Source organism: Tribolium castaneum, chromosome 10, assembly GCF_031307605.1.
Source record: "Tribolium castaneum strain GA2 chromosome 10, icTriCast1.1, whole genome shotgun sequence".
NCBI classification, from domain to species: domain Eukaryota; kingdom Metazoa; phylum Arthropoda; class Insecta; order Coleoptera; family Tenebrionidae; genus Tribolium; species Tribolium castaneum.
In genome coordinates this window covers 8,717,648-8,786,621 of record NC_087403.1, presented here as the reverse complement: position 1 = coordinate 8,786,621, position 68,974 = coordinate 8,717,648, and the positions used below count along the sequence as shown (strand labels likewise).

The following is a 68,974-nucleotide window of genomic DNA, read 5'->3' as shown; positions in this document are numbered from 1 at the left end:
TACCCATTATTAAAAGAAAGAATTTGTAGCTTCTTTAACATGCACTGAATGACCGCCTAAATCCGTCGTCTAATGAACTTACTTCGGGTGTTACAAGACCGCATTTCTGATTTCTTGCCGTAAATCAAATGTGTCCACTGACATCCGATACCGCATGCATGACGCCGAACATTTCCGATAGGGAATATATATTGCCAGTTTATTTCAGAACGCGGATCCAGATTATCTTGAAGCAATGCGAATTTGCATTTTTGATATATTATTGTCGTTGCTGTTGCCGTTGTCCATGGAAGGGTCCACGGTTAGCTCGTTGGCATTAACTAACAGACGGTTCGCTTCTAGACTACATGATTCCCTGAGGTATTCATTCGACTTGTGCTTTGAAGGGATTATTTAATTGCTACCACGCGAATTTCCTTAATACGATAGTTAGACATGCCGCATAAAGGAGTTCCTCTTACCCTTACTTTGCAACCATTAACATCTAATATTTCCGGAACAGAGCGAATTAGTCGATCGATCTACCTATTATAGCGAACCGATACCTACCAAATCGACCACTATCACAACATAATACGTTCTTTAACTTCAAAGCGGCCAATAATCAGTGATAAACCTTCCTAATGATTTGCTTGCGAATCAGAAAAATCTCCGTCGCGAGGAGCAAAAAGCGTAAACGAAGATTCTTTCAAAGAACTAATTGCTAAGATTTCAGTTCACTGCACGCTATGTACAATCCGATTTCACTCTGCAAAAAATATATTCATACCTAAAAAGAAACCCTAATCCCCTGATTCGTTTTAATAATAAATAATTACCTATTTGATCTTTCCTGGAAGATTTTCAAACACCCTCCCTTAAAAAGAGTGAACTTCCATTTAACGGCTTTCTAATTATCAAGATAAATATTCGCCGTATTGTCCCTAAGCCTCCTCCCTCTCATCAAAGCAAAATTCGATATCCCCAAACAAAAACTCGACTCAGGTGAAATACTGAAAGACTCCAACGCAAAATCAATTCACACCCGAGTCAAATCATTTTTATGTCATATTTCATTTCAGGAGGGATTAGGCGCTTCTGGGTCATTCTGCGAAACAATTCGGAGGTAGTGAATAAATTTACTGGAATCTATAACAATATTTCAATTGTAGGGAACGGTAGATTTTGTAGGATCGATTTGATTTGTAGTTTTGAATGTTATTGCTTCTTCTAAGCTGTATACTCCCCTAGAGTATTTCTGGCTCACGTTGGTAATAATAAAATAACATTATTCCATTCCTTTTTTCAGACAGATGCTTTTAGTACTTACAACAAAGTTATATCTAGTATATTAATTATTTCAGTAAAAGCTTCTAGTGAGACCCACACCTGGCCGTTGCTTGATATGGTCAATATCAATTTGTGGTAATTGAATTATGGTATATTTACGGGAACGTCGGATGATGAAAAGCGAAAGGGGTCGCGATATCCCTAAATACACACAAACATGTATAAACATCGATTCGCTTCTTTGGAAGACATAAATCATTGAAATTGCCGTTTTCCAAATCCTAACGTACCTATATTTACTCAAGACATCCACTATAGATAATATTTCATTTAATTGACTTCGTCTTTATGAACGCATGCCGCAAAAATGAATCGATAACGGATGACGAATTTTAATCCTGGTTCCCTGCAACCAACTATTAACTACGATTACTTGCTCCATTACCCGGCTGCAACTGATTAACCACAACCGCCAAACGTGTTGCATACACGTAACAAAACCTATTATTCCAAACTGTTTTAAGTTAAAAAAATTTGTAAACAATTAGAAAATAATAAATCGCGTTGCATCTTACTACAGAATAAGCTGCGTGCTACTCTTACGAGTTATTATTCTAGTCATCAATAGTGGCTTGCTCGGGTGACTTTGATCAGAAATTACAGTTACAAATCATAGAGTCTTGTGATTACATTTTCCGCGGCTGTAGTTTTATTTTTAGTTAAATTTCGACAAAGTCAATATAAATATTGCACACTAAATTATGTAAATTTAATGTAATCGTGAAATCTCTTTTTAACATTGTTATAAAAATAGTGCACTTGAAAAAGTGAATTTTTTTCTGCAATTAAAATTTGAATACAGTGGAGCCTTGATTATCCGGCCCCTTTCTGCGCAAAGTCGAGCCGAATTATTCTCAATTAAATTCTAAGTATTGAATTTTGTTGAAAACGCTAAAAATTGAAAAACTGCGTATACAGGGTGATTCAAAAGTATCGGTATAACTCTCGAAGGGGGATAAAAGACGTTCAGTTAAGCGCCAAAATAAAGTAAGATTTTTTTTAATTACTTGATTTTTATTTTTTTGTTGCTCTTTAGTTTACTATAATGTCGAATTTATTTTATTGTTTTGTACATCATCAGATATTAATTGGTGATTTTTTTTAACAGATATGTGTTTAACGTTGCAAGAGCTGTAGTTTCTTCTAACTCAAGTCAAAAAATATGATCTGAAGCACCAAAAACTTTGAGAAACTATATTAATAATAATTCATAGTTTGGTGTCCTTTATTCCCACCCGAGAGATTGTTTGACTGTTTATGGGCTAGTAACAATTTTCGAAAACACGTAATTTAGAGACACTACAAACGACTATATTTTATTGCATTAATTTGTTCTAACATCTCATTGGATCCATCTTGTCAATCCGGCACGAGATGCCCGCAGGATAGAACTTTGTTTTTTTCTCACTGTCAAAAAATTTCCTAAGACATGTGAAAATATGCTATTTTGTTTATTGGTGAAAATTAGGTCTAAATACTGTAACTATATGTTTAATTTGTAGAATATGCATTTGGTTTTATGTTTTTCGGTCTATTAATTGCTTGTGATTTATGTTGTGTAAAGTCCAAGGTCAAGTTTATTTTGATCAAGAATTTCGAATATAGGCTGTGATATGGGGGCCTCTGTCTTAACTATATGTCTTCCTATCAAATACCTTTATTGAAAAAAATAATAAGATTATTGAAAAAGAAAAGAAAACTTAAGGCAGGAAACGCAAAGAAAAGAAAAGAACTCAAAAACTAAGAAAGCAAAGCCTAGTAAAAATGAACATGATCTCCATTATACTTTTGACAGTGAGCCAGATGCCATAATAGATAAACACAAGATAAACATTTATTATCGTTATTTTCTTAAAAGATAATTAAGTTCATACCTACTATAGCCCACATTTAAGCACTGTTCCATATTTAGCGCCTAAATTGCAATTTCGTTTTAAACTCAATTTTGATAATATTGTTAATAAAATTTAATTTTTAATATTATTTTTAGTAATAATAAAAGACTATTACGTTGCCCTTTAAAATTATATATTTCATTAATACTACATTAATAAAAGGTTAATTTCTCAATGGTTATTTATTTTTGACCCAAAAACTCTCATCTAATAATTAAAGCTGATTTTGGAAAAGTTTGTTTTTATTGTTTGGGATGAAGTGATGAAGGTTTAATTTTTTGGTATACAACGTTATAATATTTCGAAATAAGTCGAAAAACTATATTTCTGTATTAATTTTGTCTTTTTTTTTCAAAGTTCTCCGAACTTGTAACAACTTTGTCTGTGAAAAATTTTGATAAATCTTTAGTATATACCATATATGTCATAAAAATTAGTTTTTGAACTTCTCGATAAATATTTTTTTTAATTCAGGAAATTTTTTTGCTTTGGTTTTCAATCAAGAACGATTTAAGTGTATTAAAAAAGTAACAAAATTACAGCAGGTTTAAATTTATTAGACAGTCTACCTTTTTTGCCACCATGTTTTCTGGAATACTCAATAGAAATTCATAAAAATAACGCATTTTAGACGAAATTTTCCACATTGTTTAACAAAAAAATCTAATTCTACAAATTTTTACGTGTGCAATATACAGCCAAAGATCAAAAGGCATTTTTTGATTTACTTATTTTCTGTTTAGCACAATTAATAGAATTTATCAAAAATTACCTAAAACCAAGAAAAATAACACATTTTCTATGTAACCTTATAATTTTCAACTTTGATTTGATAATATCTTTCGCTATAAAGAGCATAAGTAAATACGCATTTTCTAAAAATTTTTCTTTTTTATTTTGTTTTTGCAATATAATACCATATTTTGTCCAAAACCATAGCTCAAAACTCTCCTGGATTTCTGAAATAAATGCAGATTTAATTTCAAAATTATCAACCTTACTTTGATAAAAATATTTGAATTCTTTGGAAATTTCGGTGGAAAACACAGTAATTTTCCAAAAATAGGTGTAAATTAGGCATTTCTAGATTCAATTTTGCAATATTCACTAGGCGAAAATTTTGAGAGTTCATTTATTGCCCCAAACTTAAAATCACTTTATTACACCATGTTTAATGGAAAAAATAAACTGAAGTTAAAAAAGTTAAGCAAAAAATTAAAATAGATTAATTGCAAAATAGAAAAAGAAAAATTGGACTCTAAACCAGCAGTCCAGATCTATTAAAAAGTAGTAACCATTTTTATATAGTAATACAGTAAAACCTTGATTATCCGCCAAAGACAAACCGGATAATTGAGAAAGGTAATTATTTTATAGCTCTTAAATGAATACTAATGATTATTAAGTGCGAATAAAATTGATAATAATTGATTCTAAGTTTGCTTCAAAAAATGAACCATTCATTATTTATTTTATTTATTAATTATTATTATTAAATTGTTAAAACGATTTTTAGGAAGAAAAGAAAAATACAATAAATAAAAAACAAAATTATGATGATGCTAAAACGACTTGAATCGGATAATCGAAAGAGAAAAGTATTTTGGTATTTAAATTTATATTAATTTCTTGATAGTGATTTTAACCACATAGGTATGCAATTACAGGTCTGAATAGCTAATTCCTTATCTTGAATTCTGTGGTGATAAAATATTAAACAAAGAATGTTTATATTGTAAAAAAGAATTCAGGAAAAATTGTCGTACGATTGGTTGAAAATTCCTCCCGAACTGTAGGGGTTGTACACGCACAACAAATGAGTAAATTGAGTTTTGGAGTTTAAAGCCTTCTAGGTAAGTAGTGGGTAATATACTTAGCCAACCCAGTTAATTGTTGCATAGCATATAGCGATAATAAGTCTCGCTACGGCTCTTAGACGGTCTGAATCGCTCTTTGTGAGACTTCGGACATTATTATTGAAGGCTAATGGATTTTAAGAAGGGTTGTGTCTTCGATACTCGGTGACGGAACAGCAAAGGCCAGTTAGATGCTTCCTCCTCTAACTTCCGCATGTTATTGATATCGCACTGATGAAAGGGACTACCTATCATCACTTTTCCCTAAACTTTATTGACATACATTTACTGTGTTCGAACATGACGTACCCACTCACATACTAATCTGATATAAACATCGATAAAGAAATTTAACACGACTTTACGATTAACTCAAGTATTTCGTCAAAGCAATGTATTATCTACAGATGCATAGATAAACCAAAAATTATCACTTTTACAAACTCTAAAATTACGAAATAGGAATTAAATAATGGCCTAGATCAAAATAACCAAGACACTGACAAAGGAGAGATCAGTTCTAATGACTAACACCCTTTAGTGTCGTATCATCAGATATTGGATTAGACGGAAATTTAATTATAGGCGGGTTAAAGCATAACGCATCTCAAGATGCGCTCGACACACACTAACAAACACTATGGATCATATTTGCAAGACACATCTTGACTAGTTTTTAGTTTAACCAAAAATCTACAAAATTAAATAATATAAATCCTATTTTTACACCGAAATTACTAAGAGAAAAATTTATGGTAACATGAACACCATCAAATTTTTGCTTTATTTGCACAACACAAAACAAACTCCATTTAAAAAACTGATGAAATAAAAAAGTGGCAACAGAAAATGTATGAAAATTATAGATACCTAGTTATAATTATTATTAGATCGCAAACGTAGTTTGGCAATTAATTTTTATGTCGGGTTACTGTTTAAAAAAATGAAAAAATTGCAACTCAAAAATTTAAAAAAATATTCTTGAAAAGTTATCACATTTTCCCTAGTAATTTCTAAGGTTTTACACATGTTTTTTTCCTAAATACTTAAATTGTCTTGTATCCTAAATACCCTGTAAACATATATCCTAAAGTTGACTTTAACCTATCTAATTTAAAATGAAATAATTACTAGTCTTTTATTTTTACATCTACGAATTTTTTGTTTCTCACAAGCTTACACCTTTCAATCTGATAGTTTTTTATTGTTTCAATTACAGTTTTTAAGTTTCTCATTATTAGTTACCTTATATATCATATTTATTTCCTAAATTTTTAAATTTTTCTTATTGTTCTTACTTGGAAGTACTATATAGTTTTTTATTTTTCTCTTGTTCAGTCACTTAGTTCAACAGAATTTCAGTTATAACTTTTTATTTTGATATTACAGCTTTTCAGTTTCTAAGTTGGTTAGCTTTTTCATTCTCTTAGTGTACGTAGTGTTTTTTTATTAAGAATGTGTTTCAATTTTATTAGTGTTCTTTTTTCTAGTTTTTAAATTTTTAATCATTTAATTAATTACTTCTTCATAATTTCACACAGTTTTTAGGTTTCTCAGAATTTAAATTTTTTAGTTTCTTGGTTTCTTTATATTTCATATTCATTTTCTAAATTTTTCAGTTTTTTTTATTTTTCTCACTTTGCGGTTTTGTAGTTTTTTAATTTCTCACTTTTCAGTCACTCAGTTCTACAAAATTTCAACATCTGTTTTTTTTGTATTTCAACTTTTAGTTTTTAAGTTGGTTAGCTTCTCTGTTCTCTTAGTGTATTGGCTTTTTATTTAGAATGTGTTACAGTTTTATTAGTCCTTTTTTTATTTTTAGTTAGTTTTTTAGTTTCGCAATTTTTTTGTCATTTAATTTTTTAGACATTTACAGAGTTTCTTAGTTTCTTAGTTACTTAGTTTCTTAGTTTCTTAGTTTCTTAGTTTCTTAGTTTCTTAGTTTCTTAGTTTCTTAGTTTCTTAGTTTCTTAGTTTCTTAGTTTCTTAGTTACTTAGTTTCTTAGTTTCTTAGTTTCTTAGTTTCTTAGTTTCTTAGTTTCTTAGTTTCTTAGTTTCTTAGTTTCTTAGTTTCTTAGTTCTACAGAATTTTAATATCACTGTTTTAGTTTATTAGTATTTTTCCTTTTAGTTTCTCAATTTCTTTATATTTCATATTCATTTCTTAAACTTTCCATTTTTTTAATTGTTCTTATTTTGCAGTTCTATATTTTTTTAATTTCTTACTCTTTCAGTCACTTAGTTCTTCAGAACTCCACACGGTTTTCAAGTTTTTCAGTATTTCAATTTTTTACTTTCTTAGTTTTCCCATATTTTATATAAAATTCAAAAATTTTTATGGTGTTGAATGTGTTTCAATTTTATAAGTATTAGTTTTCTTAAAAACTAATGTTTCAAAATGTCTACAAATGGTTAAAATATCGATTTTGAATCAGCTAAATGTTAAGCCCAACAAAAATAACGGATTATCAGAAGTAAATAAAATAATAGCCATATTATTTTATGTGTACCTATGCAATTTTGATCTTCCCTAACTAATCAGATTAAAACTTCATTTCGTGTGTATAGTTTTGGAATAGAATTAATTATTTATCTTGAAAATTACGACCGGTTCGTGATAACCGAATTCCACTGTATTAGGCAAACCCAGCAATGATTTGTATGCGTTCATGTTTTTTTTTTTCAAATAGCAAGTTAAACAGAAAAAAATGCATTTCATTAATATCGTCTTTTGTAGTAAAAGAACTGTGCGACAAAAGCGCTTTAAATTATTTAGCTTTTTTGTAGCGTTTTTCAATTATTAGAAAATTTGACTTAAAATAAAATTTTAGATCAAAAACGTTCGTACAATTATAATTCATTATTAAGGTTAAGCCGGTTGTAGGTTTTTATTAAGAAATGTGATTTGTTGCTTTGCTAGTCGATAAAGAGTAAATATGAGCACATAAAGTGGAAGGATAATGGCTAAGGGTGAAAAAAGGAGAGCATAAGTTAAATGTGAATAAAATTTCCTGGCTTGTAGCCAACTAGCTGTAAGTAAATTTGATTTTGTACAATGATTTCAATTGCTAATTAATGAGAGTAATTTTTATGATCTATGCATGCGCCTCAAATATTAATATCGGAGGTAATTAAGTGTTCATTGTGAAGGAGGATCGCACAAGGGAGCTGATCATAATCCTACTTAACTGCTTTCCTTCTGTATAATATAAAAGGACTGAAAAATATTCGCCAACGAAATCCCCGAAAAATTTTAGTAAACACGTAAAAAATCTGGCAAACACGTTTGCATTGATATTGATTGGTGTGAACTGTTTTATTGTATTAAAATGTGTGATTAAGGCCGATTATCGGCACGACTTCAAAGGTTCATCGTCAATTAAAGGCTAAATCTGGAGTATTATGTTTCGCTAATCAGTCGCTTATCTTACAATAGTCGCCACATTTAACAAGATGTCACAAACGTATTTGTTTTCCAGATATTGGGATCTACCTGCCAAGTTAATACATTGTCTGGTAGCACGGTTTAGTTATGTAATTATTTTTGTACAAATTCCACTGTTTGCTGCTCTTTATAAACAGTAATCCTTATCTCACCAACTCACTGTATTTAGTTTGGCCTTTGTTTTTTTGAATTAAATTTATTATAAGATTACTGATCTTTTAAGAAGTGTTACCGAACTGGAACTATTAATTTTGATGGATGGCTAAGGCCCAGGTAAAATCTTCGAGTCTGAACGTATCTGTGGATAATCCGCTTATTGTGCCGTAGACAGGGAGGCACATTCTTAACCTGAACCAAGCATTGGAGCTTAGATATAGCCTCAAAAACGACTTTATAACACATATTTCATTCTTCAGATGCAACAAAAACTTATCTCACTTTTCCCATTTCGTTTTAAACAAGTTTCAAATTAATATACAGCTTTACTAATATTTGTTATACAAATAACTCGAAATCGTGTCAAGATTTAGCTATGGAAAACTTGTTCCTTTAAAAATTATTAAAAACTGAAAGCTCTGGTTCACTTTTGAATTGTCATTCCCTAAACAGTAGCAAGTTACCTCTTGTTTATTAATCTTAAGACTTGGATTTATGAGATTACATTCATACAAAAAAGACGGGATTTAAAACGTCTTTTTGTAAATGTCAACGAATCTGGTTGTTCTGGATTAAAACAGTCACTGATCCTTAAAAATAAAAAAATAACTTTCTTTTCTATTTTTTATTTTTCTTCTTAGCAACTGTCTTAATTGTTGATCATTTGTTTCCATTCATATTAAAGAATTTGCTAGCTGTTAGATGTTATGTTCACCATAAGGCACAAATTGATTTTTTGTCATAGGAACTTTTAACTCAGGTAAACCATGAATGAGTTCTGTGACTAAATAATTTTATTTCACTTTTATAATTTTTTAATATTAAGGGGCAAAGAAAAAAGAGATTGTGGTTTTTTACACCAAATGTGTGAATTGTGTGAACTGTACATCTGTTTTAATTATTTGATTATATCGTATGTTATTTTAAGGTAAAATATACTTAAATTTACTTTTGTGCAAAGATTACGTAAAAAAATTGGTGCAAGATTCGAAATAATAAAATTTTAATTACTTAATAAATATATACTATAGGAATTGTAGAAAAATTCTGAAAAAAGTAGCAAATGCTGATTCCTTTTTTTAAGCTACAGTAAAAAATATTATAGCAGACTCACGTTGTATACTCATATTTTAGCAAAACAACTCTGTTAAAAAAAACATGATACACGCTGTTGTTTTTATACTTTTTTGACCTAAGTTTTTAATTTAATTAGGATTTGTGATAAGTGAAATTACCAAATTAAATAATTTAAAAACAATTTTATTGCACAATGTGAAAGACAAAGTTAATAAATTTAATAAAGTTAATGATTTTTTTCTATTTTCTGTTTGTCCTAAGCTTGCTGTTTTAACAAATTACAAAAATATGAACACATACAAATCATTGACCGGTTGGCATAATATAGTGGAACTCAATACAGTGGGGTTGAAAGTGTGAATTGAACTGAAATAAAAGAGGGAGAAATAGAAAAAATATAAAACTAAAAAAAATTGAACACTTATCTTATTTTAAATTAGATAGGTTTTAATTTGATATTATATTGTGTTTAAATTTAGAACATTTTTTACAAAATAACTTATAAGTAATTGAAAAACACTCTCTGTCAGTGTCGAATTTAAAAAAATAAATAAATTTTATGTTTTAGTAATACTCTTATCTTAGTTTAAACTTCATATGGCCCATAAAAGATATTTTATGTTTTAAGGGTAATGGGACAGTAACATAGCTGATTTAAGTTTCAAATTATGTTCAAAAAATCCGTAAAATTTTATAAAGTGAAGGAAGATGAAAATATTTTAGAAATAAAAAAGTTATAGATTTTAATTTTAAAAACTTTAATTTTAATTTTAATTTTTTAATTTTAATTTTAAAAACTTGTTTTAACGTGCAAGTAGTCAATATTGTACCACTTTTTGTTTTTTGGCAATCACTTGATATCCTAAAATGTACCAATTATTATAAAAAACGTAAAACATACAGTATAACTTTTAGCTGGAGATATTTTGTCAAAATAACGTTTATCAATGTAAAATCAATAATTCTAAATGTTGAAAGTATTAATAATAATATCTGTAAAAAATAACACCAAAACTCTAAACAAATAAGTCTTCTAATTTTCTCAAAACAAGACCTGGAATGTTGTAAATAACAAAATTAAGAAATAATGTTTTTCTATTAAAGAAGAATATTTTTGCTAACAAATTAGGATTTTAAAATTTATAAAAGCTTTGGGAACCGTGCTCAATTTAGGAAAGTAATTCTTTAATGCCGTATTGTTATGACTTTATGACTTATGACTTATGACCGTTCCCAAAGCTTTTATAATATTTAAAATTCTAATTTGTAATCAAAAATATTCTCTTCTGATAGAAAAACATTGTTTTTTCCTTTTTGGTGCATCTTTTAAATAAAAGCTTTTTTCATAAAAAAAAACTTTTATTTATTTTTTATTTATTGCTTTTTTAGTCTTTACTTTTTTTTAAGGGTATGATCAACCCATTTGTCAACATAACCTAAAACTTCTAAACCCCATTTACCACCTTTAGGGGGTACTTAACCACATAGGATTGCATTTCTACGCAGATTAAGTAAGAATGCAAAATTTTAATTCATTGGGCCAACGGAAACCCTTTCAAATTTGGCTCCAAAAATATGAAACAGACAGACAGGCAACAAAGCAAGTAATATAAAAGGTTTTAATTAAACACTTGTACATTAATATTATAACAACTAGGCGGTGTGTTACATTTTTGGAAACTGTAAACAAATAAACGAAAGGATAAAAAATAATTTTAAATTATAAAAGGAGGCTAAACTGTTATATACAACTGATAAATCAATAACTTACAGTGTACATTATAGGAAATAACAAGTCAAAAACTCTTACAAAAATTGTTGCAAAGTTCCATTGTAAATTTAAAACTTGTTTTTTTTCGTTGATAAGGTACTGCTTTGAATTTTTCTGCGCTATCAAATTACTCTCTGCCAGTTTTAATTACAAAGGCTAGACTGCTAGAGATCAAAATAAGTACAGTAGAAACTATTTACGAATATGTAGTAGATATCTTAAAAATTCCATTAAAATCGTAATTGTTTTTGAAGAATACAGTTTTTCTAAATTCCTTATAAGTGGTTGTCGAGTTATGTACTTTTTTTTCCAAATGGCACCCTACTACCCCAGCAATACAAAATCATTTCAAATAAGTGTTATAACCAGTGATTTTCGTAAAAGTTGATCGCTTTAATTTGTTATTTTAGTCGTAATAACCCATCCGTCGTTTTATGTGATGTCGTTATAACTGGTTTTGACTGTACTTGTTCTTTAAAAATTCGCAAAGTACAATTTAAGCACCGGGGCAATATAGACACTTTCCCCGATATATTGTTTCAAAAGATAATTTTAAGTATGTAGTTTGAATTTACAGTGGAACTCGGTTATAACGAACACTCAAGGGATTTAAGAACGTCGTCTTTATGGAGTAATTTTCAAGTTAAATGAATTCTAAGGCTTGAATTGGATACACAATTGACGTCAAATTTAATGATTTCTGATTATTTTGTGTGCCCATGTGGTGGTAGAATCTTGCTGCAATATCGGAAATGTTTATTGTTTCCTAGAACGCCAACAAAAGGGCACGTGTGGACGTTATAGGCGAACTAATTTGTTACCAAAATATAAGGCTTTAAAACTTTTATTTCTTTTTGTTATATCTGACTTTCAGTATTCTTTAATTTGCTTTTTTTGTGTTTTTATATTTTTTAATATCAGAATTCAATGTTTTGTACACTCAATAAATGCATTAGAACACTCAGTTAAGTATGTGAAACATTTATACATCATTACTACACTAGATTTACGTTATTTACTTACCTAGGGTCAGGTCAGGTCAGCTGTGTCTTTTGTGTTTTTGAATTTTTTTTTATTTTACTAAAGTCTAATATTCAATGCTTTGTACACTCAGCAAGTACATTAGAACATTCAGTTAAGTGGGTAAAACATTTATAAAATATGATTACTACGTTATTTACTTACTCAGGGTCATGAAATTTACTACAGTTGTAAGGTTTCTATCTAACTTAGGCGTTAAAGTTGGTACAAAAAAGTTAAGTGAATTTCAGTGTGAATAACACTACTGTGAGTTATAACCGTGTTCTACTGTAAATACCTACAGTAAAATAAAAATATGAATAATAAAAAATATATTTTTCAATAAACAAATATTTTGTTATTAAACTTTTTATTATCAGGTCTTTAAAAAAATCAACATAAAATAAAAATTATTAAAAAAAATAAATACACTTTTTATTTATAATCTTCAATTTTTGTTTTGTTGTTTTTAGGAGCCGTGTTTTTTACATGACGCTGTTTTTAACAGGTTCAAATTATTCAGACAGCTTGAGTTTACTGTGGCTGTGGCGCTACGGCAAGTTTTCTCTTTATTTGTCTTTATCAGTCTTTAAATCACGTTATTCTAAAAAATTTTTCATACACTCATATTTAAATCTGGATTTTTGGTATAAAATTTTTCATCCATTTATTAAGGTTCGTTTTTGCACCGCTACTCTTTCGATCTGTTCGTTGTAATAGGTAAATTTAGATGATATTAACTGTACAATTTTTTTCGTGCGCGTCCGCTATACAGAGGGTCCGTTGTAGAGAGGTTATTTTACATTATTTTTTAACGCTTTTGTTACGTTACTACAAAAAGGTCCGTTAAGTCCAAGGTGTCCATTAAGGGAGGTTTTACTGTACATTGTGGCTGATGATCAGTGTGGAGCAGTGTATATGATATCAGTGTGGTGCTAGAAGTGCGATTTTATACATTTTCATCCGTGTTTTAAGGGTCGGCGTATCTTTGAAAGTGGGTAAGGCTTTCCTGATTGAAAAAGATTGTTTGTGTTGGGGGATTTGTTCGAGTGATTTTGGAAATGTACGTTATCAATTTTTCAATATTCTTTGCATGTTCGTGTGGTATGTAAATTGCGATTAGATAAAATTGGCACGATTGTATCTGTGTTGGAGGTACAAGAGTGAGTTATAAAATTATCATAGAAAAACCATAACGTTCCGACGCATGTGGGACCCGTCGTGTGCATCACATTCCAGCCGTTTATTTTATTTTATGCGAAAATCTGTAGGGATGAATAATTTGCTTGAACCCTTTGTTGCGGGTGGGACATCCTCTGTTCAGATCCGCCTATTCCGACGCTGCAACTCCGCCTACAGATCTACTCATTTGAGCGTCTCGACGCTCCTCTGGCCTCTCAAGCGCAGGCGCTCGCCTAGTTAAAACTTTCCAAGAAAGCGCGTTAATTGCGTGAAAAAGCCCGAAAACGGGCTGCGGGCTGACCACGGTCCGAACTGGGTTCTGACCGCATCTGCATTGACTCAACTTGCGATCACCTGAATTGAAGATTGAGACGTCCTGATCTGGTTGGCTAGTGGGCCGGCCATATTCATTAAGAAAAAGTGTGCAGTTGATCGTTTTTTAAAGCATAGCGTGTTTGCGCAAGGGGTGGCGCGTTCTACCCCTATCTTGCGCTCGCACTCGCGACTCAGGAGCGACTCAGTCAGTCGTTGCCGGGCGTCCGTATCGATAGGTTGCCGTGCTTCAGCCGGCTCTGAGCGCTCTGTCACGTTGCCGGTTCACGTTGCCGTCATGTTGCTCTAATTCGGTTTACCTAAATTCGAACCTATGACGATGGACTTTCAGAGTGCGATGGAAACGTTTGCTGAAGCCTGGGTTGCAGCCAACTCCAAGGGTGCTCCTCTGTCAGACGTTGCCACTCAGGTACATTAATTAGCGGTAATTTCTTTCGACGTGCTGGTGCGCACAGTTTCGATCTGTTCCCCGGAATATCCCGGATTTGCCAAATCCGGGATTAGCCGCGGATCGGGAATCGATGAAATTGACGGCCCGTCCTCATTCAAACTCACCCACATTTTTATTTTCAAATATCGGGACGAAACTCAAGTTCAATAAATATCGCTAATTGTTTTTACTTTGATTTTAATTAGGTGGTAATTGCAAACAACTTATAGTAAGCATAATTAAGACGTCATAGCCAGTTATTTATACATTACATTGTATGACCTGCATATTGTATAATTTGTGAAGATATTATGTTTAATTACCACAACATTAACGCACCGATTTTCGTCAATAACAAATATGCAAAATTTCTACGAGATTTTAATTGCCATTATGAGCAAGGTTTTCTAATGATTATACACGCTATTATCAGTTTGTTTTTAAATGTTTTATTAGATTATAAATCAAAAGCTCGTAGGGATATTTATCACGAGATAATATGTACCAACGAAATTTGATATTAGCAGAGTCGGATTAAGCGCCTGGCCCCAAAACTTGATAGGTGCATGTTAACTTCGGAAAAACAAATCCAGTTTAATGTTCTGCAGGAAGACACAAAAACAAATTTGCAAAGAATAAATTACTTTTGCTCAAATTGTTGTTATTCATAAAATTTTGATGTCTTTGTAGTTAGGTGGAACTAAGTTAGGCATCTAATAAGCCGTAATTTTGTTCCTTATTTTTGGTGAAAGAATTGGTAGCACCACATATCCATGGCTACACATTTTCGTTGTTCTTGTTTTTGTCCCTATAAATTTCGTTGAAACATTAATTTTGCCTTTTGAACCCGTTGTTATCCAATAATGAAATTTACTGCATTTAATATAGGCAATAAGTACAATGTTGTGGGAAAAATTTAGCTTCTCGTACAAAAAATTATTTTATTCCGAAAAAATTTTTCACCGAAAGATATATAAGGTGTGAGCTATTTCTAAATTAGCTCACTGATTATTCTGCATTTTTGTCACTTTTTGCTAAAAATTCTTAATGTTGCGTCTATAGAATTCAATATTTTACAAAATTCTTATCGTTACTTATTTCTGTATTTTCTTTTAAATTATTAGAGATGATTTTTGTACGTTTAATGCCATTTTTTTTTAATAAAACAAAAACCGAAACTGCCAATTTCTATTATTAAAATTAGTAAAACGGTCTAACATGTCCGTCTATAAAAAAACAAACTTTAGGTCATTTCTCCTTACTAAATAAACCAGTAATTACTCTTATTCAAATAGCAAATTTTACTTTGTAGTTTTGAAAACGACTAGTAGGTATTTTGTAACTTCAGACACTAATTGTTTAGCTAATATATTTTTCTGTCCACCGTTCTACTAAAGGACACAATAAAAAATTACTCGAAAAAATCAAAATACTAATACGAAATGAAAGCCTCATTTTCATAACACCCTCATTTTTTATTACTATTTTAATTTTAGAATTTACGATGAAAATATAGGAGAAATTGTTATCATATGAAATAATTTTAAACCGAGTTCAAAGTCAGAACAGAACAGAAATACAGGTTGATTTAAAAAAAAGAAATTTTTGTTTATGGTAGATATAAGCTAACGATTTTAATTTTTTTCTTATTTTACGATGGAACATGTAATAGTACAAACTTTTTACAAAAAATATTTAAAACATCAAAGTTATAGAGATATTTGAATTTTTCTTAGTTGTTTGTAATCTAGGGCCCCCGCAACTTAATCCGCCTCTGGATATTAGAGAAATTCGCAAACGCGCCAGAGTTGTTTGACATTGAGTTTTATAACGGATTACAAAACTGTGATTTATATTAGAATTCTATCAGGAATTTTCAGGCGCCGACTTAAAAAATGTTTTGTTTTGCTGCTATAATAGAGAATTCCCATTGTGAATTTTACCTGATCAGGTACCTGGGAGAGACCCAACCATAAGGTTGTCATTAAATAAAGCATTAACTTTATGACTAATAGGTTTATACTAATCGTTTTCCTTTCCTAATCTTGTAAACTTGTAGAGTATGGGCTAATAAGTCGCCGACTCTCACAATTTAAAAATACTTTACGACCAGTCTCCAAATCGTTTTCAAAGAAATTTTGCCGTTATCTCTCCCAATTGCTGCTTGTAAATTTTACAATAGTAAACTTTTCCGGTTTTATTACATCCCTTCCGTTTCCTCCTAGAGCACCTTAATCCGGGTTGACCAGTACCAGGGATTACAGCTCACCTTGAAACTTTAAAGCTTTTGATTTTAAAACAAATAGTAGCAGCCTTTATACAACTATTTATTCGATAAATCCTTCTGTTTGTCATCCAATATACCGAACCGTGATTTGTAAATATTAACTGAGAGATAAAAAATGTTTTTAAGGGCCTAATCGCTGCACGATATTGATTAGCATAGCAATAAGCGCACAATGGGAATTTAATAAGCTTTTAATCGATTTATAGACAATAGTTAAAACGACCGGATTTAAGATGAGTGCGTTTGCAGTTGCACATATTACTAACAAAATCCAGTGATAAGATAATGAAATAAAGTATCTGAGTTGCATACAAATAAATAATAAATTTGTTCCCCGCAAGTAAACCGTTTTATTAGTATCATGAAAGCGAGGGTGGTTTGAATAGGGTGCTACAGGTGGGAAACACAGGTAAAAACATCATGTCCTTCCGGGCGTTACACATGAAAGGTTGCACCGGTCCTTCTGTACCGGTCATTCCACAGAATTATGTTTTAAAACAGGACTACCTTTTATTTATTTCCCTTTAAACTGGTTATACGTAGTTAATTATTTGGTACGTAAACCGCATTAATTAGCACTGATACAACTTGTTAACGATAAAACACAATGTCAGGTGTTGGTGTGACGTTACGACAGCTTTTTGGCATCTTAGTAGTTTGACCTTTACTCCCCAGTTAACTAGTAGTGCTTTAAAGACTTTCGGCTTTATACAGAGTGGTGCATTTCACGAAAATATTTTTTAATACACAGAGTGTCCCAAAAAAGTTGCTATTATTTGCTATAATAATATGCTATTATTTTTTCCTACATGTCCCTAAAATTTTTTCAAATCGGTTTTACACCTTTAGTGTTAAAAATTAATAAAAAATACAAACAGTGCTCTTTTGATAACATTGTAACTAGGTACGTGTTGAGCAAGGTCTACGTGTAACAGACTTACTAATTAAATTTAATTGCTCTGAATTACTACAGGGAGTGCACAATTTACTTCCAAACTTTTTAAATTTAGGAGCTCTTTATTTTGAATGGAGACCCTTATTTACTTTTCCATCATTTCATGCGGAATTGGAAAACGAAAATTTTGTCTTATTACAATTCTATCGTAAATCCTAATACGTACGGAGTTATTTCCTAAAAACGTGTTCTTGATGACAAATTTAATGTATAAAAGTCGAAGATGGCTCTAACCTTGTTTTTTTCAAACGTTATTAAAGTTTCACTTTTTAGCAGGTACCATAGAAGCTAAAGTGTCTAATTATGTCCAAGCAACAATAATAATCATTTTTGCCGCTTCGACAGTGCAAAATCTTTTACAGCTTTGACAGCAAATATTATAGACGCTTGATAATAAATATAAAGCTCTATTAACGTTACTAAAAGTCAAATTAAAAGTACAGTTTGTAATAGTAGCGCTTTGAAAATAAGCCGCTGCTTGAGCGAGGCATATTTGTGATATCTTCATCGCGGAAGCCTCTACGGTGTGTGCGTTATTTATATTTGTTGCAATTGCAATGTTTGGACTACGTGAGACGTTTTTGTCATCTCCTGAAACTTTAGCACTTTTCTCTCCGCACCATCGAATTATTTTTCATAATTGCTACAATTTGCTGGACTTTGTACCATTTCTGAAGCGGCTTTAGCTTCAACTTTAGGAGGATGTGCAATCAATGTCTGCCATGGAAAAAACTAGAAACCAATGAGTTCTGATGCAATTTTTTTTTAATTTTTATGAAAAGCAACTTTTCTGACATACTGAGTTTTTCCGATTGTTTATAACGTAACTACATATAGAAATTTTTTTCAGAGCAATCTAACATAATCACTGAAATAAGATCCCAAAATTACCGTTTAGAGTATTTTTCCTCGTAATTTATAATGTTTTGTATGTCAATTATGTCAGGGTTGTTTCTGTTTTGGTGTTTTTTCTTATATATTTTATCTGTATAGTTTCTATAACTGTAAGGACTACTCGTCCATTTAGGTAATTATTATTATTAATTATTATCTTCCTACTGATAACGCTGCTTGGTCAGTTTTCGGAAGATGACTAAAAAATCAATAAATTAATTCGGTTGTTTCTCTTAAAAAAATTAACGATTTATTTTCATTTAATTGCAATATATTTTCTAATTAAATTCGGCCTGAATTCATCATATATAAGGATAATGATTTAATGGAACCACAAAATCATTACCGAACTGCCAATATTACCAAATTGCATTATTTCAAAACCATAGGATACGGATTATTTGTGTTACCGTTACTATATTTTAGGATAATCTGGAATCACAATCACAAAATGACTAAAGCCAATTTTTGACGTAAGAGCATTGCTAAAATATCACATTTTATTAAAATCGTTTGCTATATGCGAAATAACAAGTTCAAAAATAAAAATAAATTATAATGTCTTTGATTGTTCCATATGACTGAATATGCCGACAGTTATAATTATGTCGTCTCCCCTACGTCCAGGGTCTCCAACACCAAACGGATGAACGAAATTTTGAGGGTTCTGACAAAACGTTGACTTAATTTTTTGCCTTACTAAAATTTGGTTTGAATAAAGTTGATTTATCGAATGTTGAAACGTCAATACATTTATTTATTCAAAAAGATTTTTCATATCAATTCCATTGCGTCATTTTAAATTACATTAAAATTACCATACGTATAAAAATTTTACAATTATAATCATTAACCATTGCCCTGTAATATGAGCAGCAAGGAAAACTAACTTTGTGCGTAAATATCAACGATTAAGTTGATATTCTTCTAACTAGTGATTATTTTTTCCAGAGGCGGATTAAGTTGATTGGGGCCCTTAGAGCCTATCTCTACTCCCCCAAAAAAGTGATGGGTTTTAACAAGCAATAATTTTTAATATTTTAATAAATGTTGAACATTGCACATGTTTGTGCCAAACAAAGTAATATTTCCAACATGAATTTATACCATAAAAAAAATTCCTGCCGTTTTTAAAAATCACCCTGTATTTGTGTTCTGAACTTGGTTTAGTAAATTCATCGATTAATTTTGCAGTTTTCTTTTATCTGAAATTTTTAAGAACTAATTTTTGCAAGTAAGTTATGTGTTTTCATTTAAACTTACAATGTGTTTATCATTGAAATTTTTGTATACAATTTTTCTCATAACATTGTACTTACGTACAGTCAATCATAAGCAATGAATTTTATCATTTATGGACACAATATTTATGGACACAAGGTATTATATCTATCCTCAGGTATTCGATAATAACACTTTCACAGAAAAAAAATGGATTCAGAATTCACAAGAGTCTAAATTTAGACAAACATAACTTTGATCCGAGGTAGTGTTAGTTTTCAGGTGCTGATCGAATTTCAATGATAGTTTTTATTTTTATTCGTAAAAACCTTTCTTAAACTTTTCAGATCGTCACAATTAATTAGTTTGTTTCTGACTTTTTTCTTATACTCATGTTTTGTGTCATTGATATATATGATAAAAAGAAAGGGCCCCATTAGACTGTCCTGATGAATCCCTTTTTTAATCTCCATCTAGTCTAATTCATATTTATTATTACAATGGTCTTAAATTTTTTTTCGACCCAATTTGGTAATTTTTTATTTTGAGTTGCACTGAAAAACGCAATGGAATTTTGAAAAAGTTTAAAAACAGTACTATGGTAAACATAATTTAGTAGTTTTTGTGCAAAAATGCTTGAAAATATTTTTTATTATTCTTGACAAAAAAATACACAACTTCGTAATTTTTTAGGAGATTTATGATAAAACTCGGAAATAAATTTGAGTTTTTCAGTCAAAAACGTGCTCAAAATGATAAAAATGGAATTTCTCGAAATGTGGGAACTTAGAACTGAAAAATCACTACACGCTTGTAAAATTCCAGAAAGTGTATTCTTTACTTTAATTTGGTGTTTTTATGAAATTTTGTGAAAAATGAGAAAATCAAATTAGAAAATGTGCTAAGACGCTTAAAGAAAACGTTTTTTTTTGACCTAATTTGCGCTTTTGTGTTTTCGACTTAATTTGGCGGCTTTTGAACTGTTGTAATGGTAATTTAATTAAAAAAATTAGGTGGTGTCTAACAATTTTTATATAAAACAAGTAGAAATAAGTAAATATGACGTAAACACAAACACAAGGGATTGTAAGAACCGGCAGAAATAAGAAAATAATGCAGTAAAAGGTTAACACATAACATAGCTAAATTGTAAACGTAAGACCACAACTTAATAAAAGTATAAATACCCTTTAGTCATCGTGATTATCTAGTAAATATAAGAAAAAGGACGCAAACGTAAGAGCGTAACAAAACTTAAACCCTAAACGTGGACCGTAAGAAAACTACCTTCTTGGATCAAAAAATATTTGGAACTAAATTATTATTATTATTTCGTTACGAGAAAAAACTGAATTAAACTGAAAAAGAGAACTTTTATTTTTTAGAAAGTAACAATACAAGATTGTATTAGCAAATTTATGTCTTACAATATTTTTCAAAATTTTCAAGAAAAATACTAACTTAAACATGTATTTTGTGAATTAATCGATTTTCTCTAGTGTGTTAATTTTATAATTGTCAAATAAAACAAAATACTTCGATATATAGAGAACTTCCAGTGTAAACTATAGCAAATTATTTTCATATAATTTTTTGCACTTTTTTTCTTTTTCCTGTCCCAAAGTTAGAAAGGGAAATTAGGTGCAGAAAGTACTGTTGTGACAAGTTGTTGAAACAACAGATAATGAGGCCTGAATGGATATTAAGTTGCATGTGGCGGTTTATTTGGGAGTATTAAATCGTGATGAATGGATTGGTGGTGCAGCTCGAAGCAGTGGCAGGCAGAGAAGAGAGCAGGGTGCACCATAATGGGATAGAAGATCGAAACATTGAGAGAGTACCATCACCATCGGCAGTATATAACCCAGTGCAGTTTCGGCAGACTCCGCAGGTCGATGCTCCTATTCTGGCCCTGCATACTTACACAACTGCTGGCACTTTTTGCGCACTGTTTCGTAGAAGTTAAGCTATAGCCGTCCTGTCACTCACTCTTGTACCAAAAATGAACCAGATTCCTTACGTCTGCAATCTGATTTTTCGCGGCTACCCGAACGATTCTCACGCTCGCAGCCCCCAAATTCTCCGTTCAATCGATTTACTTTTTACAAATATTTCCAAGATCATAATAACTTTCATACCTTCACAGACGGATTATTTCTATGATGGTATTGTTTCATTTTTGTTCGCGGAGAAACGTTATATTAGCAAAAAATTCTTTCAATTCGCTGTTTGTGGAAAAGGTCAATATCCAGACACTTCGCCTAGTCCTGACCCAAATCCAGTGAAGCATGTCGCTTTGATAGAGGGAAAATGTGCGATGCTCTATTCCTTCTGACCTTGGCAAGGATATGCCGATAATCAGGTGGAGTCGCGTTTTTTTTTCATAAACGTGTGAGGTAGAGTTGTTTTGTATCATCTCTGACTGGGTCGCTTTCGCTTATTTGTGTTCAGGGGAAATTAAGCCCAAACCTGGATTTAAACCATTATTACTTTACCAAAACCATTAATTATTGCACTACTGGACTAAAACTACACAATGTGTATCAAGTTTTTTTAATCTTTTATTTCAGTTCAAATCAATTCTTTCTCGGAATGAAATAGTCAAGTCATTTTGCGCCAAATATTTTTTAATTCATGAAAAAAGTCATGTTATACTCTTACGTTTACGTGTTTTGGTGTTTATCCGGTCTTTTCTTACATATTTTCAAGTTGATTAAACGGTATTTATACTTCTATTAAGTTGTGATTATTTTAATTTTATTTTATTTTCAAATGTAGAGAGTGATTCGAAAATTAAGTATACGTTTAAGTTTTAAATTATGTTACGCTCTTATGTTTACGTCCTTTTTTATATTTACTCGATAATCACGTCGATGCAACAGTATTTATATATTCATTATGTTGTGGTCTTTCGTTTAGAATTTAGCGCCTTTACGAGTATGTGCTTAACTTTTGCTGTATTATTTTCTTATTTTTGTTGTGTTTACGTTTACGTTTTCTTACAATCTCTTGTTTGTGTTTATATCATATTTTACTTATTTCTACTTTTTAATTTTCGAAAAAAACATTTTCTTCAAAAGTTTTAGCACTTTTTTCAACTTGATACTCAAATTAAGGTAAAGAAGACAATGTTCTGCAGTTTCCCATGCGTGTAAGGTGATTTTTCAGTTCAAAATTCCTGTATTTCGAGAAATTCTGAAAAAATTAAATGGTGTTTTTTTACCATTTTTATCATTTTAATTTTTTTTGACTTAAAAACTCAAAATTTTTTAATTTCATCATAAATCTTCTAAAATATCGTCAAATTTGCGCCGTTTTTTCAATCATTTTTGCATAAAAATTACTAAATTAAGTTCACCATTGTTCCATATTTTACCTTTTTCAACCGTTTCAGCACTTTTTTGGCTTGATACACAAATGTTTTGCAAAATTTAGTGGAAGTTTTTTCTTTATAAACCGTTTCAGCATTTTTTTCAGCCTGAGACACAAATATTTTTTAAAATTCTGTGCGAAATTTAGAAACTAGATTTTCTAAATTTTTTTAGAAAGCTAGAAACTTATTAATTTTTCGAAATTTTGTCAAAAAACGTCCAAAAATTTCAAACTTAATGTAGACTTTATAGGTTTGTAACAATAAGTTTGCGATTGATTAAACCATTCAAGGACAAATTCGATATCTGGCAGAAAATTTCATATTAGATGTTTTGAGTAGAATTTTTTTTTCGAAAATTTTAGACCATATATGTATCTACCATTACACAAAATTTTGTTTTGAAAATTGTAAAAAATTTGAAATTTGCTACTATTTTCTATTGTTACTCTTTAAAAAATAATTTTCAGTTCTTGTTGGAAAGAACATTTGAATTATTTGAAGTCATTTGGTTCCAAATATTTTTTTAATTCAAGAAAAAAGGTATGATACACTCTTCCGTTTACGTCATGGGGTGTTTCCGGTCTTTTCTTATTTTTTCAAGTTGACTATACGTTATTGCTACTTCTATTAAGTTGTAGTTACGTTTACAATTTAGCACTTTTTTGATTAAGGATTTAATCTTGCTGCATTATTTTTTTATTTCTACCGCTTCGCTTCTTCAAACTTCTTCACTTTTACCTTCTTCAATTTTTATATTTAAATGTCTCCGGTTTTACGTTTGCACAGACGTCTATCTGTTCTTACAATTCTTTCTTTATGTTTATCCGACATATTTTACTTGTTTCCACTTTTTTATAGCAAAATTGTCAAACTTGATTTGGGTGCTTTTACCACTGATCGCCTTTCGCACATATTTTAACACCATTTTTTAATTAAACCCACATTACAAACTATAATTACTTGAATAAGAGAAAAAAACGCTAACATTTTGCACAAATCAGTTCATAAGTAAACAATTAAGAGCAAATTAGGTCGAAAAAACATTTTCTTCTAGCGCTTTAGCACATTTTCTAATTTGATATTCTAATTTTTCACCAAATTTCATCAAAAAACACCAAATTAGTTTCTGTAATTACATTAACTTTACTGTATTTATTTATTAATTACAGTTCGAGATTTATGTAGGTACTTCGAGAAATATGAATATGAAAAAAAAAACAATTAAACCTCATTTTAAAAATGACATTGTTTTTTTTTTCCTTTTCATGGTTTTCTGCACGTTTTTGTCATAGAGACTCGAAATCTGTAGCGAATTTTGTCACAAATTTCCCACAAAATCTCCAATTTCGTCTTGTTTTTATATTTTTTAGTCAAAAATAAAAAATATATAAACTATTGCCAAACTGGCCCCGTTTTTCGTGCATTTTTGCACAAAAACTACTAAATTAAGCTTATCATTACATAATTTTTGAGCTTTTTTAAGATGTCAGAGCATAAAGTCAGGAACTCACTTATATGGCGAAATTCAAAAATTACCGAATTGGGTCGAAAAAACAACTTTCAATTCTAAACCGTTTCAGCACTTTTTCTACTTGAAACACAAGTGTTTAGTAAAATTTCGTCCAAAATTTAGTGAATCGTTGTTAACTTTTACGGTAAAAAACTTTTGTTAAATTTTGTCAAAAAACGTCCATCAATGTCTTAATGTAATGTAATGTTAATGTAACACAAATTCGTTATGTGGTGGCCAATTTTATATAAACACATACAATACAATAAAAATTTAAAATTATTGACAGAAGAAATTAATCCAATGCGTATGCGCAATGTAAAAAAAATCTACTTGCAGAGATTTTCAGTGGAGGGGACCGGAAATCTGTTCGTCTTAAAGAGGAATTCAACTTATAAAAGTGAAATTACATTGATTTCTATTAGTAAATGCTCGGGACCAACCAATCCGTTTGACTTAATGAATTTTCGGGATATAGAAGTCTTCGTATAAAGTTTTTACTGTATCTTTAAAACAGCGGTTTGAAATTTTTTTTAATCCACTTGCAGATTGCTTTAATGGGTTGTTTGGCGCAAATTCGAATATTTCCGCGATATTTTTAAAATTTGGTAAAGTCTGTAGTGTCGTAGATAGGGAGAATGTGGCGTATAAGAAGAAGAGGTTTTTGTTTTTAAATTAGCATGGATTATAAGTTCCGGGGAGATTTATTTGTGCAAGTAATGATGAAGCGGTGGAAGTTCATGAGCTTATTTAATTCTGAAGACTGAGACTGGGGCTTAAAAAAACGGCACACAAATGCTTGTTATATGCGGATTAAGGGAATTATGAGTCATGCAGATTTAGTTAGATCTTCTTATATCTGAGCCGGCTGTTTTGTAGAGAAAGTGCATTAGGTAGGGGAGAAGAATACAGAGCGATAGGGTTATCGAGGGCCCCTCGTTTCAAAGCAGTGGTGGCTTGTCGAACGTCTGACAAATATAACGTTCAGGAATTCAGATGCTTTTTGACCCCACTTAACCCAGATTAAACGCGGTCGCAATAGACTAGTCAACCGGCCAGATTTGTACGTTGTTCAATCGTTTGATTTTAAAAATCACTACTTTTCAAATTTAATATTGCCACCGATTAAAAATAGTTTATTCTCCTCTTTAGTCCCCAATACTGCTAGGAATAATTGAAAGGGAATTTTTTCATTATTTTTCTGGAGTTTCCTGGTACGTAGGCTTATTTTGTATCAAATATCTTTAGATTAGGAAAATAAACGGTTTTTTTGAGAATATTATTTGGGTAGTTATAGCAATTAGTTGCAGTGGTTTTTTTTTTTTAGAAGAAAATTGATAAATCAAGAATAAATAGTTCCCGAAATATATAGTTTTCAAGGCATCACTAAGTAACTTTTCATATTCTGATGAAAAACTGATTTGACCAGCTCAAGATATCATCAATCATTAATCGATTAATCGCAAGAACTTTGATAGGAGATGGTGTCAGTTTTCAGGTGGTGATCGAATTTTTGTAACATATTTTTTTTCATTTAATTTATATGTAAATACTATATCAAATCTGCTGATGAGGGAGCCATAATAGCTTCATTAAATTTTGCATAAGTTTTTGACACATTAGATCACAATTTTTTTTGTAAAAGCTAGCTTTTTATGGGTTTGATGAAAATGCTGTTTTATCATTCTCTTTCTACTTGCAATTTGTAATGAACAAGCAAAAATTTTATTTGGGACACATAACCACATCATGTGTGCCTGAGGGCTCAGTTTTGGGTCCCATCCTTTTTTAAGTTATACTGCAAATATACAGACTGATCCAGAAATACTGAGTCTGTTGGCAACACATTTGAAAGTTTTTGTGCTCGTAATTTGCAACACTGTAACCGAATTCGATTTCTCTTGACAATTATTTGACGTACAACCCCACAAGAATGTTAAATTGTTGTTAACTGGAAGAGTACTCCATTAGTATCCTTAAAAATTTAAGTCCAGTGTTGCCAACAGACTCAGTATTTCTGGATCAATCTGTATTACCCATTACAAAACATTAAGATTGTGAAGCTTTTGTAGATGTCTTAAATACCTTGATACTGTATGCATTCAAATAAACAATGATCTAAAGGCAATAGCGGAACATTGCAGCACTGTTCAGTTTTATATTTTGCGCTTAAAGGCTAGAAAAACATTTTGAATGATAATATTAATATTAATATTAATAATACTAATTAAATGTTCTTAAAAAACAAAAAAGCTACTAGTTACCACTGATAATGATCTCTGATTTAAAACACATGGGTCTGTCAGTATAAAAAAATTACCTCCTTGAAACTTTTATAATCTAATTATCACACCTTAAATTCCAAATTGAGAACAAAAACTTGCTGAAACTCCAGTAATTCTCTTTATTATATTACTGTTTTATAATTCATATATTATCCTTGTTTAAACGCTGTTGATAAATATAAGTTGCAAAAAATTCAAAATAATTGGCTTAAAAATATTTGATTAGTCCCTAATATATTAATTTCTGAATTAAAGTGTTTAAGAGAAAATTATCTTTCCCAGTACCATCTAGCAATGTTTTTATTTCGCTTTTTTTTGAACTCTACACCCAATTACTTAAGTAAAATTCAACGACAAGATTCCCATACTGCTCTCATTAATCTTTGTAACGCACACAACTTTCATTACGTAGGTTTCGTATATTCTACATCTTTTATCGATCTTTTATTAATAATTCTGTTAAAATTTTAACAACGTAACTACATAACGAAATTTTCGAAAACGAAGTTAGTTTTAATGTTAATTTTATTACCAATTTGGTCCTATTTTGTTTTTTCTTTTTCTTTCTCAAATTTATCCTTTTTTTCTCTCTTGTCCCATATTGTAAATTGAAATTTTTTTCTATATTATTTGTTTATTTATTAGAGTCTTTAAATTCTATTATTGTATTCGTATAATATTTAAGTTGAATACCCCTATGCTAGACTTCGCTCTTTAGTTAAAATTCTTCTATTTCTATTATTATTATTATTATTATGTTTTTCGTAGACTGTTCTGAATTCTTGTTAAGGAAAGACATTCACTATATAGCTGAGTAAATATTTTTATAAAGCAATCTCATAGTCCGTTAACATCTTTCTGATTCAGAAGATCGTTAACATTTTTAGTTGTTCTTTGAATAGTTGCTTTTGTTACTAGTGTATAAGAATTGAACCCTTTATGATCAGAAATTCATAAAGATGTGTATCTTTTATTTTTAGTACATATTCTTGCTATGATATATTAGTAGTAAACACGCTGTCGATTTTAGTGGATAAATGTTTCATTATTCTAGTGTCTAAACCAACTATTTGAACTAAATAGATTAAATGACATGAAAACACTATTTAATGTAATAACATCACTCGAATGTGACATATTGAAATTTATGTTAAAGTCAAGGGAGATAGTTGATTTAAATTTTTGTTTACTCTATTGAAAAATATAATTAAAAAATATAAAGCATATGTTTTTTAAAAGTTTTTATTGAAAAGATGTAAAGCTTTTAAAAATTTTAGAATCCTAACCTGTTAGCAAAAATATTTTTTATTTTTTACTGAATCTTTTAAATAAAAGCTTTTCAAAAAACATTTTTACATATTTTTTTGTTTTTTAGTCTTTACTTATTCTAGTTTTTTCGCTGAGTTGTAGTTTATTTGCCTTGTAATAACATTATTTGGCTGATTTTTGCAAACTTGTAGCGGTATGTGGTATAAAACAGCTGTTAGCATTTGACAGCACCTGAATGAATGAATTTACAAAAAATTATAACAAAGTAGTATTGCATTGTCAGGGAGATTATGTATATGTGCAAAATTCCAGCTCATTCGGACAACGGGTACCCTCTCAAATTTGACTCGGAAAATACGAAACAGAATATGAAAACTAAGTTTTATGTAGGGCCCTTCCACGCTATTTCCCGGTGGGCTCTGTTACCCGACCCGACCCTACGTTCAATCGTTGGTTTATTTGTTCCAGAGCCAGGCGCTAGCGCTGACGAGGACGTGCAAAACGCCGTCTCCTCCAAACACGACACCCGCTGCCACCGGCCGTTCCAGTCGAGAGTCGGCCGAGCGCGCTGCCACCCCGCCGCCCCCGCGGACGCCTCCAGAGAGCACCGTGTCTCCGCCGTCCGTGAAAGAGGAGTTCGACGCCGCCAAAACCTCCACAGGTAAGAGCTGCTGCCTACCGCCGAACGCGTTAAGAATCGCCGCCACCGGGCGCCGCCCCCGCGCCCCGCTCGTCGGTCGGATTGAAGCGGATTGTGCGGCGTTAAGCAGATTATCTGCTCATGATTGATGAAACGGCTGCAGCCCGGTACACCCCAACCCAAAAACATTCAGCGGTCGGATCAGGTATGCAGTCTGCCCATATGCCATACAGACACATCGACGGGATAGTAGCGAGCCGACTAGCAATGGTAGGCCAGTTAAAGCTGGATTAAGCTGAAGGTAGGGAATTAGAGGAAGCTGGGATTAGAGGGACTCTGGCCTCCTCCTGCTTCGAGACGGGAAGTAGGGGATTAAGCCCGCGCAGGATTAACATTCACGAGGGATCAAATATAAAAGAAAAATTGAAAACATAACACTCAAATTTATTACTAATGCCTTTATACCTACTACCTACATAAAAACCAACGATCTCGGGCTGTCTATTCGCTCACCTATCGCCACACACAACACACGTCAACGCATTTTAAATATTCGTGTTATTTATTTAGTCCGAGTTAATATAGTATTTTTTCTTGAAAATTTTGTACATCTTTTATACATACTCTCTTAAAAATAAAAACAAAAGTTCTTTCTCGGATGAAATAGTCACTTACTTCCAAATATTTTTTAATTGAAGAAGAAAGTTATGGTTCACGTTTACGTTTTACGATACGCTCGTACATTACGTGCTTTTTCTCATATTAATCGATAATCACGTTCATTGAATGGTATTATACTTTTATTAAGTTTTGGTCTTACGTTTACAATTTTGCGCCTTTTTGTGCTTATTTTATTTGTTTTTAGTTTAGTTGTCAAAGCTGTTCCAACAAGCGCGTAAATGCAAAATTTGAATTTGAGTGGAGTCATTTTTTCACAGGTTAGTTTGTAGATCATTTTAAATATTTGTAACCGAGTTTAAACAGGTTAAAATATATCATATATTATAAGTTCAAATTGCATGAAAAAATATCGTAACCTTCTGGGGCTTTTAGAAACAACATAAATAAATTTGAAAAAAAATCCATGTCATTTAAAAATAAAATGAAAAAAATTTTTGTAGTCATTATATTTTTTTTAAATGGTAGGCAGTTTTTTGATAAATTTTATTCAGGGGTCTTGTATATGACTTATTTATGAATCTGTATTTTTTTCAAGTCATTTGAACGTTAGATTTTCCTCAGTTTTTCCATAACCCGAACTTGGTTACAAATATTTAAAGCGAGATATAAACTAGTCTCTGAGGTAATGATTTAACCTATGAACATATCCAATTGTAAAAAACGATTTTTATCATTTTTTTTTATAAACTAAATTTCAAATTTGTGTATTTGCACGGCCGCTTGTACAGTGTGCTTGTACAGTATAGTTCTACCTTGACATATTTTTTTAAAATTAAATCAACTTACAAACTATAAAAGTCGGCACATTAGGTCAAGCAAGACATCTTCTTGCACTTTTTATTTGATACTATAATTTTTCACCGAATTTAATTAAAAAACACCAAATTAAGATAAAGAAGGCAATGAGACAAGTGAGTGAGTCGATTTTTTAATTCCAAAATAACATATTTTGAGAAATTCTGAGTCAAAAGGGGACCGGAAATCTGTTCGACTTATCGAATTTTCGAGATATAGAGGTTCGGCTTATAGAGTTTCCACAGTATAACCACTTTCGACCTACATGACTCCTAATATAATTTTTTTAAAGCTCTTCTGGTTATATTGGTAGTCGATAACTATTAACAAAATTTATTAACTGCTTTGCCAATTCAAGTAAATGAATGAAGATAAATAGTTATTATTATTACAGTGATAATTTTTTTTATGTATATATCTATCATGCTATGATTGCTATGTAAAATATGCTAAAAACAAAGCAAGTAATACAATAGTATTGCGTCAAAACTGAAACAACAAACTACTAAATACAACATAAAAGTTGAAAAAAGCAGTTTTTCTTATGATGTACATAGACTATGATAATTCTTGTTTCTCTCCTAAAAAATTTTTTACCTCACATAGAAATTTGAAAACACTAAATGAAAGATCTTAGCTTTTTCTTTCAAATGACGATTTCAAAACAGCTATTCAAACTTATGAGGTTATCGATTTTTAAAGGGCTTTTAAGTCTACATCGATTTGTTATTAATTATTCTCTGCACTTGTGTTTAATAGTCTTTAAGTTAATTTAATCCTAACCTCGGAATATTACGTTCTGAAAACTGTGTTTAATAACATTTTTTATAGTGGATCAAAATGGATTTTTTAATATTTTTCACTTTTTTTTTCTAAATTTGCGAGTGAACTATTTTCGCTCATTTCTGTGTACACAATCTGGATGTGATTTCATGGACTGCAGAATTCACTTCGAGAGAAAACATATGAAAAACTTCTTACTAATTCCATACCAGAATCAAAAAACTGATCAATTAAATTAGCACAGACCATGGTTTAAGTGTTACAACCATCTTAAATTACACTCAATTTTTGCCAAAAAAATCATTGCAGCAAAAGATTTTTTCTATTGTTCTACAGTTCAAACCTCTCGTTCGACAATAGATTGTCTTGTACAACTTGTATAATAATATACGGTGCGCTCAAAAAGTCTTTAGATCAACTCTTTGATAGATTATCGGTTTATTCTGTTGAATGCGCTACCTGCGATTTTCTCCAACGCCAGTATTTTCGTACGTAGTAATCGTAAGAAATCAACATACATTCAAAATTTCACAGCAAGAGTTAATCTAAAGACTTTTTGAACGCACTGTACTATTACCACATTATCTTTCACCATAAGTTAAACTTACGACGTCATTCATTTCTAGCCGCTTGTTACATGAAAAATTAGGCACCAATTAAAAATTACTTGATAAGATATCAAGTCCAGTTGATGTCAAAATATTTATTTGTTTCGATGAACCCGGGAAACAATAAAGTGGCGTAAACGAGGTGTTCGGTAAGTTCTCCCCACTTCATACCAACAGGTGGTTATCCTCATACATTTTACACGCGAATGAATTTTTGCCCACATGAGGCGAATATGACACATTTGTTTGCACTGCCCAAAATCCAGCACAAGACTAGTCAAATAGTTTTCATTTTGTATGTGATTTTATAACCGTAAAACCAAATTAGTACCCATTACTACAAATAAATGATTTTCGCGTTTTTGCTAGGAGACATTGTGTTATCTGCTTGTTACCGTTAAAGAATCTAATAATCGTAAGAAAAGTTTGCTATTGTTGCGATATTGTTGTTTCTCGGAAAAGGAGCAACGCCGTGATCGTGAAAGAAGTGTATCGTTTTTGGATTTTAAGAAGTGGGTATAAAAAGTGTTCTGCTAAATATTTGTAGTAAAATGAGTGCGTTTTAAGGAGTAAAACCGGCGAAGCATGTGGGAAATAAAACGTCCGGATTACAGAAAGTAGTGCATTTCTGTAGAATGACGATAACACGCACCAATGGCTAAACTTAATCCGTATTGAATTAATCCGTATATTATTGGGATTAGACGGGCGAACTGAACAGGTTTATAGTTGTATTCATAGTGGCCATAGAATAAGAGAGAGGAAGAAGCGAATCTCTCTGTCTACCCCTCGTTTTTTCGCGAAAGCGCCACCTAACCCTGGGAGAACGAACTAATTCGATAATAGCGGGAAATTCAAACAGGACATTTTATTTATTTTCCAAATTTAAAGAATTATAAATGTTAAATGTTTCTGTACTCATGCACTGTTACGAGACATTTTAATAAAAAAGCATCTGTAACAGTTGCAATAGCACAAAAACATTTAACATCGCTTAATAAAATGAAACAAAGTCTTTCCAATAAAAATTTATTAAAAAAATAATAACGTGCTGGAATGTATAGGCAAAATTAATTTAACTCGAATTGTTCTTCATAAACATACTCAGATGTAATAATATATGTAAATACATTGTCTAAATATACATAATGATCCAGAGAAACTGAGTATGTTGGCATCAGATTAAATTATTGAATTGCTACCTGAAAGTGTACACTATTGGTATCCTTTAAAATTTAAATTCAGATTGCTAACAGACACAGTATTTCGGGATCAGTCTGTATAAATACATCAGTTTTGTTGGTTTGATTACTTGTCTACAGACTGTTCAGAAAAGCAAAAAAATATCAAAATTTTGCTTGTAACCTTTGACAATAGTCCAATTTTTAAGTCCCTTAAGGCTAAATTTAAACAACTATTTTTCGAAATTTATTCGCGGTTATAAGGTTTACGGACATTTGTAAAAGCGGCCCTAACACGTACTTTAACAGTTTGATGTCAAAGTTCTTGATAAGTTTTGAAATTTTTTAAAAGTAATCTCGATTGCATCATAGTTATTAGTAAATTACTCAAACACAAGAGAATTACAAGTGTGCTAAAATTATTTTAAATAAAAACCCACATATCTGATATACATAACTATCACTGGAAGTTAACTGATTAAAACTACCATGTAATCATTTAAATTTATAATAATAGTAGGCTTTAATATTGATTAACTTGTATGATACTTGTAGAATACGTTTTTTCGCTTAGTTTCTAAATTAAGCAATCACAAAAAGGACAAACCTTGTTTTTTTAACAGGCATAGGCGTTATAACATTGTGTAAAACAACATAAAAGATTAAGACATAGAGGGACATGGCGAATTTGAAAACCTTGAACCATAGCAAGTCCTAAACTCCCTGCTTTCACAAAATACTAGCTTCGCAACTACAATAAATTTATTTATTATTATGATATACCTATTAATTACTGCACATTATATTTAACTCGTCTTCATGGGATTTTCAATTACATCCCAAGAACCGTTATCATCTCCAAGGACGGTCTTCATCTCCTAAGTTTGTGTGATCCTTCTTGGTGTAATATGATTATATTAATATCTAGAAATCGCAATTAATTGGTGTATAGACACCTTTCAATAACGTTTACCTTAATTTGCCTTAAGTTGATTCATCCTTCATTAAAACATTGTCATTCACACTATACACTAGATTCAAATAAAAGATCCATATAAAAGTAGAGATGTTTGATCACAAAAACATCCAAAAAATCACGTTAAATCGTTTTCTGAAGTCTTTAAAACACATTAAAACAAAATGTCGCCAAAAACCGCAACGACAGCAAAATAATCGACTGTTGATAAATCAAAGAATTAAAAAGAGAAGTGTGCGCACGTCGATTATTTTTAAGTGAACCTTCTTTACTTTTAGCAAAATGTGTGACAGATTCCTTTAACTTTACAGATTTCTTTGCAACTGACGCGACCTCTAAGCTGGAGCACACGAACTATTTTAGCCATTTCCCCCCTTTGCCCCACCCCTCCCAGTGAACACATAATTTGTATACACTTTCAGGGGCCTGATAGTGGCCAAGTCTGGCGTGCAGCCTCAACATATCGGCGGATTAGCGGTCCGTCTGATCCAGGCTTAGGTGTCTCCAAGGTGATCTCCATCGCCACTCGGCATCATACAGGGTGACTCTCTTAAAGCTCCCATTAGACACTTTTTAACTTTCAGTGTAGCTACGGCTTTGAAATTTTGTACACAGCGCGAATCGAACTTCCTGAGTTCAACTAAATTATTTCCAAAATGGCTGGCACGTCCGGAAGTGCGAGAAATTGGCGCCAAGTTTGAAATTTTAAGTGGTACTTAAGTTATGGTACGATTGCTTCCTCTCCGGGTTTGACCCGGAGTCTCCGAGCTCCAGGTTTTTTTGTATTTCCAATGTGTAATAAATTGTTGGACTTTATCGAAAATCTTTAGAAAAATGTTGTTTTAAAGTAAGCGACATATATTCCTTATAGTGCTGATAAAGCAAACTATGGTTTGCACAATTCGGTATATCAAAAGTTAACAAATTTGAATAAAAATATTCTTACGACGAATTGTAACTGTCATGGTATTCATAACTCAGGTAGGAATGCAACTAATTCGTTAAGTTTTAATGTTGAAAATTTAGTTTTTTAAGAATTATATAACAGAGCGAAAAATACTGAGACGTTAAAAGAGTGTTTTGAGTTTCTAGGGTTCTACATTTTAGCAGATTTTGTAGTATCTTTTGGGAGAATAAGAAGATTTTCGCATAGTTATTATTCTTTTCTAATAAAATGTATTAGGTAATTTAGAAGATATTAATTTAGAGAGTAAAAAAGAATTTGCTAAATTTTTTTTGTTTTGTTTTATTTTGTAAAATTAATTCAAAGATTTTTTGCAGCATCAGTTCTGTGTTACCCTAGTTTTTTTGAAAGGGGTTTCAAAGTTAATGTTTGAAGTTATTTTTATCGCAGTGTTAAAGCAGAAAAAATACGTATATTTTTTGAAAAAAAAAACTGGTCACCTCCAAAGAATTTTTGGCAGCACGGTTAATAATTACTTACAGGTTGAAAATATTAAGAAAAATAAAGTAAGTTTCATAATTTGTTGAAATTTGAAATCAAAGACAGTACTAATTGCCTACTATTATTGTGTTTTCAAAAACAAAAGTGCAACTTAATCGCCATTTTTTTTAGTTTTTGATGAACCATGGACATAAAAAATACAAATTTTTTGAACAATTTTACATTTTATACGCCAAAAAATAAAATATACTCTCAAATACAAAAATTGTTTAATTACTTTCGAATACTACCAATTCCTCAATCAAAATGAATTGACTGCTATTAAAATAAAGACTTGTTTTCAAGGAATTAGAGAAACTAATAAAGTACGATAAATAAAAGGATAATTACGGCGCGTAGTTCGGCGAACCTCTTCAAACGAGTTTGCCGCCCCTCACAATGTCTAAAAAACTATTTCTCAAAATATTAAAATGGAACACAATTTCTTTTTTCTTAAAAGAAAAAAAAACCAAAATTAAAAATAATATTTAATAGTTCAATTTGCCGCCTGGGTGCCGTGCACCTATTGCACCCCCGCTTAAGACAGCCCTGGCTATTTGTTCTTTGTGCATCACTACACGAACATTCTAAAAGTGGGAATATTGCAGGTAGATAGTAATACACTATACGATGTCATGTGTGACATGAAAAATCAAATAGCGCAACGTTTTTTTATGCAAAAGCTTCATCATCGTTAAAATATTTACAACCACAAAAAAACAAAAATTCATGAAAGATGCTACTCTGGTTTACCAAAAAAACTATTGATTATTTCAATAAATGATAGAATTTTACTTGTTTAAATTAAAAAAAAACTGTGACATCACATGACAAAATTATTGAAGCAAAAAATGGTACCCACATTACAAATATTGACGATAATATATATTACATAGTGATGTTGTAACTTTAAAAATCTCTTTAGAAAACCTTAGTCTGCTGAAACAATTTTGACCGAAATTAAAAAAAAATGAGATACCTAATTTATTATTGAGATACCTAAGCAATGCGTATTCCGAAAGAGTTTTTTCTTTTACGCCAAATCTATGGACAGATGATAGAAACAAAATGTTGAATTTTATTTTAATATGTCCTGTTTAGAATTTGCATTTTTTTAAAGAGGAACAAAAATCACCTTACGATCCTGCTAAAGTAATAAAAAATACTTATTTAAATTTGCTATTTCAAAATAACCTTTTTTATGGTCAAGACTTTATACCATATGATCTCTTGGTTTTTTAAGTTGCAGGAAAACGCTGATTATCATAATTAATCAAGCTGAAGAGTTTCAAGTTTCGAATGGTAATATTTACATTTTTTATCTCAGTTTGCACTAGTTTATCAATCACAAAGAAAAAAACGCCTACTCTAGTTATTATAAATTCAAATGATCGCTTGGTAATATGTTCCTGTTATGTATTTTGATTTTTTATTACGTTATTTTTAATTTTGACTATTTTTTATTAATTCAAATTTTTTAAATGTTCTTCTATTTTTGTTACCATTTAAAAGAAGCATCACCTTGTTGTTTTTAATTTTATCCTTGTTATTGTTTCAATTTTGTAAAATACAAATAAATTAACATTGTACATCCCTATAGGGTGACCCAGGGATACGTAATCGGACTATAACTATTTTGCTATTGGAAATATTGCTATGCCGTTTTTATTATTGGATAAATCTACGTAACCTACACAAAAATAAAAATATTATTATTATACACAGGGTCTTGTATACAGGGTGGTGAACCAAAGTTACATTTTTTAGACGGAACTTTCTATATATTTTTGCATGTTTAGATTCTACGTAACAAAATAATGAAACTTTGTATAGACTGCAATCTTTTTCGATTTCGCAATTATTATGAGTTTTTTCCAACAAATTTGTAACTGAAAAACTTAGAATTCTTTGTAGTTTCGGCAAATAGTCGACTTTTCGTTAAAGCACCCAGATAATGTGTACAGGTTGTGCCAAAACGCAAAAAGTTGAATAACTCTTTTTTTTTTAATGGAACACCATGTATTTGTTTTTACGTATCGATAGCATTTTTGGTAAGCTTTCTAATGGTGTGGTGTTTGTATAGCAAATTTAAAATATTTTTTGAGATTTTCCAAAAAATGTATGTTATTACAAAAAGTCTAGAATCTGATAAGTCAAATGGTAATTTATTTTTTGATATATACTAATGTGACTAATTAGTAATTACATTAGTAATCTAATTGCAGGGCTTAGTGTAAGAGTATGATGTGCCACACATTCTGGCAAAGTATGAGATCAACGGTTAAAATGATTTATCTACAGTTTCAGAACAAGCAATACTGTCAGAAACCACAGCGCAAGTAACACTGATGGGAGTAATTTAAAGCAATAATTGTCTTGCATTATTAAAATTTTAATAGAATTTTATTCAAGAACTAATTAGTTTGTGTTTGTGGCTTATCATGTTCTTACGCTAAGCCCTTCAATTACTACTTGATACATGAATAAATTTCATTCATTAAGAAAAGAAATATTTTTTTGAAAACCTTACGAAATATTTCAAATTTGCTAGACAAACCGCATACTTTCTAATGTACAAAGCTTATAAAAAATGCTATCGATAGATGTAAACAAATACATATTGTCCAGCTAGTTTACACAATATCCAACTAGTTTACAAGATATGTAAAGATATGTGACTTCAGTTTTAGGAGTGTCATTTTTTTTATCGTAAATGTACATTAGGTAATTGTTTTAACTAAAATTCGACTACTTGCTAGAACTACAAACTATTCGAAGTTTTACTGTTGCAGATTTGTCCGAAAATATTCATAGACAACTTCGCAGTGATTTTTCGAAAGCTGGTCTTTTTGGAAACGCAAAGTTGAATAATTCCAAAACGAAAATAGATAGTGCAAAAATAGGTGTTCCAATAAAAAATATATAACTTTGGTTACCACCCCTGGGTCACCCTGTATTTAAAAAATGTATTACTGTGCTTTTAAAAGAGCATTCCTTCTTTTAAGTTGAATTATAAGTTAATAAAATTTTCCGGGTCAACCCAAATTCTAATAAGGTGGCAACCCTTGTGGGTGCTCGTAGTTTTGGACAAAAAAAAAGAATCAGCCTGTATACATCGAAACGAAATAATTAATCCTCGTTGCTGCAACAATCACATGAACGGGGGTGCACGTGTCCCAGTCCAGGGATTATCGGATAGTCGAGGTTTAATCCTTACGAAAGCGATCACCGGACTGCAACGAAAGGAGACAGATGAGTGATTCGACGAGATAAGCACGCAGTCGGATTAGGAGCGTGCATGTGCAGTCCGTAAACGTTGCATTCGCTCCAACTAAACCAGGATGGATATTCATTCGGCTCGAACACCGACTGGATTGAAGGGGATCAAGAGCGGAAGCAGATAAACGTCCGGCGGGGAGCGCGGGCGGATTACCGACACTGTGATAGTGCACATCCGCTTTCCAAATGATATGTTCACAATTTACAAGAACATTTTGGCAGGTTTCCCACAAGTCACCAATAAACGATCAAAGAAGTAATTAACTTGCCGCCTCATTTTATTTTTGTCCCGGCTCCATTGCTAACGTGATTATTCATTGCTATGGCTTTTACCAAAAATCCGATTAACATCACTAATTTTCTTTTGTTTCTCATCATTTTTCAATGGCTTTCTTAAAAGTAAAGACCAGCATGTAAGAACTCACTATTCAAAAATACCGCCCCACAAATCTTTTATCCTAAAAGATCACGTTGCAAGCGACAGACAGCAGACTTCAAAGTTACCTCTCTGACAATAAGCCAAACAGTGCCGAATCCTAAGTCACACTAAACACAATACAACGAAAATGGTAATAAATGACTTAATTTTTGAGAAATTTTGATTAAGCATAAGTCTTTGCTTAGATCGTTACTACCATCAAATTTTGATATGTGCTTGTAAGTACCATGTTATGGGAAAAATAAATAAATAAAACGTTTATACTCAAAAAAAGTTGTTCAAGGGGGGCGCCAGAATGATACGAGTGTCATGAGAATGTCTCAGATATTCCGAGTGCTCTTAAGCACTTTTTATTACATAGCATTTAGATTATTTTACCTGGAATTTACAATATTTTATTTAGAAAACCACTTTTATTTACTTAGCAGGTTAGCTTATCTGAAAAATATAGTTCAGTGTTAAAATGATTTAATAGTTATTTATTTAACGAGTTTGAGTGTAAATCGGACGTTTTATTACACGAGTGGTTTATCATCTACGATGTGAAATAAATGAACCGATTTACACGAAAACGAGTTGAATACAACATTTTATTCTTTGAATTACACTCAACAAGGTTTAAATTGCTTTAAATCTGTTAAAAATAATCTGACGTTTTGTATTGAGAAATGCCAAATAGTTGTCAAAACTGCTTTACACAAGAGAAAAACCGGAAATTTTGACAGTGTCGAAGAATAAAAATTATTTAGAAATCGTAATGGGTAGTACAGAAGAATCAACAAGAAATTTTATACTAAAATTAATTTATCGCATTGCTAAACGCAAATACAGGGTGATTTTTAAAAAACAGCAGGTGCTGCAGAATTTTTCTTTATGGTATAAGCTGACGATTTTATTTTTTTTAATGCCATAGTATATTTTGGGTTATGTACAACTTATTTTTTTTTGTAACTTGGAAGATATTGTTTGTTTCGTACAGACATGTCCAATAAAAATTATTGTTTAAAAAAAAGTATAAAACGATTTAGATATTTCAATTTTTCGTAATTGTTTCTATAAATTTTATGTTCCTTGAAACGTTTAGTTTTTGTAATATTTGTTAATAGAACTGCAAACTTTTTTAGAAACCCATTTTCTTTTTCAAAAATGTATAAATTGACGAAATAAGTTAATGCATTGCATATTAAAAATGTTTGGGCAATTTATAATTTTTTATTCAACACCAACCTCATAGATTAATAATATCTTATAGTTATATTGATATAATTATACCAAATTTTATGGTAAATTTAATAACACGGAATAGAAATATCTTGATCGAAATTATATTATAATGAATAGTTGAAATGGTGATGAAACGCAGGCTTAAATATTAATCGATTAGGAATAATTGTTAATTGTCGCTGTATCGTAAACTAAGGTTTAAGGTTGGGTTTACCCAAATGTAGAAAATGTGTTTGGGTGTTTTGCACCTGTATCGAAGCGGAAATGCAATCGATACAAGGAGTCCATAATATGTGGCAGCTTCAACAGGCGAAATACTTGTAGTTTAGTGTGCCACCTGTTGGTAATTAAGAGTGGTTGATTTGGCCGTATTGACGTATAAAACAGTGTGTGACTACTACTTCGAAGATGTTTCGCAATCCAAGTGGCTCCTTTAAATCCTTATCGCAAATCCAGCATGAAATCGTATTAGCGCGCTAGCAGAGCAGGGCAGAGGACTTATTGTAAACAGTATTGCGGGTTCGAAGACCCTTCGCACTCTCTAAACTGAAGTTTACAGCCCTTCCGCGCCTCCCACTGTCGACTCTTTACAACTTGCGCGAATTAAAACTTTAGACTAACAAGACTTAAGCTAATAAGAAAATGGATAGAAATAAGCTGTTGTGTAAGACGCTTTGGCTGCGAGGACGTGTCGACGGACGCACTATGTAAAAAAGCCAACTTGGACAAAGAGACTATAACAGCGGATTAAAGTAAACAGTAAGAAACCTCAATCCGAAACAAGCGCTTTGTAAAGGCATAAGCTAAACGAAGATTTTTCGTAATCTGTAATGAGTGGTAGAGCGAAATGTAAAAATGTGCTTATCTGAACAATAGACTAGTCGATTCCCTAGTTCAAGCGATTGCACAGTTAAAAATATTTACGCAAAAACTTTACGTTGTAAAATTCCATTTTCAAACTGTAATTCATATATACAAAAAAAACAATGACATCTGACACTATAACATCGGAATATTTTTAGAACTGTTTTGTAGAACAATGTAAACTTATCAAAAGTTCTCCCCATGCCTAATAGACGTAACTAGTAGGTATAACATTATATATATATTTGCAAATGCACTATAGATTGCTTCTTTTTCTTCTAGTCTACTGTTATTTTTATTCAATATTAAGTACCTATATATGTCAATTACATTAACCTAGGAATAATATATTGAAACTAACAAAGTTTTCAATTTCATATTATTCTATTAAATCACTAATCACAATTCTTTTCGTAACAATACAGGTGGTCAAAGGCTGTAGATGCGACCTGAAAACTCTGACTCTTAGGTGATCGCATTACCACCATACGCATATTTATTTTTTTATTATTTTTTCGTGCTCATTAGTTTCATACATGTCTCTAAAATTTTTCCACATCGGTTCAAGAATTACTGTTAAAAAAAATAAAAACCAAAAATATCGTTTAACACATTTACTTTGAAAAAATTATAAAAAACACAAACAGTGCCATCTTCATAGCATTATTACTAGGCATATGCTGACAAGGTCTAACAGACTTATTAACTAAGTTTGATTAATCTGAATTACTACAGGTGTTCACAATTTACTTCCAAACTTTTTTAATTTCAGAGCTTTTATTTTACTTATTTTAAGTTTATTTTTAAATTGTTTGATGCGGAATTAAAAGATGAGCCCTTTTTCTAATTACAACCCTAATACGTAAACCCTAACACATTCGGAGTTATTCGCAAAAAACTTGTTTTATTTACTATTCTAATGACAAATTTAATGATAAAAGTCGGAAATAGCTCCAACCTGTTAATTCTTATATCATTCAATTAAAAATGGAACGTTTATTATTATCCTAATATCCAAATCCTAACACATTCGGACTTATTTGCCAAAAACCTTAACCCTATTCAACTTTTCATCAATAAAGTCATTTGTCGTTGACAGTTTTTTTGCAAATAACTCCGAATGTGTTAGGATTTGCAATAGAGTTGTTCTAGCAATTTTTTGTTTTTTAATTCCGCATCGATTGACATAAAATTGACGAGTTTTCAGCAAATAACTTCAAATTTATTAGGATTTACGCTAAATTTATAATAAAAAAAATGATGTAACAATAAACAGGGGTTCCCATTTAAAATAACCATTACAAAAAGCTTCAGAATTTATTTTATGTATTTTTAAGTAATTGTGAACAACCTGTATTAATTTAGATCAGATACATTCAATTAATCCCTAAGCCTGTTAGGTTGTTAGGATCAACACTTGCCTGGTCATAATGTCATCGAAAGAGTACTGGTTCTATTTTTTATTAATTTGTGAACATGTAAGAAGCCAAAAGGGTATCCTAATGAGCACAAAGAAACAATAACATGTCTCTAAAAAAATTATATATTTTTTGGGACACTCTGCTTAATCAAAAATATTTTCCTGGAATGCTCTACAAAATATCAAAAGTCTAACTTTACTAATAACAGAGCTACAGATGACGGGAGTTAGGCTGAATATAAAAAAAGCTTATTTTCTTATAAAATGTGGAGAAACCACCAGAAACCATTTTCTTATCCCCAAATTATTGTAAAGTCACTACACTTGCATGGAATCTCATTGCATTATAAAAAATGTAATTTCACGTTACGTTTGTAATAAAATGTTGATTTTAAATGTAGGACACTTCTTACTATGTATTAATTTTTGTAACATAAAACTTTCCGTAAAAATACTGAAAATGGATATGTACAAGTGATGTAATTTTACAGTGATTTGAGTGAATAAATACTTGTTGACATAATCCTGATTGCGGTGGCGGTAACTTGGCTAAACTTCGCAAGCACCGGTGCTGAAACTATATGTCGCGACACGGCTCTTGAAATTTTTAGGTGCACTATGGAAGGCTAAATGCAATTAGACAAGTTGGCTAAATCCAGGAGGTCACGACGTTCCGTAACATAGTTATTAGAGTTGGCCTTATTATTTATAAGGTTGCATTATTGATCAGTCAGGCTAGAACAAAGGACCGGAAGGCAATATGAACCCCAGTTAAGACGCTGGTCAGCCCGCCTGGATTAGAGCCGGTGGGATTAGCGACTAGTGGACTATACACAGCGCGGTAAGCCGACAGGATTAGGTCCGGGCCGGATCCTGCAGCCGGATCCCTGAGATTTAGAGCTGAGTCGTTCGCCGTTCGCCGCATCTGCATCGTAAGACCGGCCGAAACACGCCTTAATAAAACGAAAATAACGCACCGACTTACAAATTAAGACCTTTCACTGTTTCATACGGCTAACGTCACATTGTAACGTCCTTTGTGTGGCAGCTCAAGTCGAGCCAACTAATCCTTAAGACGCGCGGCTAGGTCTAGGTTGCTCCAGTTAAAGCTCTGTAATATGCAGAAACCTTCTTAACCTAACAAGATTAGCATAGACAGGCCGGCCAGCAGGCCTAATACCCCCTCGTCTTGGTTTATTACTTGCTCAAGCTGTGCTACCGGCATTTAGAATACCGCAACTTTAATTCAAATCTACTGACCCAGTCGATGATCACTCATTCTCGCACGTTATCGAAGGGCGAGAGTTAACGCATTTCAAACGCGCACAGGAAAACCGAACAAACTTTGTCATCTTTTAAGGTGAAAAGGAAATGAAGAAATCTTTACTATAGCGCTACATTAACTGTCATCTCTACCCCGCTATCAATTGATCTGTCTGTCTTTCTTATCACTGGATACTTTTCCGCTTTACACGTTCCCATTAAATTCGCAATGCCTGAACAAGATCTCACCCTTCAGTTTTGCGCGATCATCTACTGCACTCTTTAATGTGACACTGACAGCTTCATTTGCCAACTCCGTCGAGATATAACTTTGCCAACTCCTTAATCATCCGATTTTTCTAATAGCTAATTATTATTGTATTTCAGCCAAGTCCCTCCCTGTTCATTGCATCGTTGAAGCGATTTGCACCTTGGATGAGAATCGAGCGCTACAACACGGAGCTTGGAGACGAAGACCTATGGTTGAAACTGATAGCTACGTGATAATTCCAGTTGGAACCCCTTTTCACAGCCTCGTGCAAGCAGCCCTTCTTCGATTAGGCTATTCCGCTGACAGTGCAGCTGCCGCGAAAGGTTCCGTGGTTATCAAAAATTGGAAAGCACTTAATTTTGAGCAAATATCCGATGATCCTCTCGTAACTGTTGGTGACATATTAGGGGAATTAACTACGATAGCCACGCTGAGGATCCAAGTGTTTAGAGGAAGACCGGGCACGTTCAACGACATTAAGGATAAACTTTTGCGTTTCCTGTTGCTGCAATCACATGGATTACTAATCTCTTCAGGATGTCCACTCGACGAGGTACGTGCATTAATGCTTGTTTTGATTATGCGAAAACGGGAATTTTGCTTTGGTTTGAGGCGCGCGTCTTAAGAATTAAACGGGAATGAATGTATTAAGGGTGCAGAGAATAGCAGTAACCTCGCTTTTAATAAGATTATGTAGCATTATTTCATGGTATTAATGAGATCAAAAGCCTTCTACATCCTACAGCACAGAGTAGATCTAAACCCCACCCCGCCAACAATGTCGTTTCTCTTCTTCAATTGATAAAATACAACAAACACTTACGGTGGGGTGAGCCGTGTTTAGAACCCAGTTCTATTTATTAGGGACGGATTATAGACGTGCAATGCTCATTCAGTGAGTTTAGTGGCTCTTGATCCTTGTCCACAAAGCGAGATTTTGATTCGAAAATAAGTACAACGCCAGAAAGCGCACGGCTAACGACGGCTTATAAATCATAACACTTGCGCCTTTCATTTGAATGTAGCTGAACCTAAGATAAATCCGGGAAAACATGGCTTCGAACGCCTGTTGTTAAGTACCGTAATCTCACCCTAAAAACCCACATGCAAAGATTTGCTCAAATTTACATTTAATATAAACTCAAACATCGCTCATAATTATATCGCATTTCACATTTCCCCTAATCCCTCCATTCTATTGATCAACCGTAATCACTAATCACCATTCAATTCGACATTTTCAGATAATACTTTCGCAAATTTGTCGCACGTCACCGAATTGCGCCCCGATTCCGGAAATATCGGAAGAAATCCGACGAAAATTCGACCAGTGGTGGTCAACACAGTTCAGTCCGCAGTCACCAGCAAGCCGAAGTCAATTCGGTGGTTCCTTCTCAAACCAATATTCAGTACCTCCCCAAGCGTCCAAATCCTCCGAACGCACATTATCCGAATCCGGCCATCCAGCAATGCAAACAGTTCACAATCAATTCCCCACCCAAAAAACCCGAATGCGGACCAGTTTCGACCCGGAACTTGAACTCCCCAAGTTGCAACGTTGGTTCACCGAAAATCAACACCCCAGCCGGCAGCAAATCCAACAATACGTGAAGGAACTCAACAGTCTTGAGTCCAGAAGGGGCCGCAAACCGCTGGACGTCAACAATGTAGTCTACTGGTTCAAAAACGCAAGAGCTGCTCAAAAACGCGCGGAAATCAGAAACGTCACACCAGGTCTGCCATGCCATCTCGCCGTAAACGGTTACAGCAACCATAGCCCTACCAACGGTACCGGATTTCTCATTTCTGATGGTTATTTGAACTCGGAACGCTTAGCAGATCACAGATTGAAAAACAGTCTAGGGGCGAGGCGCGGGCCGCAAGCGTCGCACACTTCTGATGAATTTTCAAACGCAGGATCTGATTTAGAAGATGAGGATATGAACGAAGTGCAACCTTCTAGTCCCACAGGGCCCTTGTCGCTCACTACAACGCGGAAACACGACTCCAGAGAGAATAGTCCGCGTCCCTCAACACCCCCGCCTCCACCAAATATACAAGTAAGTAAATAAATAAATTCATTTTTACAATTATCGAGTTAGGCGGCCTTAAAACTTTGTGCGAAAGTCCGGTTTTTACATGAAGCTAACTCCGGTGTTCTCACTCCCGGTCCCTGAAGTGGTCGGAACAAAATGTTTATAAAGTTAGTGGTTTTATTTAAATTATTGGGAAACACGCACTTCGTGCGTGACGTTTCACAACCTCTCTTCAGTATATAGTTTTGGATCAAAATCTTTAAGCCGTTCATAAAAGAAATAGTGGCCAAGTATTTGCTAATCAATGATGCACCTCTGATTGTCTATAGAGGCGACGTTTGAGACACATAGACATAGAAGGTAGAAAAAACACTCATCTCTTTTGCACAGAGTTTAAATAAATATTCCTTTGGCCCTTCTGCAACAGTTTTGTGTCGTTTTGGCAGTACTATTTTGCTTAATTTTCGTGGACGTCAAATTCTCAGTCAAATCAGGTCTATTATTACGGATTTATTTTTTGTATATTAAGTATATAGCAACTATGTCATGTCACCCTAGCCACCCACTGTCCCTAGTTCTCAGTCGGGTAACAAATTGCTGCTTCGGCTTAACATTCCTGCATACTAATTACTTAAGTTAAATACTTAACAACACTGCAATATTATTATAGTAATTTGTTTCAGGGAGAGTTGTGCAAGGTGGAACCAAAAGACGAGCCGATTAACTACCACTCGCCCGGCGACCACATAAACAACAACAAAATCAATCTTTCCGACATGGAGGAGGACGATCTGGAAGCCGAAAATGACAATAAAAGTCATTTCGAAGGGAGCAATTTGAACTCACCGGCAAGTAGGCAGATAACTCAGCGCTACTGCAACTCTCCAGAGTTGCGCACTCCCAGTGACGGTATTGAAAGACTAGCTGCAGGTTTTCCTCTTGTGCCAAACTCGATGTTCAGCCATAGCATAATGTACATGAGCCACTATATCCCAGGTTTATCTCACACCGCGACCTCTCCACCGGGTTCCAGTGCTTTAGGGATGTCGGGTTTGACCGCTGACGAGCGGCGAAAACGCAATCGTACATTTATAGACCCCGTTACGGAAGTACCGAGATTAGAACAATGGTTTTCACTCAACACTCACCCTTCCCACAATCTGATATTAAAGTATACCGAAGAATTGAACTGTATGCCTTATCGTCAAAAATTTCCCCGATTGGAGCCAAAGAACGTTCAGTTTTGGTTCAAAAATCGACGGGCCAAGTGCAAGAGATTGAAAATGTCACTGTTCGATAATCAACCCGCGGGACAGTATCACCATAACGAGCGCGATTAAAACTATTATTATTATTATTTTTATTGATATTCTGGTGTGATTTTTCAACCTGTACTTACTGTAGGTAATGAATGATACATTCGATCTATTACATTTTTAACAGGGGTTATGACGAATTGGCATAGACAATAAATAATAAAAATATTCGTACCCAATACTCGTTGGTTTCCACTTTTGTTTCATGCAACCAGTATTTCGTTGTTAGCATGCATGTGACTAGTACCTCAGCGCAAAATTTTATTCTATATGTTGAATTTGTAATAATAATTGTACCAAAGATTGTTAATTACATTTGTATTGTAAGACGAATGTTTCGTTTTGTTGATAAATAAAGACATGTACAACATGTTAATCATTCTGTATCTTAATAATTGTCGTGTTGTAGCCAGTGGCCATGTCTATGTGAACGCAGTGTATTAAAATAAATACTCCTAATGTTTCTTTACGCAGTTTGTTTTTTTATTATAAATATGTATGTAAATAAAAAACACAATAAATTTTTCCCAAGATCGACAGTGTTTTTGTCTGTTTCCGACCACCTCGAAATTTATCACTGAAATAGTTGTACCAAATATTCTACGACTTTTTTGGAAAGTCCACTAACAAAAGAACAAAAAAAAATAACTAACTTAGAAATGTCACTTAAGTTTTTCCAATTTGGTGATTGTTGAAAAAACGCAAATAGCCAGACACAAAATACGAATACTTTATTAGCAAATGTTTTACATGTGTCTTAGTATTACAAATTTATAATAAAATGGTGAAAGAATCAAGAAAAATCTCTTCGGGGAAATCAAAGCAAAAAAGGAGATCTGGTGTACAAAATTGGGTTGGGGTTTACTCGAATCCACCTAAGTTAGTTTTGTATTAGATGCGAGTAGGACATGGTGCGGAATGTGCTTCCCGCTATCAGAAGAGAACAGGTGGATGTCTTTCAGATGTTTCAATTCATTAGATCAGATAGGTGACAATGGTAGGGTGTGTGACAATAAGCTCGTCATCGAGCAAGTTTCCAAGTCTCCAGGAAACTACAGGCAGCCAATGATAATCTATGTCACAGTCTTCAGATAGCGTTGTCCGTTCCGCGTTAGCCGGTGTAAACACAACTCGACACACATTCAGAATTTCAGAGAGTATTTATCGCAACATCCCCGTTCCGGATCAAAGTTTTCTTAACATTACTACTATAATACAGGTATCAGACTACTTAACTTTAAGCATTTTTAATTGGGAAAATCGGATTGGCTTCATTATCCCTGTTTGAAATATAAGACAATCTTTCGGAACGTTTCTCAAAACGGGAGCATTGCAATAAAACAATGACGCAAACAAAGCATTATTTACTAATTCTGATTTTATGCGCAAATGAATTCTTTGAGTTTTGTTTGGGTGGTACTTACATACAACGCGAGCAAATATAATTGGAATGTCTTCGGTTAAGAGAGAATAGGTGTATCGGCATTGGTGAGCTTAAGAAGTCGTATTTTGTGCTTGTTCTTTGCTTTGTGAGTTCACCGTAAAGCTGTAGCTGCTTTATTAAGTTGCTATAGAGACGATGAACGGGAAAATACACGAAAAACTCAAAGTCGGCAGAGGCGGATTAAGCTGATAAAAACTCTGGAGCCCTTGGACACTTTCCTCCCAAAAAAGCGGGAATACATTTTCAATTTCCTGCGCTCACTCGTTTTGCCAAATATTATGTTCGTTAAACAAAATATACCTAATGTTTTTCCTATACCTTTTTTTTAACATGCACCAATCAAGTTTCGCCAAGTTCGCCAGGAGTAAAAATTGACCGCACTGAGCAGGCACCATTTATGAAGTTTCTAAAGATGAACGGGAAGACACACGAATAAATTAAAGTCGGCAGAGGCGGATTAACGAATTGAGCTGATAACACTTTTGGGGCCCTTGACACTATTCCCAAAAAAAAACAAGAAATTAATTTTCAGTTTGTTGCGCTCACTCGTTTTGGCAAACTTATGCTCGTTAAACAAAATTACTATTGCTTTTTCACAGTTAGAGTGACCTAATTTGGAATATTCTTTACATACCTCGTCCTAAAGCTGTTTTTAACATGCACATGCAAGTTTCGCCAGTTTCTCCAGAAGTAAGAATTGCAGTATTTGTCCGCGTTTAAGGGATGATCTGAGTAGTTTATTAAGTTACTATAGGAACGATGAACGGGAAAATACACGTAAAATCTTAAAGGCGGCAAAGCCGGATTAAGCTGATAAAAATTATGGAGACCGAAGACACTATTAAATTCCCCCCCCCCCCCCCAAAAAATCGAGAATACATTTTCATTTAGCTGCGCTAAGTTGTTTTGGCAAACATTATGCTCGTTAAACAAAATAACAATTTTTTTCGCATCATTTCGCATATTAGAGAGGCATCATTTGGAATATCCCACACATTCCTCCTCCTTTAGCTTTTTTTAACATGCACTCGCAAGTTTCGCCAGGTTCGCCAGGAGTCACAATTGTAGCGTTTGTCCGCTGTTAAGGGATGATCTGAGCGGGCACCATTTAAAACTCCTTTATCATGCGTTATAGTACTATTTCAACTTTCCGCCTCGGTTATGAATAATAAATACTGATATAGAGCGTAATCTCAGCCTGAGCGCCTTTAGCGAAATGCATATTCTCCAGCTCCGTCGGGGAGCAGCTACTTATCAGCTCGCTGCTAAATTAAAGATAAAAAATATACTGTCACGTCCATTCTGAGTTGGCTTATTCAATTTCCATCTCCTATCCGTGGGGCGCAAGGCGCAGGCCGGAGATATGTGGGACTAAGATGAAGACAGGCGTACACAGCAAATCCTCGCCGCATCTCCTGATCACGTTCTTAAAGGCCCGACTTGTGATCCGATTAACTCCACGGCGCCACCGTCGCAATCTCGGTAATGATAAAAATGGCAATAAAAATTAGGGATAATGGAGCGGCGGAGAGAGGGGCGATTCCGGCCACGATGTCACCGAGAAAGTACCAGAGATAAGCGGGAATAAAATTAGGCGGAGATGATCGATTATAGAAACAAGGCTCGATTTGAATTTAAAATCATTTAACTATTGACTTTGGATAAAGCTTTTCGCGCTCTTATTAGAGGGCTTATCCTTGGTAAGTGGAAAGTGCGGTTCTCATCGAATCCACTTACTACTCATGGCGCGTTGTTGCGGGAAGGGCACTTCTTTATACACTATAAGTTTCTTACCCCATTACCTTACTATTCTACTGCTCTCGTCACTGTTTCCTTAAATTTTCAAAACGAACCGACACGTCGCAGAGCGAACAAAGCACCAACTTTCGAATAGTTAAACTAATCTCTTGATTTATTGAGTAGTATGAATAATATGTAGCAAAAGCTCTTACTTATAGTTTTCTCTTTCTTTCTAATGAAATATGAATTACGTCTATCTTTTACTATTAGAAGTACAGTCAAACCAGATATAACGACACTGAAAGGACTTCAAACTTAGGACACTAAATTCGATAGTTGTTATATCCGAGTGAGCCGACGATACATTCGATATGTTATACAGGGCGATTCAGATAAAATAAAGAGCCTGACGATCTGGCGATACAACCCAAAAAACACATTTCACTTACGCCTTTGATCCAATTTAAATTCGGATTTGCAAGTTGAATCCAAGTTATCAACTTAGGTCACCCTGACATTAGCGCAAAAAACGATCATTATTGCCATTCAATTTTCGCGGAATAATAGAAAAAGTAGAGAAGTCTTTTTTATGTATAAACTACAATACAAAATATATGGAACAATAAAACATTAAAGGTAGGTAATCAGTTTTTCCAAAATCATAATTGCAACAATAAATAGGGAGACAAAAAATTGACTTTTAGCGAAAAAAGTGTTCAAAATGCTGGTCTCCTGCTTGTTTTTCTTGGAAGAAAAATGGCCCGATTATACGATACACGAAGATGCGAGATGCCACATTAAACGTTCACCAAAACAATTTATTAGAAATGTGTTTCACTTATCTACAGTGGATTTTTTTGAGCATAGTAATGACTGTTGTGCACTACCATTGCTAGAAAATTGGGCTTCATCACAATAAGTAAGTTGTTGCCAACTTGTATTTATGTTCCGATAAAGAGACAAAACTCTAATCTGCGTTCAAATTCAGTTTTCCTAAGTTCTCGTACTAGTTGAACATGATAGGTAGAAAATTTATTTTTTCCCAGAACGACAAACTGAAGTCTGGCTGATTCCTTTTGGTTCTGTGTTATATAAGCTATTAGACGAGCTTCATTATCCAAAGTCCTATCAGTGTGTTTTCTTCTTTTGCAAAGACGCCAATTTCTTCTAAGTTCCCACTCAGGACGTTTAACGACCGTGCCTCTAGGATATTGTCTATTTGGGAAACGTTGGGCAAACAAATTCATTGCAGCAACAGCAATGCAGGGTACAATGTGACAATAATGACTAGCACCGATGTCAAAGCTTGTCAAGCACTGTCAGCAACATAAGATAACTTGGATTGCAAATGCAAATCCTAATTAAAATTAGATCAAGACGTAGATGGAATTTGTTTTTTGGGTTGCATCGCCAAATCGTCAGGCTCTTTATCTTATCTGTATCACCCTGTATGTCGGTGTTATTTCCGAGTGTATCTAAGCCATTTACGAAAAGAATAATTAGTAGATGTGTTATCAAGTCCGCTAAACATATAGTTATTTTTGAAGGAAAAAGTTTTCGAAATCGAGTGAAACCGGAAAAGTAACATTATTTTTGTGATTCTCAGGCGTGTTTTTACAAAAATCTTCTACAATAAATAAGTTTCATGTTCAAGTACGAACAAAATTGACTAAAACAAGGTTAAATTAATAGCTATTTAGATCAAATTTAGCGATTTTGCTATCAGTTTATGGAAAATTTTTCGAGAGAAAGTGTGTTAATTACTTAAAACAGCAAAAATTGCAATTTCGGCCTAATATAACTTTGTTGATTCACAGATTTGGTTCCATTTCTGGCTGAACACTCAAAAAAGCAAAAAATATCCATTTTTCGACTTAATTTAATGCATTTCGATTCATATTTTATAATTAATTTTGCCCAAAAACAAGCTAAATCGAAAGAATGTATAACTGTTTTCATTTATTTTGTGCTTTTTAGGTCATAAGTAGGAAAATAATTTTCAACCTAAAAAAGATAAGATCAATTTTTTGACGTAATTCGGTGATTTTTAGGTAAAATTTTCGAAAACAACAATATAGTCTTTAGCTAAACAAGACTTGAAAATAAATAAAATATCATGCATTTTAGTATAAGGTGAATTTTCGGTCTGTTTTTAACAAAATTTTGTGAAATAATTGCGTCTCTGGCTGAAAAACGAGCTCAAAATAAGATAATTTAGGATTTATGAACTTTCGATGTCTTATAGAGAAGTCTCAGTATAAAAAAAAACTAAGATTTTAGCTCTAAAAAGTGCTTTCATCCTCAAGGAAGGCATAAACATTACTTTTAAACAAAAATATATTCTTGTAGACTGTTCTTGACAGCTCACGTGTAAACGTGTCTAATTTGTAAACGAGCCAAAGCATTCGCTATTTTAATAAAAAACGCAGTTTCAACTAAAATAGCGGCTAGTTTACAAACTAGCTAAGAAATAGTTAACAGGTAAAACAGTTGGCTAGTTTATAAATTTTCCAAGACTTTCTCTAGTTAATATTAAAACTATGCTTTCTGGTAACACATTTTTTTAGCTAGTTGACAACCATTACCGGATCGGATTTATAAGCTAATCGAAACAATGGATGTTTTATCTGGTTTATAAACTAAGCAACTTACCAATCTTCTGACAACTTGGACTTGCAATTATTAAAATGCGAATATAAATTTCTATTCTATCTTTCAAGTAAATTAGCCAAGGACTTTAACTAGTTTACATTCTAGCCGCTATTTTAATTGAAATTAAGTTTTCTATTAAAATGGCCAAGATTACATATTAGCCGTAAGATATACAATAAATGAATCTCAGGTTGAAATCTGGTTGAAATAATTTTTCATCTCCTTCTAGCAAAAAATTTAAAAAAAACATCAAATCAGTTGGAAATGAAAAAAAAATCTTTTATTATACAAAATTTAATTATTTTTCACTTTGTTTCTCACAAAGAACTGAGAACATAATATTGAAATAACAGATTTCTCGACCAAGCTTTCTAATTTTTTGGTTTATTTTTAAAAAAAATTGGCTCAACAACGAAACAAATCAAAGAAAGCTGTGGCATGATCTCACAAAATAACGTTCAAACGCACTAAATTTTGTTTTATTTAGTACGTTTTCATACAGTGTTAGCGAAGATGAACGAGAAAGTTGAAAAATACAAAAATAATACCGTTTTTGCCATATTTTGGTGATTTTAAATATTTACTTTTAACAACATTTTTCAAAATAATTAGCTTTCTGCTTGTAAAATGTGCTAAAACATTAAAAAATACTCTTTCGGTCAACCAGAAGTTAAAATCAGTTAAAAAATGTTTTATATAGTATATAGATCGATACTGAATAAAATTCTCTCCCATTTAGTGAAATAAAAATTGAGTTATACAAGGTGGTCCAGCTCAGCTCCCGTCAGTTTACTATTATTTTTGCGTATTATGCTACCTTTTTAGCTTCTTACATGTCCCTAAAGTCTTGTACAAATCGGTTCAGGGATTACTGTTAAAAAAAATAAAAACCAAAAAAAATCTGCTTTACACCTTTAGTTTTAACAATTACTAAAAAATTTAAATAGTGGTTTTTTGATTATTACTAGGTACGTGTTGAACAAGGTCTAACAGACATCAATTAAGTTTGATTGATTTTAATTATTACAGGTGTTTACAATTTATTTACAAACTTTTAAAATATTAGAGCTTTTTATTTTGCTTATTTTAAATAACAACCCTTATATATTTTTATATCATTCGATGCAGAATTAAAAAACAAACAACTTTTTATATTACAACCCTAACGTAAATCCTAATAGATTTGGAAATATTTGATAAAAACTTCTTTTGTCAAGTATTTTAATGACAATTTTAATGAATACATATCGCAGATGGTTTCAACACCGTTTCTTTTTATGTCACTCGATGCAGAAATAAAAAACTTTTTTTTGTTATCAAAATCGTGTTGCAAATCCTAACAGATTCATAATTATTTGATAAAAACTCATTCTGTCAGTGGCAAAAGACTTTAATGATTAAAAATCGAACATAGTTAATGTTTTTGGAAAATAACTCCGAAAGTAGGATTTGTAATATGGCTGTGATAACAAAAAATATTGCTTTTTTAAAACCGCATCGAGTGATATAAATATAAACAGCGTTGGAGCCATCTTCGACTTTTATTCACTGAATTTGTTAATAAAATACCAGATAAAAACAAGTTTTTTGTAAATAACTCCAAATGTGTTAGAATTTACGTTAGGGTTGTAATAGGAAAAAATTTTTGTTTTTTAATTCTGCATCGAATGGTAAAAAATACACAGAGATTGCCATTTAAAATAAACAAAATAAAAAGCTCAAAATTTTAAAAAGTTTGGAAATAAATTGTAATCACCTGATAGAAATTCAAATCAATCAAACATACGTAGTAAGTCTGTTAAACCTTGTTTAATACTTACGTAGTAATAACGTCGTCAAGAAAGCACTGTTTATGTTTTTTAATGATGTTTAAACTAAAAGTGTAAAACCGATTCTTCTTGGTTTTTATTTTTTTAACAATAATCCCTAAACCGATGTAAAAAAATTAGGAACATGTAACAAGCTCAAAAATTATCATAATAACCACAAAAAATAATAGCATGCCATTCAAAAAATTGATTTTTTTTGAGACATTCTGTATAATCAAAAATATTTTCCTAAAATGTGTCTTACAGTATAAATACCATCTACAAAATATCAAAACTCCAAGTTTAACTATAGCTGAGCTACAGAAGACGGGAGCTGGGGTGGACCACCCGGTATATGGGACACTTAAAAATTTGCTGTTGCTTATCTTTTTTTTTGAAATTTGTAACATTCAAAAAAGTAGAGATGTAAAACCAATTTTTTTTTGTTTTTATCTTTTTAACAATAATCCTTAACCGATTAAAAAATTGGGACATGTAAGAAGTTAAAAGGGTATCCTAATCAGCATGAAAATAATAGCAAGCTATTACGAAAGTTATCATTATGACGTCAACTTTTTTGTGACACTGTATAATCAAAAATATTTTCCTGAAATGCGTCGAGGAGTATAAATAACGTCCACAAAATATTGAAGTCAAACTTGACTAATAAGTAATAACTGAGCTACAGAAGAAGGGAGCTGAGTTGGACCATCCGGTAGATCGGTACTGAATTCTCTTCCATTTTCTAAAATTTGAAACAATCAATGTAGACCTAAGCTCTCTCATTCTAATGACCAAGTAAGATTTTGTAGGGATAGTTTTGAAGAAAAAGATGCAAATAAAAAATATTTTTGTCTTTGCAGGTAATTAGTTTGTGTAGTGTAAAGTTATTGGTTTTGGTTGATAGTTGTGGCAAATAAGATGCAGTACAGGTATATGATGTGAAAATCGCTCATTCTCTCCGGTCGGGTCCTGCATCAGACACAAACAACGTCTACTTGTTCCTATTATGTGCCATATGCAACTGGAAACTGGAATACTGCGACTTGGGCTCAGACCTCTACAATGGGGCGGCGCTATTCAATCTGTTTAAATCACCGTGAACACCTTGGAGGTGCAAATTAATCCCGAGCGCGGAACAAAAATATCACTGTTTAGACTTGAATGATTTCATGTAAATGAGGCGATGAAGTTACATCAACTGGATACCGAGGGGTGACGTAGGTATTTCCTTTATTCCCCAATCTCCATGTGTTTGTTAATTGAACGCAAACTCCCAACAACTCGCGATGCATAAGTAAAATCAAATGTTGCTTCCCAGCGATGATAACTGATAGTGATAACCCATCCCACGCAGCTTTATTAAATGAAATAAGACGAATACGGCCTTATCAATGCTGATTGCCGAACGACTATTTGACAGCTTTCATTTTTGAGAATTAATTTCCTGTCAGCATTCTTTAAAAAGGGGAGACAAGTACAGTGCATCTGAGCTAACCGCATATTGTTTGCCCGGTAGCTAATAAGAAAAACTCTAACTGCCGTTACGAACGTAGGGATGCCTATCACAAGTATATCTGTGCCGAGAAATTTAATTAAAATTCAATCAGAACGTAACGCGCTGGCATTTATCAGAGTGTTATCTCATTGGAGCTCTGCCTAAGAAAACATTTTAAAATAGTGAATTGTCAGTATCTGTACAGCCGCCGATAAAATTATGTGTCTTAAATGGAGCAAGTAAAGTATGTTTACGAGATAAAACTGCTCCTTTTGGACATTTAGTCGTTGATGTCGCGCGAATATTAGGCGCTTTCATAATTGTAACATTTTATAACCTTAATTTCCTAGCCATTGATAAGGACCATTTCAAATCACTTTGTAACCACCTGCCCAAACCACCAGACGGATTACTATTTTCCGGAGAATGTAAAAAAACTCATTCAATCCAAGACCAAATTAAACAACAGGGCAAAGTAACAATTATTCGCCACATCGATTTTTCCAAGAAACTTTCTATTCCACTTATGAAAATTTTAAGAAATGGTGTACTGGAAAACTGTTATCTGTACTCTGTAGCGTCAGACCTGCAACTGTATCAGAGCTATTCTTGTAATAAATTAACGAAATGGAAAACTTATGATTATGACCTTGAAATGCTAGAACATTCATCTTTTTTTTACAAAAACCCCCTGAATCACCTAAAATTATTTTCAAGTATACAGACCGAACCAAAGGTGACCCATAAAATTCATACCTTTTTTATTGAAGTGTATTATCATTTTTATCTTAAAGGTAAGTAAAAAAATCAAAAAAAAGTTTTAAAGCTATTGAGAGTATTATACAAAATATTATTATAATATATTATATATGTTACGGCTACTGTGTAAACTTGGCTAGTTTGTAAACTAGACAAATCGTTGGCTGTTTTAATAAAAAATGCAATTTCAACTAATATAGTGGCTAGTTTACAAACTAGTCAATAATCTTAGTTAATTTACTTGAAAAGTCGATTAGAAATTTATATTCGCATTTTAACCATTGTAAGTTTAAGTTGGATGGTTGGTTGGTTTATAAATTAGCTAAAACAACCGATGTTTAAATTAGTTTATGAACCTGATTAGGTAAACATGTAATCAAAAATAAAAACATCAATTTATCGAGAAAACGCGGCTTAGTGTTTTAAAAAAAAACATAAAATGTAATTAATAAAATAATTATAATTTCGAGAAATCACGAAAATCCAAAACGGAAGAAAAACACAACTGACGAAGAAAATCGGTTACATTTATTGGACCGGACAAAAACTACATGTGTGTTAGAATGAATCTCGTCTTGTCGTCAGTCACTTTCTCATGTAAAATCAGAAAATGTTAACTACATACATTTAGACATATTCTCCATTTATTAAGTCTCCAATTCGGAATAATAAGCCTCGATAGTAAAAGTGTTTTCTTACACAGTGTGACAATTTAGTTGCATTTTGACGAAATTAAAAAAAAACTTAATTGAATTCTAAACTGACAGAATTGACTGAACTGACAGTCATTTCAGTTCTCCTTGCAAGCTTTGCCCTGTCAACGGGAAAACCACATCAAAATAAAATCATAAATAAAAAGATCTCACAACCTCATTTTCTTTTCTAAGTTATTCAGCAAGTTGGTTAGTTCGTCGAACTGGCCGCTGTTTTAGTTAAAAATGCGATTTCTATTAAAATAGCCAACGGTTTAGGTAGTTTACAAACTAACCAGCTAGTTGTTTGAAAACACAAAAGCAAAGATCTCACCTTTCTCTTTGCACATATAAAATTTCATAATGTTGAAAGTCGCCGAGTAACCGGTTTTTGAACAATAAGATGCAAATCAAAAAATTTTCCAAAGAACAAAGTACAAGTAATGTAAAACAAAAGCAGGAAGAGGACAAAAACACTTACATAAGCACATGATAAGTACAGAGTTGGGCAAAAGTATAGAACCAAGCGTTTTGTGCCTAAACTGTGTACCTTACGAAAAAAGAATTAGTAACAGCAAAGTAATTTTCAAAAAAAAAATCTTGAAAAATGATCACATTTTTAAAGTACCTGATGATGTACTACTTGGTTTTTTCGTAAAGTACATTGCTTAGGCACAAAACATCTAATTTCATACTTTTGTCCAAATCTATATAAGAACTCATTCAAAGTATTCAAAGAACAGGTATTTCTTCACAAGTTTTAAAAAAATTTTAAAAAAAACAAGAAAGCAAACATTAATGATAATGAAGTGATTGATAGTGAAGGAAAGAAAATTCAGACAGTGAACTGCAGATGCCATAATAGATAAACACAATACAAACATTTATTATTGTTGTTTTCTTGGAAAATAATTAAGTCAATTTATTACCTGTTCCATTTCCATTTTGTTTAATGCTCAATTTTAATAATACATATACTTAGTGTATTAACAAAAATATAAGATTCTTGTAAAAAGTAGATTTCTAAATAGTTTTTACCCTTAACTTACGATTTAGTTAGTCTACTCTAACTATACATATAAGAAGGTGTTCCGCAGGGTTCCAATCTAGGTCCTCTTCTCTTTTTGTTGTTTATAAATGATCTTCCTGATTGGATACCTTGTGATAGCCTACTATTTGCCGATGATGTCAAATTGTATTCCAAAATCAATAACACCTACGACTATATTCTTGCAACAGTGTCTTGACAAATTGATTTTATGGAGCAACTTAAACAACTTATCTGTAAATATCTCCAAATGTATTGTAATGTCCTATACTAAAAAACATGATGTTATTTTCTTTGATTATAGCATTAATAACAATATATTAAACCATCAAGACACCTATAGATATTTGGGAACACTCTTTGACACCAAACTATCTATTGTTAACAACGTCTATGAGATTTGTGCTAAAGCATTTAAATCGTATGGGTTTATGTATCGTAATGGTAGAAATTTTACTCCAAGAACGTTATTAACCTTATATTTTTTGGTACGTTCACGCTTAGAGTATGCGTTTCCAATCTACCAAATTCATGTAACCAATCTAGAGTGTTTACAAAGAAAGTTTTTGAAGTTTGTCTGTTACCTTTGTGATGGTCTTTACCCAGAAAGAAGTATAGGTCAGTCAATCTTATTAAGTCATTTTAAAATTAATTCATCAAACACGAGACGCATTTTTTTAGTTATTAATTTTCTCATCAACTTAGTGAATAATAAAAATGACTATACTTCTGCAAAAACTTATTTTTTTGGTTTTCAGACCTAATGCCCATCACAACTTTTAATTGTGTACCAAACAGAACGAACGCACTAGTTAAGTCGCCGGTATCTCTAATCTGTAATCATTTTAATTTGTTATCATATCAGTTGAACGGGATTTCAACTATTGTAATAAGAATTTAGTGTTGTCTTTAGTTATGTCGGCGTTTGGTATTTAATGTTAATTTTCGATTTTCTTTACATTTGCTGTAATTGGGCAGGTGTCTGTTGTAAATAAATAGCTATTTATTTAAAAATTGCTTGTCCTCACTGATTGGCTGACGTATCAACGAGCTTGGGATAGAAAATTAAATTTTTTGGAGTAGACTTTGATCATGTAGGCATCCAGCAAGAAAAAATTTTTAGAAAATCACTCCCTATAAAAGCGTTAAATATGGTGTTGAAAATTTGAATAAAAAACCGTCATTTTATATCCATAAGTTATATCCATAAAAATTGGTATTTGGGCTTTCGGTTAAAAATAACGAAACACATGTTTCAGGATTTTCGAAAAATCGACCCCTAAAGTATTTAGTTAAGTGGGGTGATAAAATCTGTATCAAAATCAGTAACGATGCATGAAAATTGGTGTTTGTCCTTTCGGCGAAAACTGAAGAAACAAGTGTTTTATGACTTTTAATTCCATTATCAATAAATTTAATAAACAAAGTTAACCATAAATTTAAAATTAATAGTTAGCAGTCGTGTGTGTTGTGAGAAATGGGGAAGGTGTAAATGCACCACATACCGTTTAATGCATTCTTGGCCAGAAGGAGTCTAGCAAAAATGGTTTGGTACTCTTGGTTGGCACATAGGCAACTCAGATAACGTCTTGGAAGCATATAAAGCTCCCATACAAAATGAAATATGCTTGTCTTTGTCGCGGGTTCGCGTTGGAAGTGATATATGCAGTGCAGTATTATTTCGTAGGGAGGTTAGACTTAGCTTCGGGTATCTTTTGGTGTGTTTAATGGTTATTGCCGATTGCGCACCGCCGTATATGAGAGATTAACGCAGATACGAAATAAAATATGAGAATGCTTATGTCGGTGGAGCGCTCGGTGTAGTTCGGTGGTCTGCAAAGACTGTTAAAGACGCACCTGGTTTCCTGGTTCCCGTATCAATCTTAAGATGCATGGCCTATAGAATCTTAATTAATTTCGAAGCGGTAATCTCGACCAATTAAATGGCAATTTCTTGGCAAACATAAAGGATTTTTGCGAGGAACGTCGAGGAACGAAACGGAACCGGGAAATACCGCCATAACTCATCTTTCCTATAAGATTACTGATCTTTAATCCCCTTCCTTTCCCGCTCTTCTCTCTTTAGCGAGCCGCGCACTCCTAAAAGTTGAGATTTACGGCGTTCTTGGAATTATATTGTTGGCTTGCACAGCAGCGCGCGAACGCTGAACGCCGTTGCAGTTAGCTAGGAATTATTATGATATATCTAGACGAAATCGCTACCACCTAGTAAAAGGCATCATTAGATAGAGCAGTGCCGTACGAGCTTATCTGACTCGGCCCCGGCTGGCTACGTAGGACGGCTCATGCGGCATTACGTTAGATAGGGAGGATATAAAATATGGCGTCCTTTCATGAATCTTATTAAGATATCCGTAACACCCGACGATACCGAGTTATGCGCACCGGAGAGAGACACGCGCTCGCGAACTTATGAAGAAAGGAGTAGGTGTATAATCCTTATAGCTACACCGCTATATATCATCACTAAGTCCTGTAAGGAAAACAGGATAGATATTTATAAGTTACGAGCTCTCGCGGACTGTTTATTTAACTCAATAATCGTTTATCACGATGATCAGCCATCCAGAGGCATTGGCACCCTTAATCTCCTCTTACCATACCTTCGCCACACTATACCCACATTCAAAATTTGAGAAAATAATTAACTGACATATACTTACTGTACCTACTCTTCACTTAGGTCAGGTCAGGTCAAAGACTCTCTTCTACTTTTAATGATATAATCTACTATTACGTTTTTCCATTTTTGTAAAGTATTAAGGAACTAAAAATTATCAAGTTAGTGGTTTTATCTAAATTATTGACAAGGCATCCAAGGGTTCATGTCACGCACTTGGTATATTTTTACAGATTTTCATTTTTTTTATATTTAAACAATTTTTAGCAACTAGGTCATGATCAAATTTCGAGTTTTCAAATATTGTCACCACCCCATTGTCCCTACTCTTCAGCGAGGTCAGGTCAGGCCAGGTCAGGTCAAACTCTCATCTACTCTTACTATAAAAGGTTGGTTCGTGGAATAAAGAATATTTGTTTTAAGCGATAATTTATTTAAGTGACGACAACATTACGATAATGGTCACTGTCATTTTCAAGCCTTCAGTGTCCATCATTTTACTCTTACTATTACGTATTTTCATTTTTGTAAGTAAGACAATTTGTAGCAACTATGTCATTCATGACCATTCTTATAGTTCTCAAATATTTTCGCCACCCTACTACAGGTCAGGGCAGAGACTCTCTTTTTGTATTTTGTATTTTAAGACAGCTTTTAACAACTAGGATATGGCCAATGTTCAAGTTCTCAAATATTCACTCCACCCTACTCCTCAGACAGGTCAAGTACGAGACTTTTTCTACTCTTAATGATATAATCTATCATTATACGGATTTCAATTTTTGTAAATTTTTGTATATTAAGACAGAGTTTAGCTACTAAAACTTATCAATTTGATGGTTTTACCTAAATTATTGTCACGCACTTCGTAGACTTTTACGGATTTTCATTTCTTTATATTAAGACAGCTTTTCACCTCGCGCCTCACGTAGTTGCAAGTATATCCCAAAGCCCGAAGCTTCGACCTTCACTAATAAAACTAATTACTGTCTAATGAGGATTTATAGAAACGCTTAAGTACTAGATGTCCCATAAATCGATATAAGGCGTCTTGGAAGTGTAAGAGGTAGTCAGCTACCGATAATCCGGACATCGCATAAATATGATCAAGTGTGAAGCTGGGGCCGTAAGTAGTAAGCCGGGCTTAGAGTTTGGCGTGTCCCCGGTGAGCAGCTGAGACGACAGACGGGCGCGAAAAACGATCGCCTAACTTTACCGAACGTAAGCGTCTCTTTATTGATTGCGAATTAAGGTAACACTCGTGCAATAAAATGAAAAATCGCGGTCAGGTGAATTAAATAAGTGATAACGAGGGCCGAAACCACGACCAACTCTCTCACAGGTTTTAAGTTTGGATGAGCCGAGCAACAGGTTAGAGATAGGGAGGCCCGGCTGAGGATCAGCACTGCGGAAAAGATTAATTTCACGAAACCGTCGCCAGTCGCCGCTCTAAAGACATGTAATTGGCCATTAAGGGTTATTTTATGCTCGACGCGCTGCTGAAAGTGGTGTGTATGTGGTCAGATAGGCACCCCCAACTCCTTTGCCGCAACTTCTAAGTATCCGGACGTTACTCGCTATGGTTTAGACTTTGTCGGTTATAATTAGTTGAAAGCGTAGTTCTCTTTGGTGGACCTTAAGATGTATTGACGCACCAATATTAATTCCTTCTAAGTCAACTTCTTGAATGACCACACAAACCGCTTGGGTAAATGCCGATGACGATACCAATTAGCGGCATCGTTACTTCCTCACCTGAAAGAGATGAGACCGGGTCTTTTGGCTTTAGTCTTTAGTCCCCATATGGAGTTACGGACATACAAAGATAATGCCCCTCACCCTTTGCTCTTAAGTAGATTTATTAATGTAATATTATCCCTTCTATTAAAGATACTAAAACCAAAACATTATAGACCATGAAAACGTCCAAGTCAAAATAGCCAAAATCTGCTAAAAGCTTTTTATTTTATTTCAGAAACTAATATTTACACAGAAATGAGCATTTTTTATTATTGTAGCAACGTTTTCTTTGTACACCATAAGGTTTTAGAGTAGTTAATGCTGTTTTTGATAATTAACCCTCATAATAAGATGTTTCGACGAAAGGGTGACCCGAGGATATTTACGATACCGATCGGTTCGTCCGAAAGACTACAGCCTGTCTGCAATAAATCACACATTGCCTGAGTGATCAGCTTGAAGGGTCTTCGTGATTTGGAGTAATCTCAATAAAATCTAATGGTGTACAAGCAAAACGTTGCAATAATAAATATAGTAATGTTTGGATAATCTGAACATAAACTTGGCAGACCCGAATTATAGAATTCATAATAAATGATACCAATAATCCGAACACGTTCAGTTTACAGATACCTTAATTAAGCAATTAACCACGTAAATACATATACAGGATGTCCTAGCGATTTGAAAAAGTCCATTATTGCCAGAAAAAGACAGAAAATTAATATTTTTTAAGAGAACCGTAGATACTAACTCTCTAATTAAAATTATTTAAAAGCATAAGGGTGTTTCTGAAATTAGCAAACTTATATTTTTTAATTAGAACACCTTGAATTTTTTGTATCAATTTTTGTTCGTTTAGTTGTTGAAATAATTTGAGTTTTACGTTGAGTTGACGAAAACACGTTTATTTAAAAATTAATTACATAAAAACTAAGAAACCTAGAAATATTAAACTGAAAATAATAAATTTCAAACTGTTTTAGCTTCTTTCTACATAAAATGATCAGAAGTGGTAGTTCGGATTACGGGATTCAGACGTTCGGATTATACAAACATTACAATATTGCCTTATAAATTCATTAAAAATCCTAAACAATGTAACTCATTAAAACGAAAATTAAAAACAAAAATTTAAAAAAAATTAAGGAAAAACTAAAATTTGGTCCGGTACTACTTTTATCACGGAGTGTTAGTAACTCGTTTTTCACTTAATTGTGGACTGGACATGGAATAGCTTGCACTAATGTATTTTTTGTAATAGACCAATGAGTCTTTTTTATTTGGTTTCTTTGTCGTTTTTAGTCACTTTTCCTTATTCACTTGGAACTTAACTTTAAAAACACAGCTCAAAAAACCGAGACTGATGTGCAAAATTCCTTCATCCTACAATGTGTAAGAAAATGTAACCATAAACGTTGACAGGATAAAAAAGCTGAAGATGAATCTTTCTAAGAAACCCAAAAATCGTTAACTTTTGTTTTGATAAAATTTTTTGTCCTTTGATCAGCATTTAAAGATTTTAAAGAAAGCCCTATTTGGTCCTTTAGATGCAAGTAATTTTACAGACTCAAAAAAAGTTTACTTAATCTGAGTTCATTTTATAGCAACATACAAATATAAAGAATTAAAATTGCTTTTCTCGGAAGTTTTTTTCAAAATAGAAAACAAGCCAGCTATTGCAGATATTTTGCCATTTGTAATAATTTACAAAATTGTTATCCAAACAAGTATGACTGCATTATACGAAATAAGTTAATTAAATTTAAGTTCTTTAGCAATTTTAAGTACAGAGCGCGATATGTGCAAAAAAATCGATTTTGATATAATTTTAGAAAAGATAATTTTTTTTTTTTTAAATGTTAAGAAATTTAGCTATGTAGGTACTTATTTTTGGCTTTTAAATTTATAGTTAGAGTAGGTAGCACATAGGTGCCTAGGCTTTATAAAATTATTGTTTAAACATTTCTGCATATTTATTTATTGCGGTATATATAATAACATTATAATGTCATACATCCAGGTATATTTGATGATAATTATTATTGTACTTCAAACTTTTATAATGGTTTGTTGCAAATACATTATGTATGTTTTTTGTACTTTATTAATACCTATCGTTCAATAGGAAAACAACTTCTACGTATACTGACATGACTTAGTTGCCTTTTTAAAAATTGTATCACTTACCTTTAAAAAAATATGTTTACAACTCTCTCTCCAGTTGTTAAAAGTGCAAGACGTCAATAGATTCAGATTTAAAAAGTTTGGTTTTTTCGATTTTTGTAGAGATTTTGGTAATGTTTAGTAAAATATTTAGAATATGATGAGTCAAATCGTAATCTATTTTTTAATATATACTAATGTGACTAATTACATTAGTAATCTAATTGATACATAAATTAATTGGACTCATCAAGAATTAATAATAAAATAAATTTTTTTTTTTGAAAATTTTGATTAGGAAGCTTATGAAAATGTCATTGATGCGTATAAACAAATACATTGTTTCATTAAAAAAAATTTTTCATTAAAAAAAAATGCATTTTGTCACACCCTGTACATTATCTGCTAGTCGATTATTTTTGCTAAAACTACAAAGTATAAGTTCTTCTGTTACAAATTTGTTGAGAAAATATTCATAGACGACTAGTGATTTTTCAAAAGCTGGTCTTTTTTATTAACGAAAAGTTGAATAATTCCGAAACGGAAAGAGATAGCCTATAATAGTTTATACAAAGTTCGCGAAAAATCTAATTATGCAAAAATATATAGGGTGTATCGTAACAAAAATTTAACTTTGTATACAACGCCCTGTGATCAAAATAAATATTTTTGGTGGACTTTAAGTAGATCTATCGGAGAATAAGAACGGCATAGCAATATTTCAAATATCAAAAAAGTTATAGACTGATTACACACTCCTGGGTCACCCTGTATCATATTAATTTCAGAAAGTATCAAATGTATTTCAGATTAGTCAGTTGTATTTCAGAATATACCAAATATATGTAGTTCAGAAAGTATGAAATGTAAGTATTTGAGAAAAATTTAATTCCATTTACAAGTGACTTTCTGAAATACAATTGATTAATCTGAAACACATTTGATACATTCTGAATTACAATTGGAAAAGGTGTAGCCCCCATACGGAGTTACGGACATACAAAGATAATGCCCCTCTTAGTCGTGGTGAGCCTTTCCCGGTTGTTTGCGGTTCGATTGAAATCATTTGAAAGCCACTCCACTTGTCATCCGCGACGTCCCACTCCACTACGACAGATCAGGCTCGAGATAAAGCCGTATCGAAACAAGAGATTACACGTGCACCCGCTCTGACGAAGTTCGCTTAAGAGGCTCCCAGGGGTTGACATGGATCAAAATACACATAAGTATTAGACCATTGAATGAAACAATATTCTTAAGTGGACCAAGATTACCTACGTCCATTTTGTCATATACAAGAAACAAACCAATCCGAAATCCTATAAGGGCACTAAAATATTCAGTACTCTTACAGCTATGCCAGGATACGATCCTAATAAACCATATTGGATCGGGCTAGTAATGAAAATTGAATTGCTGTATTATCCGGCTGACTGACTGATTCCGGCATTAAGAAAAGGTCCGAGATTTAGTTACGGTCAATATAGGATTTTAAGAATTTAAATTTGCTGATTCTGAAATACTGCAAATTGCTCGCAATACATTCCAAATTCTTCCAACAATAAATCAAAAATCCCTTCACGCACCGATTCATCCGCTTTATCTTTAACCGGAATAAGTACTAATTTCAAACCTCAGTACAACCCAGTGGCATAATATTAAATTTAAACAATTAAAACAAGGCAAAACAAGTCAATTTTATTTTAATGCCAACACAGGTGGCTTGTTTTCAGTGGGCCACCTTCTATACAGGGTTATTCACTTAACACTTCGCTCCTGACCAGGTAACAATGTAACACATAATACAGCTCACAAAACTACAGTTTAGCGTCGTTTGTTTTAGAATGAGTTAAAAAATAGTACAAAAATGCTTTTCCAGAGTACTAATTACTTTTTTTACTGCTTATTAGAACGCAAACATTTTATTAACCCAATATTTCTCTCAGTTACTTTTGATAACATGCATTCTGAATAACTCAAATTACAGTAGAACCTCTATGAGTCGAAGTACTTTCCAGAGATAACGAGGTATAGAATGTTGCTTTTTTGTACTCCTACATTTATTTAACAATTATGTAAAGAAAATCGATTAAATACACAAAATACATGAGTTAACATAAATTTGTACTACAGGGTGTCTCACCCTTTCGACTTTCGAGCCTGATATCTCAGATATTTGTCAACTGATTTTTATTAAACTTAAAAGGCAGATATTTTAGCAAGTAAAGATTAAAATCCTATTAATGCAACAACTCAAGTCTTAAAAATGTCATTTTTACGTGCCTTTTTAAAATGTTAAGTCTATTAAAACATATTAAAAAATTAATCGTCGTTAAAAAATGCTGTAAGAAAAAACTCGTTCGTTCAAGACGTCTGTTACGCAAGAACTAAAAGACTGAACAACTGAAAAATTCTAGACACTTAAACGTTCAAGACTTTGGAAATGTTTCATACACTGCTGATTGGCTTCTCTTCAAAATCTTGAATTACAGCCCCAACTACTTCTTCGTTTCTAGTGACGTGTTTTGTTCTCACTCGATTTAGTTCAAATGTGTTTTCAAATTATTTATTGCCGATTCTTTGAGCTTTTGATTTCATGAAGGCTTCATTTGAATAACATTTTACAAGAAGTCCAACGACACTTTCCATAGACGAATATTGTTTCCTTTTTCAACAACACTGACATTTTTGCCGCTGTTGTTTGTTTTTAAAGTAATTTCACCAAATTAAAACAATTAAAACAGTTTTTTCCAGTGGGACACAAAATGCCGCATAACAATGTTTCATCAGTTGTTTCACAAGGTGATTGCTCAAATACTTTCAAAATTTGGATTAAGTTTTTAACAACAAAATCTAATTTTTTCCTTGGATCAGCCGAGCGATTTGGTTAATTTTTTTGGGGTTTAAAGATCGTATGGTAATTTTGCTTAACTTTAAATAAAATATTTTTTCCCAAATTGAAAGGCCACCTCCTAAAATATGTGGATTCTAAATTTCGTAACAATCTTTTGACAAATAACCAAGGTACTAAGCTTGAAAGTCTTAGCTGAGACACCCTGTATATTACATGTTTAAATTAGTGTTTTTTCTTAAAAAAAATTAAATATTGTAATATTATATTGTGTTTTGCCTCAAATTTGAGTATTGTTTGTCAAGAATAATCCAAAACATTGAAACTATTGTCAAAATCACCTGTTTCGAGAAATTCAAAATAAAAAAAAACAAATTTGGTCGAAAACGACAATCTTTTACCTTTTTACCGTTTCAGCACTTTTTCA

General features: G+C 32.5%; 1 protein-coding gene and 1 long non-coding RNA gene across 4 annotated transcripts; one reads left to right on the top strand and one right to left on the bottom strand.

Annotated features, from left to right (window-relative positions):
* Positions 1 to 14,233: 14,233 nt before the first annotated feature.
* dve (defective proventriculus) lies at positions 14,234 to 48,043 on the top strand. Of its 3 annotated transcripts, XM_962836.4 has the most exons (5): positions 14,234 to 14,473; positions 28,757 to 28,949; positions 44,273 to 44,709; positions 45,401 to 46,216; positions 46,876 to 48,043. In XM_962836.4, exons 1-5 carry the CDS (start codon positions 14,378 to 14,380, stop codon positions 47,530 to 47,532), a joined length of 2,199 nt encoding a protein of 732 aa, XP_967929.2. In that variant the 5' UTR covers positions 14,234 to 14,377; the 3' UTR covers positions 47,533 to 48,043. The 3 variants fall into 3 exon arrangements, with proteins under 3 accessions (XP_967929.2, XP_064215387.1, XP_064215388.1); XM_064359317.1 differs by lacking the exons at positions 14,234 to 14,473; positions 28,757 to 28,949 and adding an exon at positions 38,379 to 38,931; XM_064359318.1 differs by lacking the exons at positions 14,234 to 14,473; positions 28,757 to 28,949 and adding an exon at positions 43,200 to 43,982.
* LOC107397528 (uncharacterized) lies at positions 33,526 to 34,521 on the bottom strand. The gene is made up of 2 exons (XR_001574612.2): positions 33,950 to 34,521; positions 33,526 to 33,900 (listed from the first exon to the last, which is right to left on the bottom strand). It is a non-coding gene; the product is annotated as an uncharacterized LOC107397528 (long non-coding RNA).
* Positions 48,044 to 68,974: the final 20,931 nt, after the last annotated feature.

What these genes read in the sequence shown, in the direction of transcription:
- dve (XM_962836.4), top strand. Translation starts at nt 14,378, where the DNA reads ATGACGATGGACTTTCAGAGTGCGATGGAAACGTTTGCTGAAGCCTGG. An exon ending in TGTCAGACGTTGCCACTCAG is followed by an intron (nt 14,474 to 28,756) that starts GTACATTAATTA and finishes TATTTGTTCCAG; the next exon opens with AGCCAGGCGCTAGCGCTGAC. An exon ending in CAGGATGTCCACTCGACGAG is followed by an intron (nt 44,710 to 45,400) that starts GTACGTGCATTA and finishes CGACATTTTCAG; the next exon opens with ATAATACTTTCGCAAATTTG.